This window comes from Castor canadensis, chromosome 1, assembly GCF_047511655.1.
Source record: "Castor canadensis chromosome 1, mCasCan1.hap1v2, whole genome shotgun sequence".
Lineage (NCBI taxonomy): Eukaryota > Metazoa > Chordata > Mammalia > Rodentia > Castoridae > Castor > Castor canadensis.
The window spans coordinates 191,617,646-191,689,734 of record NC_133386.1 but is presented as its reverse complement, the minus strand read 5'-3'; the positions used below and the strand labels follow the sequence as shown (position 1 = coordinate 191,689,734).

At 33.8% G+C, this 72,089-nt stretch overlaps 1 protein-coding gene and 1 pseudogene across 1 annotated transcript; both read left to right on the top strand.

Moving 5' to 3' along the window:
• Positions 1 to 20,015: 20,015 nt before the first annotated feature.
• On the top strand, positions 20,016 to 20,975 carry LOC141417901 (olfactory receptor 10AG1-like; annotated as a pseudogene).
• A 16,102-nt stretch (positions 20,976 to 37,077) lies between these two features.
• LOC109678810 (olfactory receptor 10AG1-like) lies at positions 37,078 to 43,421 on the top strand. Its single transcript, XM_074057341.1, has 2 exons — positions 37,078 to 37,126; positions 42,472 to 43,421. Exons 1-2 carry the CDS (start codon positions 37,111 to 37,113, stop codon positions 43,419 to 43,421), a joined length of 966 nt encoding a protein of 321 aa, XP_073913442.1. The 5' UTR covers positions 37,078 to 37,110.
• The last annotated feature ends 28,668 nt before the right edge of the window (positions 43,422 to 72,089 follow it).

Genomic DNA, 72,089 nt, shown 5'->3' with positions numbered 1-72,089 from the left:
GTCAGTATGTGCCTATGCTTTTACTCTTTGCTACATACACTCTACTCTGAGATTTTACTTTTCCTACCTCCCAACACAATTAGCCTCCCTCTTTTCTCATACCTTCTCTACCCCTGCTTCATAGATTGGGTAGCCGACCTTCATCTCCAAGGTACTCTCTCAGACTTTACTCCTGAGGAAATCTATTCATTGTCCAACATTCTCTTTGCTTTATTGTAAACTGCACCACCTATGCTTTCACTCCATCCCTTTCTGTGGGTAATTCTTGTCCTCGTCCCTTCTTTCCTGAGTATTGGCCTGTGGGTAACTTTTCCCCCTGAGTGGAGATGGCCCCATCACACAGCTCTCTGTTTTGGGTACCTCACTCTGTGCACCTTACTCATTGTGCTTTCTTTTTTCTTATGACCTGTACCCTTGTGAGCCCCAAACTCCCCCCTGCCCTTGCACCTCATCTTATTCCTACCAGCATAGGGCTTGCCATGGTACAGCTACCCCATGTACAATGTGGGGCAAACCACAATGACTGCAAAGAGTAAAGGCAGCAATTTGGGTTACATTTGCTTTGGGAATCATGGGCAATAAGTGTGCTGGACTGAGCTCACATATTATGGTATGTCTGATGGAGAAGGAGTCCAGGATCAGGCATACAAGAAGGTCCTCCACACCCAGGTACCTCAGGTTCTTGACAACCTATTCTTTCCCACCAAAAAACTTCTCAAAATTCCTTTAAACATGCTGTCCCTTTCTGAAACCCTTCTCCTCCAGGTCATAAATACCATTCATCAACTACTCAACCACACCAATCCTACTCTAGCCCATGGTTGTTGGATGTTTCAGTGGACTGGCCCTTCTCAGGTTATCCCCAGCCCCATAAATATTTCCACACCCTTTACCTTAAACTATTCCTTCACCAAAGGGCTCACCACCTCCACTCTTTCCCCAGTTCCTCTCTTCCAGCCAGCCCCTCTTTGCCTACAGAGTTCCTCAAGGATAGTTGAGGTAGGCTCCCTGGTGACAAAAAAATGTCACACCATTAGGGCGGCCAAGAAAACCAGAAACAATATCTGCTGCCCACCTCCATTCCTGGGACTCTCTTTCTATGTGGTCAGAGTGTATACCCCTGTTTACCCCAAGCCTGGAAGGGTATTTGCACTCTGGTATTTTTGGTTCCTGACATGGATATTATTACAGAAGATCAGGACCTCCCCATCCCCCTCACCATGTGCCTTTGCTCTAAAAGAACAATCCAGGCTATTCCTTTGTTAGCTATCCTGGGTATAATGGCTGCCATGGGAACGGGGGCTGCAGGAATAGGAATATCTATCCACTACTACACAAAACTCTCTAATCAATTGATTTCAAATGGTAGCCGAGTCTATCCCAACCCTACAAAAACAACTTGACTTCCTAGCCTCAGTTGTACTCCAAAACTGACAAGGCCTTGACTTGCTCACTGCAGAGAAGGGTGGTCTCCGCCTATTTTTACAAGAAGAGTGCTGCTTCTATGTTAACCAGTCAGGGGTATTAAAAAATAAAATTAGGCAACTCCAGGAACAATTAGAAAAATGGAGAAGGGAATTGGAGGAATCTTGGAGTCCTCTAGGGAATAACATTTACAATGGTTCTCCTGGTTAATGCCCATCCTAATGCCATATTTCTTGCTCTCATATTCTTAAGCTTCCTCCCTTGTATCATAAGGACGATAAAAGGATTTCTTTTAGACCATATGTCTGCTATTGCTAATCAAAATTTAACCAGTTGTACCTCCAGGGATATCGACCTCCCCAAAACTGCCCAGAAAACTACTGTGAAGGCTCCATCCAGGACAAAACAGGAGCCCTAGGATCCTGTCCCATACAACACTGCCTGCCAGCAGGATGCAGCTAAAAAGACCAATACTTTGCCCCACTTCCTTATCCTCTGCCCCTACCTTCATCATTATTAAAGAAAAAATGGTGGAATGATAGAAAAATAATGCCGCCATTTTATAAATCAGAGGCCATTTTATCCTCAGGTCTCACCTCTTAGAAAATGGAGCCATTCCCAATAAACAGCCCCACACTTTAACAAAATTTCCCCAGCTCCCAGACAAGCTCCACCCAAGCTCCACCCCCATCAGGGACCCCTGCACCTGTGCCAACCCCTTACCCTCCCTCTTCTATAAAAGGCCATGCCTGGCCTGGACTCTCTCTCTTCCTGCGCTATCTTTCCCAGGTCAGCCAGGCAGCTCATGCCTGTCATTTAACCCAGCTCTTGGACATGAGGTTTTCTAGTGAGCTTTCTTTGTGAGCAGCGTTTTTCCTAACACCATCCATTTACTTGTGAATGACAAAATTCCATTTCTTAATGAATAAAATTCCATTGTGTATAAGTGCCACATTTTCTTTCTTTTTTCTTTTTATTCTTTTAAATGTTATTTTATCACTTTTACATTGACTTACATGTGTATATATTATTTGAGCAACCATGCCCAAACCAGCCTCCAGGCAGAACTTGTTCCACCCTCTTGTTCTCCAATTTTGTTGAACTACATTTTCTTAATCCATTCATCATTAGAGATCTTGCCTGGCATCCATCATGTCCTGCATTAGATGCCCAGCACCAAAAGGAATCCCTCCTCAGGAGATCCCATAGGTACACAAGCTGAGTAAAAATAGTTATCATTCTATTAAGATAAATTTTATAGTAGGATATCTGTAGCCTATGAGGCAAGCAGATGCTAGAGAAGGGACCACTGGTACTTCTTGAATCACTTAGGACTCATTTTGAGGCAGACTAAAATTAGGGAAAGTTTGGGCTCAGAAACCTAATATTACATATCACATTATCCATGCTCTAGTTCAGGGACCACCTTCAACTGGCCCAGGAACCACCTATGCTTCTCCCCGCTCCTTGATTATTGGATGGAAATCACCCGGTTCCTCACTTCCCGCAGGTTAGCGGAAGTCTAAAAAGCATTGGAGAAGAAAAGCACACTCCCTCTCCTTCCAGATTCCACTTGGCCCCACCATACAACCTTTTATATTTCCCTTCCCTTGTTGTTAATAAACTCCATTTATACCCACATGTCATGAAATGAATTCTTCCTTGCTGGACACAAAGAATTTGGAAGTCTCCAAATCACAGACTTCACCTTGATAACAACAATTTCAGGAGAAATTTTAAAGGCAAATGTTTCAGCCACTGGTATTAGAAGACATTGCAATTTTATATTTCCAAATCCCAACCCCTCACATGGGCTAAGCAAATGACCACTCTGAGAGTCCTTGTGGACTCACAAAACTATTTGGAATTGTATTTAAATTTACAGACATGAAACCAATTGGGTGGAAAATGGAATTCACAATCAGACATACCAACATACATGTTGGGCATGGCTGTAAGCATGGCACCCCTCTGAGCCAGAGGTGTGATCTAGTGTAAGTCAGGTAGAGAGTGAGTTCAGGGTTGTAGGCATGACCTTGAGCAATATGTGAGTTGTATGAATTATGTGGGTAGCAATCCCAGAGTTCACAAGAGAGAGGAACAAGTCAGGCTTGAACTGGGAGGTTAGAAATTACCAGTTGCCAGGACTCAAAAAGGGAAACATGCTCAGGTTGCAAACAACATTTTCTGTGTACTTGCTGTAGTGATGATAGGCTCAGGGCTTTGAAATGCTGGATGGGCATTTTGATATTGAGATAAAACCACACAATCCTCTCTGGTCTAACTTGAGGAAGAAAACAAATAAACAAACAAAACTACTCAATAAAAGAGAGGAATCTATTCTCCTTCTCAATGAGGAAGAAATATTAACTGTTTTTGCTGTCTCTTTCTCCCTTTAAATTTTTGTAGTTTTTATTTTCTTGTGATTTTATCTTCTTTTTTGATTGCTTTGTCTTTCTCTGGACATATTTTAGTGTGTTCTCTCACAATATTATTTCTAACAGCTTCACGTCCTATACTTTTCCCCATGTCATTTGGTGCCTCTTATCTTATCCTTTTTCCCATTACTCTATCTTTTTATTACTTAATTATTAATATCTATACAATAATATTTTAATTCCTAGTTTATTCTGTAAGTATCCTTGTTTCTTTCCCTTATGATCTGATTGAGGTTTATAATTATTTCTTCAACAAAACATCTGATTTGTTTTTTAATTGTTTATTTCATTATTCCTTTCTGCTAACTCTCTTCAGTGTGGTAGTGAAAGTGTTATCAAATCTAATAACTGCATAAATTGTAGCACAGGAACAAATATAATATGAAAATTCAGGGAAAATGATTCCCCCAAAAGCTAATAACATCTCAATAACAAAATACAAACATAGTGATAGTGAAAAGGTTAAAATGCCAAAGCAAAGAATTCAACAATTTACTTTTAGAAGTAGTCAGTCAATGACTTTAAACAAGATTTAAACAGATAAATGAAGTAAGGAAACCAATCCAACACCTTGACAAGAAAGTCAGTAATATGGATCAGAAATTTAGCAAAGATCTTGAGGTTCTGAGAATAAAGGAATGTTATAAATTAAAATCTGAAAAAATCAAGCATTGCAACAAGAATAGATAAAGCAGAATAAAGAATATCATGGATTGAAAATAAAATCAAAGAAACATTATGCTTAGGCAACAATAAAGAACAGAAATGTTAACAACAATCACTAAAATTTCAGGAATTCACTAAACATGATCAAAAGACCAACCTAAAAAATCATGGAATAGGAGTTAAGCTATAAACCAAAGGCATAGGAAATCTATTAAATGAAATTGTAGCAAAAATTCCCCAAATCTAGGGGAAAATATAGACATTCAATTGTGTATGCATTTAGAAGCCCAAGCATTCATGAGCAGAAAGGAACCTGTCCACCCTCCATTGTAGTTAAAATGCCATAAGCAGAAAACAACAACAAAAAAGGATATTGAAATCTGCAAGACAAGAATGCAAATGTACAAAGGCATACATATCAGAATTACCTCAAACTTCTAAGCAGAAATCCTAAAAGCCACAAACTATGGGATGGTGTATTTCAAACACTTCATGAGAACAACTGCCAACAAAAGATAATATGTAGGGCAAAATTGTCCTTCAAAATTGAAGGAGAAATAAAGGCCTTCCAAGATGAGCAAAAGGTAAAGCAATTGATGACCATTAAGTGAGCATTGCAAAACTATTTAAAGGAATATGACATAAAGTAGAGGGAAGAAAGTCACAAAAAAGAGATCTCAGAAATATAATAAATTTCATGACAGGAGTAGATAAATATGTGAGAAGTAAGAAAGAATTATGCATGTTCCAGTCAGCAAATCAGAAAACTTCTAGAAGAATAAGAATGAAAAAAATAAAGAATAAACACATCAACCAGGAAAAATCAAGTCATACAAACAAAATTCCCTAAAATGAAAATGAAATTAAGAGAATCAGTATACTCTCAATAATAACCCCAAATGTAAATAATATCAAACCTCCAATTTAAGAATTAATATTACCTGATTAGATTTTAAAAATAAGAATCCAACTGTTTTTTGTGTGCAAAAAACATACCTGACTAGCAAATACACACATAGACTGAAAGTAAAAGAATGTTTTAATATACCAAGAAAATGAAATCCAAATGCAAGCTGAAGTCTGTGTATTTATATCTGACAGAGTAGAACTCAAACCAAAATTATTTAGAAGAAATACTAATAAAGGGAAGAGCCAGTCAATACAATATAACCTTTGTAAATATATATTCTAGAGCTGTTGGTGAATATGCTCAATTTCATGAAACAAGCTATGGGCCATGAAAGGATAGATAGGTTCATATAAAATAAAAGTAAAAGAGTTCAATATTCCACACAGACCAAAAGATTAACAAAAGAGCTTCAGAGTTAAGGTGTGCTATAAATCAGATGAACTTAACAGCTTCCTACAGAATTTTCAATACAGCAGTTGCATAATATGCACTTCTTAGCTATCAAAAATTTTCCAAAATATATCACTTTTTAGGCCATAGAACTAGTCATAACAAATACTACAAAAGAAACAATTTCTTTTATCTTAACAGATCATAATGAACTAAAACTAGGTATCAAAAATAGAAGCAACAAAATTATACAAAAACATAAATAATAAAAGTACATTTTTGAATGATAAATCAGTCATTGTTGAAATTTGGCAAGGGGGAGGGAAAATTAAAATACTCCTAGAAATAGGGCTGGCAGAATGGCTTAAGTGTTAGAGTTCCTGTCTAACAAGGCATGAGGCTCTGAATTCAAACCCTAGTACTGACAAAATAAAATTGAAAGAAAAAAGATTCAGGAAAAAAAATTCCTGGAATAAAATGAAAGTGAAAACACAGCTTACCAGAATCTGTCATACATAGTAAGGGGAGTTCTAACAGAGAAATTTGTAACAGTGAGTTTATGAAAAAGTCCAAGTTTTCACAACGAAAGATTAATGTATATCGTATAATCAGTATCAATATTCAAAGTTGAATTTCTTTAGCCTTCTTATTTCCCAATGCATTATCCTGTTAGATGTTGTAGTTCAGTATAGTCAGTCAAAAACAGTCAAAGTCGCTAATATAATGCAGTCAGGGGATTAGTTTTTTTCATTTTCCATTTTTGAGGATTATTATGCTTTTCATTTTGTTTTGTTTGCATTTCACAATTCCACCTTTGTCTCTGTCCAGGTTCTTTTAAAAGTACAAATCCTGAGTGTATTTACTCCTCTATATCTCAGATCTCATTGTTGTCTGGTAACCTCTACCACTCCACTGTAGCTTCTGGTCATTTCATATGAAAAGTTTCTTAAATTTTCATTATAAACTCAGCATTCAAGTGACTCAGGCACAAACTAAAGGTCAGTTCCAAGGACAGGGAAAAGTAGAAAGAAACGACATTTCACAAAGTTCTTCAGCAATGGCAAAGCCCTACTGACATCATGATTTTAACATTATAGATTGTGACCAAAAGTTTTGCATTGCTTAAATTTTTCCACAGTTTGCTAATTAGTTAAGATAGACCTAGCAAAATACTGTGCCATGTCAACCATTCCCTCATTAGGTTTTGTATTTGAATAATGCAAAATAAGTTTTGTCTCCTGCCTGGCAACAGCTGATGTGCAATACCCTTCTTCTTTACTTGGAGCCATTTTGGGTAGTAATTTGACAGTTCTTTATTTACAAAATATAAAATATTTATTATGTTTTACTTAAATACCGTATCAATAAAATCTGTTCTTACACAAATAATGTTGGTAAAGAATATATTCATATATGTACTGTTCCATGTTTTCTAAGAGTTTTACAATGCAAACAAAATAAGATGTGAAGTAAACTGTGACTCAAAACACCGTAAGATAGAGTTCATCTATTGCTCTGCTTCTACTCACCCATGCTAGGCAATGCTTTAGAGCAGCTCCACTGCGGAAATCCTCACTATCTTTTTTTCTTATGTAAGAGAAAAAATGTAGGTCCTTAAATATTAATCCAACTAAAAAAGTGTATGCATCTCTGAAAATTACTGAATCATCAGTCAAACACATTTTCATATATACATCTACAGGTGTTGTTATGAAACTTGAAGGAAAATTAAACATGTTCACACCATTTCCTATGTTTGATTGTTTGAAAGGACTTATCAGGATGTACTGTTTGTAATCAAAGAAAAAATTTTTTTAAGGAAGGAAATGTAATTCAGTGAGATAAAAATTACATGTCAACATTAAGGTTAGAGACACTCAGTATATTCTTAGTCCTCTTTTTTTCTCACATAAAAGACTGTACTCTTCGGTGAAATCAGATGAATTATGCTAGTAATCTCAATATCTGGAAGGCTCAAAGTGTAAGCGGAGTTAAGGTAGGATATAATCTACCTTGGCTATGTTGCCAAGCCTAGTTGTCAAACTCAACAGTACTGTTACTAACCTATACAGATAAATGTCAGAAATCTCACTGGTCTTAAAAAGAGTTAACAAATTAGGTGTCTAGACATGCCCAGGGATGATGACAGAGCTTTTCCAGGAAATGTTTAAATGAACTCTGCATCAGTAATGGTAATGAATAAATTCAATGCATTAAAATTATTTTTTTTCTAATTTTATTTAACAAACAACCAGAACCTAGAAATAGCAATTTCATCATTTCCCAGTTTCTGTAGGTCATAAGTCTAGCAAAAGGTAGCTGATTTCTCAGGGTCACAAAGGCCAAAATCAAGGTATCTGCCAGGCAGATACTTGGGCAGAGGAAGTGGGGAAGAATATTTGTTTCAAGCTCAATTGAACTGTTGGCAGAATCCAGTTCCTTTAGTCTGTAGACAGAGGTCCAATTTCTTGGTTGGATGTCTACTCCAAGATAAGATACTTCTTTTCTCATAGAAGCAAACCAACTTTGATACACTGTATCTTCTTCCACTTCTCCTCACCTGAACCTCTGAATTTCTGACTCTAACTACTACAACCAGATTTAAAGAATTTATGCAATGCAGTAAGGTTCACATGTATAAACTCTGTAATTAAAGTCAACAGATAATAGACCTCAGTGATATGTGCAAGGTACTTTTACAGCAAGGTCTATACTAGTGTTTAGTGTAAGGTCTAGGAAACGTTGCATGTATTGGAAGAAGCATATATCTTTGGGTGGTTATTGAATCTTGTGGATACCATATTGATATCCAAGGACATCACTGTTGAGGAAAACCTGAATGTTTAGGATACTGTATTATAATATTCTACTGAGCATGCTTGATTAATTTTTCTCATAATGCCACCTAGTTTATCATAAAAATTAAGCACATTATATGCTCTTTTATGGCTTGGCAAGATTACAATAACTTTTACTTTGCTTGTTGGTCACCATTTGCTTTTGGGAGGCATATTTTCACAAAATGAATGGCAATGAAACACTTAACAGTTCAAACATTTTATTTTTTATTTTTAGTTCAAACATTTTAAACACAATTGATAATATGCAGGAATGAATGCAAGCTTCTCTGTATCACTGATTTGTGTAATATACACAAGGAATTTAAAATTTTTGTGTTGAATTCTTTTATTTATTACTTTTGACTTCAAATTGACAAAAGCGTGTGTAGTAAATCCATGGGCTTTATGTATATACATTGACATGTGCTTTTCAACTATTATAAGAAGGAAATGAATACACCTACCTGTGAAAGTATGAATTACTTTACACTGTATGTTTTTTATTTGTATAGTTTATAACTTTATGAAACTCTGAGAATCATGATTTTACCAACCCAGAACATGTAAAAAACTTTTTAGTGTCAAAATTTTCATTTACATCAAAGCCTCAAAATTTGGATTTCTTCCTTTCCTTATTATGGATAAAAATAAAAATAAAAATAAAATTTAATCACTTTGAAGCCCTGAGAATTCCATATAAGTTCAGCATATTTAGTCATAATAATTTATGAGGTAAATAACTGAAACAAATTTAGAATAAGATGTTGTAAGGAAAATAGGGCTTATACTATTCTATGTTTCTTGAACTCACACTAGAACCAGATGTATGTCATATTAAAGGGAACTAAATTTTAGGGTGTTTTTGAACCAATACATAATTTGTAGAAGTGATTTTCTTAAAACTGATTTTAGATTTAGAATAGTAACTTACACATACTCCCTAGTAATTTTGATTTGTTTCTCTCAGATTTTTTTCTTTGTGTTACTGAGATTTTTGTGTTCTACCACTCGAGGTTGAGCTATGCCCTCAGTCCTTCTGCTTTCATTTTGGTTTTGAGATATGTTCTTGCTATCTTTGAGAGCTGGTGTTAAATTTGTGACCCTCCTTCCTCTACTTCCAAGTCACTGGGATTGTGCATGAACCACCATGTGTTGCTATAAAATGGTTCACTTAATCTCTAAAATTGGGCCAAATATTTTAAGCAATATTTCAAGCAACATTTCATGTTTGTTGAGGTATTTGACAAATGACTTAATTTGAGAGAAAATACAAAATTGGAAGATTCATGTACAGCACACAGTGATTCTGACCTTTTTAGGATAAAATAATATTCAGTTGATATCATACACATAATGTGAAATAACTATTACAATGAAATATCCTGGTGTAATTTATTTTTCTATAACAATTATCTAGAAATTATTTATTTCTTCATATTGGCATATCGTACTTTTTGGTTGCATATGACTTTACACATTTTCAGCACAATTTCTGCACTTCCTTTTGTGAATCATGTTCACATATTGTGTTTAAATTAAATTAAATCCCAAATTATTACTAATAAATGTTTTATGTATTCAAACTCTGTTATTTTCTATAAGCCTAAAAATAGAAAGAGAAAACACAGTCCTAGATTTATGGGAAACTATGGGGCAGACTCAAAAAGATATAGAAATAAATTTTTCTGAATCAAAATTAAGTAAAAGTGAGTGAAACATAGTTTAGGTTTTAGAAGTGATGAATTATGAACACGTTATAATACAAACTAAGCAATAATGGTGGCAGGTAAGGTGGCTCACACCTGTACTCCCAGATACTTGGGAGTGGAGATCTGGAGCATCGTGGTTTGAGTTCAGCCTGGGCAACGTTTGTGAGACTGCACTTCAACAAACTGTGGTGGTTCACAGTTGAAATCCTTGCTCTGCTAGAGGTGTAGATAGAAGGATCACAGCCCAAGGCTGTCTCTAGGCAAAAAGTCAAATTCTATATGAAAAAATAATTAAAGCAAAAAGGGCATGGGGCATGGCTAAATCAGTAGAAAACTTGCCTGGCAAACACAGAACAAAAAAATAAAATGAATAACTAGTTAAAATGAATAAATCTATAAGGAATTCACTGAGTCATTTAACTTAATGGCTGAATCATCTGACATGTAAACACACTTTCAAATGCATTGAGTACGATGTAAATTTGGCAATATTATATAAAATAAATAATACAGATAACCTAGTATCATTTTAAGAGATCACATTTTATTTCATGCGTCCTATGACATCTTGCCTGATGATTCAAAAAAGGACATACTTTAATATGTGCCATCCATAACAAGTAGTTTCCACTTTTGCTCTCAAATAATTGCCTAACAAAAGCAATTAATAATAATTTATAATGTTCAGCATTGGCTTCCAAAAGCTCATGTCACATATATTATTAAAAAGATAATATCCAAACGGACAAGTGAACTGAGATTAAATGGACAATGTGGAGCTCTTAAAATCAAGTGAATTTCATTTTATTTCATATTGTTATTTATTAATCTAGCAAGAAATCAGACACATTTATTAAACATGTGTTATATGCCAGGATACAGGAGGATTTTGAAACTTAGTGACATTGTGCCCTATAACAAAGACTGTTTTCTTTATAGATAAATCAAACAGGAATGTGGTTTTGAAGAGAAGTTTATTTGAGAAAATAAATTTTTGTTATACAAGTCAAAAAAAAGAGAAGTTTCTTAACAAATAATAGTAACTATAAGCACATGATATAGAAGGGAGAGACACATCCTATATTGGCTAAAACAATTATGAGATAGTTAAAATATTATTGCAAATAAAATTCAGAATTTGATTATGGGTTTACCATTGGGAAATATAAGGTAATCTTACCCACCAGTTTACTAGAGATATTAAATTATGTGTTATTAAAAAGGAAATTATGTTTGACATTAAGAAATCAGTCTGTTGGCAGATGGTATAGAAAGTATTCAAGTAGCTATAGTGAAATTGTTAGTTAATGTATCAGCATAACTTGTTTGCTGGATACAAAGCAAATACACAAAAATCAATTCATTTTCATATAAAAGAAAGCAACACAATATGATATTCAAACACAGTCAGCATACCATATCCATGAATTTTGCATCTGTATATTGAACCCAGGAATGGAAAAAAATGAAACACCAAATCATGAAATTATACTAAGCTGACATGTATTGTTGTCCTATACTATTCTTGAAATAATACAGTATAGAATTTATATTTCATTATGTATTATAACTCACCTAGGGAAGATTTAAAACATGTAAGTTGGGCACTGTGTACATGTCTGTAGTCCCCAGTTGAGAGACTGAGGCAGAAGGATCATGTTTGAGACCAGCCTGGGTTATAAAAAAACTATTAAAACAAATTAAAGACAAGGGGAGAGAATATACGGGAGATATAGGAATAATTAGGAAACCCAGAACATGAAAGAGTTTGATGTCCCCACTCCAGAGGAGCTAATACAGAAACCTTAAAGGGACAGAGGTTATCATGAGAATGGGATCTGGAACCAGTGTAAACATCAGTTAGAGTTGAGTCAACATGAGTCATAACACGTGTACACGAAAGCAGTGTTAGGAATCTCTCTGTATAACTATCCTTAACTAGCAAAAACACTTTGCTTTCCTTATTATGTTTATGCCTTTTCTTCAACAAATTATAAAACAAGAAACTAGAGAAAGTAAACACACTTCCATATAATACAACTAGAGAATTCAATGTTGAATAGATGTCAATTTCCCCTAACATGTACCATGTAAAAATAGAATCAGATCTCATCTGTGTGTGCATGTGTGCATATCAGACTGAGTCTAAATTGTAGAAAGGAAGATGGCCGATAATCAGCAAAGTACTGGTGAAGAAGAATAAATCAGGAAGGATCAGTCTACAGGACATCTGGCCGTTCTTTAATGCTTTACATATTCACATATCGTACTATGATTCAACTATAGTTAAAGGGACAAGTATCACATGTAGAACCCACCACACATCCAACATTTGGACAAACTAGAAGGTGGAAAGTGTAGCACTAAAGAATACTGTACAAAATATGGTCATTTAATAAATGTTCTAATTTAATTAAATACAGAAGTGCAAAAAATAAGAAAGAAGAAATGGTCCCTAAGAGTTGGTGCTGTGAATTGTTTTTACCTTCTTTCTATTAATGGACATATTAAAAACCTAATCATGTATAATTTCCAACAAAAAAATTCTGTTTCTAATTAAGAAATACTGGGTCATACAAATTTAGTATTCTTGCTGCAAGTGATAGAAAAACCTGAATAAGATGATTGTGGTGGTACAAGCCTGTAATTTCAGCAGTAGTGAGGCAGAGGAAGGAGAATTACCAGTTCAAGGCCAGCCTGAACGACATAGTAAGATCTTGTCTCAAAAAATCAAAAGAAAATAAAGTAAGGGAGGGAGGGAATGAATGAGGGAGGGAAGAAGGACTGAAGGAAGGAAAGGGGAAGAAGAGATGGAGGAGAAAAGGACAGAAGGAAGGAAGGAAAGGAAAAAGGAAAGAAATAACTGAATAAATTATTAAATTCCCACTGAGAGGCATCCATTTTCTCTGGAACTGAAAAAAAAAATACATGAAAATATCTAAATGAAGGCTAAGACAGAGAGCCAGGCCACATGGGCTCAAACAGTTTACTCTTGTGCAGTATAAGTAATGTTTAATATGTTACTGCATATGTGCAATGTGTGGATTGAGTCAAAGAGCAAGCACAGCTGTGGTAGTGATCAGTGATGGCAGATATTTATACAGATGTAGAATGCATATAATGCAAAGGACAATGTTTGGATTTTCTTGAATTTTATGAATGTTCACATTTTTTTTTTTTTTATGAATGAGGTATCTGTCCTAACGTTGCAGGGATGATTTTCTACACTTTTCTGTGAACAAAAAGTATTTGGTCCATTTTAATATTTGTGGTTTGGATCTTTACTGATATTTGAAGCATTATTGATAATGACAAATAGCTCTTCATTTGAGACATTATTTATATTTTTCACATCTTTTCAGTACTATTTATTTTTACTTTTGGAATTTGTTTCTTTTCACCATACAGATTTATTTAATTTGGTAGCTTTTAAAAATTTTTTCTATTTTGTATTCACAAATTTGACTCATAGTAATATTAATCTTCCTTTTTTTAAATTATATAACTTTTCATTAATTTATTTCATCATTTCACATTCTAAAATACTTCCCTTTAAATCATTTAATTTTTTCCTGTTGTACTATGAGCTAGTTTTTCCTCAGAGACTACTGAGGTGTGTCAATCACAGATATTTAAAATATTCACATGTCATCCATTTGGTATGCTTGGTATACTACATTTATTATACAATATGGATTTGTATTGGAGGTCTTACTCTTGATTTTTTTCTATGACATCAGAATATTTTTGTCCATGTCAATACTACACTGTGCTTACAATGAAGCTGTGATATCCTTTCTAGCTTAGTGCTTTCTTGACCATGCACTTGCAATAGTTCATTCCTGGCTGGCATTTTACTACCATTCTGTGCCCTGTCCCCTGGTTGCTACATGAGTCTTCATTACCTGCTCCTCACTGTCTTTCCATAATCTCTGGCTCATGGCTTCTGAATGTGGCAATGTGCTTTCCTAATTGTTTTCACAGTATTATAGGTCATCTTATGGAAATTTATTCTAGTATTAATCAAAATCATTTCAAGTCAGTATTTTTTATTATTGCTGTACTGGGGTACAAGTTCTTAAATCTTTTGTAAATGCCACAATGTACCCCGATCATGCAGAACAATAAAAAAAAGAAAGCATAAAAAAAAAACTTCTCACAATGTATCATATATCAAGTGGTAAAGTGTCTGCTTTGCAAGTGCAAAGTCCGGAGTTCAAATTCCAGTCTCAAGAAAAAAAAACAAAAATCAACCAAAAAAAAACCCCTTATAGGGCTGGTGCAGTGGCTCAAGTGGTAAAGCACCTGCCTAGCAAGTATGAGACCCTAAGTTCAAATCCCAGTATCACCAAAGAAAAACAAAAAACACACCATTCAAATCACTCTTTAATGAACAATATGAAGCAATGTCTTGTTAGTGATCTGAGAAATCTGGACTCAAGTGCTCAAAACAATGGTCATTTATGGAACTGAAGCCTAGAGGTATAAAATCCTTTTTTATACTTCTAGGTATACATGATGCCCTTCATGTCAGCTTGATTTATTCTAAATTCTCATTTTATCCTAGGTGAAGTTTATTGTAAGAGTTTATTACACTTATAACACAAGCTAGCCTTTGACTATGGGTCAGGGAATCAATTATGGAGAAAAATTTAGAAAATAAATGGCAAAACAGAAACACATGTTTAATGGTCCATTCTTATACAAATCAGATTTTCCATAGATTCTGTCATTTGAGGTAATAATTGTCAAGATGATAATTTTAGATGATCCAAACAGTACTACTCAGCAACCTATCATATCTAAGAAATAAAACATGTGTTTCAGTTTTTCCACAGAGAGCCTAAAGATAGTATATTCAGTGTACTGTAGGAGTTATCTGTGCTACATGAAAAAGGCAAAAGAGCAGTTTTAAGGAGGTAATTTTAATTAGAAATTTCAATGTGTGAATGTAAGAGGTCCCTGGGGTAGACAGAACTATTTTTATTTAAAGAGCACTTTGTGTTTTTGAAGAACAGAATATCTTAAAATTAGACCGGGGATCTTTGATGATATAAGTGGTTTCAAATAAGATAATTTAACATCTAAATATTGAAAGCTGCTGCAGTGAGAAAAATCAACAGTAACATATACACTAAAGGTAAATAATTATTTTATATTAATATATGCCTTTTGTTCATAATATATCTGAATATATTTCAAAGCATTATTCTACTAAAATAGTTCTTCTATGCTTATTTTATTTTTGTATAATTTACAATGAAGTCATAGCAATAATAAGCACCAATATAAAATCATTTTGAAATATAGAAAATATGTGTTTTTAAGCACAGTACTGTAGGAATACGTAATTTGAGCCAATATTTTGAACAAGTGTCACATTTATGTATGCAATCTTGGTTTCATTTTAGTTGATTTAAAGTGAAGCAGTCCATGGAATAAGTTTGTATCCATTGAGGCATACAGTGAATGTTTCTTTTACACAGATAGTGTCTTTGTGAAATAAAAGTTTTAAGTTCAAATTTTTTCATAAAATTTATTTAAGGATTTATGTGGTTAATGCATAACAAGTATACACACAGAACTAAAGCTTAGATAGCCTCCAATATATGGTAAATTAGAATTATTATTTCTCTTTCTCTTAATCCCATGGAGTTTTCAGGGAATATAGACTTGAACTTAAAATATAAATATCAGAGTATTCAGTCTTACTACCTTTAATTAAGAAGAACTTAAGTATCTACAAACGGAAAAATAATGCAGATAATTTTATTATAATATATTGAGTAAATTTATGCTCTTTCTGCCTTCTTCTGCTCATGAGTAAAATACACACAAATGACATGGATTTAATTTATTTAAATGTGTACAACCATAACTGTACTTTATTTAGCACTAGAAACTATTTTATTAAAGGTAAAGTTATTTTTATTAAATATTGCATTGCCAAAAGCGATAACGACTACATTTTTGTTTTCCTTTGTGTTAATTATTCTCTACTTTGAAAACTGACATTTCATCTAAATAGTTTCATTTCTGAATCAAATATTTAGCACCAAATAAAATGTTTGTCATTTTCTAGAATCTACACTGATTTGCTATGGTAAAATAATCATATTTCTTATCTCTCAGGCAATGTAGTAATAGTGAAATAAAATCCATTCCAAAAAAGTTTAGTTAAATCTCAACACGATAGGCTGAAAAGTGATTTGTACTCCTGGTATTAGGACCACAGGATACATAAATAAAATAAACAAAATTACAATTGGCAGTGAGCAATGGTTCCTGCTTTTAATTTCACTTGCTTAGGGAGGATGAGATCAAGAGGATTGCAATTCAAGACCAGCCCAAGTAAAAAGTTAGCAAGATCCTATCTCAGTCAATGAGCCAGGGATGGTGGTACATGCCTGTGGTCCCAGCTACTCAGGAGACCTTTTGTAGAAAGGTTATGATCTGAGGTTGGGCCAGGGTAAAACAAGACCCTACTTGAAAAAAAAAAAAACGAATGCAAAAAATGTTCTAGATGTATGGCTCAAGTAGTGGAACACCTGCCTCCCAACTATGAGGCCCTGAATTCAAATCACAGTACCACTTGAAAAATATACAATGAATTCATGGAGGAACCAGGGGGTGTGCAACTACAATCCCAACAACTCAGTAGGCCAAGACAGAAGGATCAAGATCTGATGCTGATTCAGCCAAAAGTGCAAGACCCTATCAAAAACAAACTAAGACAAGAAGTTCTGGAGGCATTGCTCAAATGGTAGAGTGTTTGTCTAGTAAGCATGAGGCCCTGAGTTCAATCCCCAGTACTGCCAAAAAAACTTAATGCATCTTCCATCTGGAGATTTGGAAGCCTGAGAATTTCATAATTTTAGATTATTGCATGAAGATCATAGTCAATTTTCACAATAAATATGCCATACAAAGGAAAAGTAAACTAGAGAAATACATTTTTATGTTGCCTAAATCAATGAATAAATTCCCTAGAATATAAGGCAATTTAAAAAGTAACAACTAGAACCTAAATAAAGTTTTTTAAATGTTATGATTTCTTTAAGTTGTCTTACATGTATTAACATATTAATTCACATAATAATCTTAAGTATTGTCAAAATTGTTAGCCTATTGTGTAGGTGAGTAAACTATGGCAAGGAGCTTTTAACAAGTAACACAAGTGTAAAGTGCAATTCTGATTCAATCTCAGTCCATCTTGATAAGACTCTGTCCTACTTCTGTGAACCTGTCCTTACACTATGATTGGTAAAGAAGGTACAGATTACTAGATTGGAGAAACAAAAGACATGAGTGGGATTAGTGATGAGCCATGAGAAAACTTGGGTGCCATATCTCAGGCATTCAGTTTCAGGAGTTCACAAGTACAAATCAGCCCAAGAATGAAGGAGAACCATTAAAAGTTTTACCAAAGGAGTCCCGCTTAATTTACAATAGTCCTGGCAATAATAAACAGAAAGAATCGAAGAAAGCAATTTGTCAACAAAGTAAATCAATAACTCCACTAAATATCAGACATGTGTTTCAAATCTGAGGAGTAAAAATTTATTAACATAGTGTCATATCTATGTAGTTTACTAACTATAATTGAGGAAATATAACTAGAGAATATTCACCTTGAAATTTGTCTGAGATATTTTGCAATGTTACTTATTTCTCATAAATACTGAACCTTAGAAAATTACATAGTTATTTATTATCTGGTAGATAAATGACAGTTAAGATTAAAACTCAATTTCAATGAAATAAAATTCACACTAATTTGTAATCATAAGACCTATACGCAAATTCTCAAATTGTCATTATGAGTTTTAATAACTCTATCTCTAAATAAAAATTAAAGTTAGAAATTGTTATCTCAGAGGCTGGTTTGTTAGGAATAGCAGAGATAATAGTGTGTACACAGAGTTAAAATTAAATGCATACGTATGTGTGTCTGTCTCTGTGTAGATCCACATATATGCACAGTGTGTGTGCAGGATTACTAACATCCACATAGCAGTCATAAATCACTGCCCTGTTATACTTTCTGTCTAATCCATGATCCCAGGCTAATTTTACTGATTAAAATCTTCTTATACAGTTCACTTAATATAATACTGAAAGATAGTTTTGCTATTCTCTCAATGAAATATATTTTTTATTTTTTAAATGCCTATAATTATGAACTGCATAATGAAGACAGTTATGCTCAAATGAAGAATAGGAAGAAGTGAAGAATTGAAATAAAATAAATAAACATACGTCATATTTCCAAAAGCTAGTAGAAAAGATTTGAAATTTTTCATCATGAAGAAATTATAAATGTGCAAGGAAAGAACTGTTTAACTAGATTTAAACATTATGCAATGCATACATTGATCAAAATATAACACAGAACCTGTTATATTACAATTTTTATGTTTTTATATATTAGTATATATTAGTTAAACAAATATATGTGTGAAGGAAGTCTGATATAATGCTACTAAAGCTTGATAAAGAAATTTACAAAGAAGCACAATAGGAGTGTCAAACATAGTCCTTTACGACTGAAGTAATAAGACAATGAACTTGTGGATTTCTCCTCAGTAGGTGCCAATTGCTCAGTGTCTGTAATGAGGATGGTTTGGCTTATCCTGGTCTGTTGACAGAAAGCATTCTGGAATGTTCTAAGGGAATTTCAGATCTAGGTGCCAGTGGCTCACATCTGTAATCCTAGCTACTCAGGAAACAGAGATCAGGAGGATTGAGGTTTGAAACCAACCTGGATAAATAATTCATGAGACCCTATTTTGAAAAACACCTGACACAAAGCAGGGCTGGCAGAGTGGCTCTAGAAGTAGGGCACCCAGCTAATAAGTGTGTGGTCCTGAGTTTGAACACCACCAAAAACTTTGAAAAAAGAATTTCAGAGTAAGTATACAGTGAAAATCTATAAGATCTAACATAAGAACATATAAAATACCAAGTAGTAGCATTCTTTTTTTTATTTTTTGAGTTACTGGGATTTAAATTCAATGTTTCACGTTTGCTAGGCAGGCAGTCTACCACTTGATTCATGCATCCAGCCATGTTGGCTTTAGTTACTTTTTAGGTAGGATCTAGCATTTTTTTTCCATACTGGCCTGGACTGTAATTTTCCTACTTAAGCTTCCACATAGCTGAGATTATAGGCAAACTGAGCCATGCCCAGCTTACTGGTTGAGATGGTATCTTGTTGACTTTTTGGCTCAGCTGGCCTAGAACCATGGTCCTTCCAATCTACTCCTCCAGAGTAGCTGACATTACTAGCATGAGATACTGCATCCAGTCCATATTATTCTTCCAGTGGAAATAATTGCAGTGATCATGAGAATTGTTCTGGATGACCTGATACATTTTGAGAACAGGCTCTTGTTCCTAAAGGCAAAGTGAAAAACGTATGTTAAGTGTTTTCTTACAGCAAGGTATGGTGCTTCATGTTTATAATCCCAGCACTTAGGAGGCTGAGGTATGAAGATTATAAATTTGAGGACCATCTGAGCTACATAGAAAGAAATTGTCTTTAAAAACTAACTAATTAACTAACTAACTAACTAAATGGCATGGTAAATAAATTAATATTTTTATAAAGTAATTAATAAGTATGCCCTCTCCACAGATGAATCAACACCAAAAGCCAGCAGAAGAAAATAGAACAGAAGTGATGGAATTTGTTCTTTTGGGATTTTCTGACATTTCTCACCTCCAGTGGTTTTTATTTGGATTGTTCCTTGCCATCTATATCATTATCTTGTTGGGACATGGCACCATATGATTAATAACAAAAGTAGAGCCCACTCTCCACACCCCCATGTATTATTTCCTTGGCAATTTTTCCTTTTTGGAAATCTGTTATGTGTCAGTTACTCACCCCAGAATGCTTGTGAATCTTGGCACTCAAAGAAGAAGCATCTCTTTAGTTGCCTGTGCTACACAAATGTGCTTTTTTCTTATACTGGGAGCCACAGAGTGTTTTCTTTTGGCTGTGATGTCCTATGACCACTATGTGGTCATTTGTAACCCTCTGAACTATTCTTTACTCATGAATCACAAGGTTTGTACCCAGCTGGTGACTGGCTCCTGGATCAGTGGAATTCCAGTCCAGATAGGACAGACATTCCAGATTTTCTCACTGTCATTCTGTGCTTCCAACCAAATCAACCACTTCTTCTGTGATATACCCCCAATACTCAATCTTGCTTGTGGACAAATCTTTGTGAATAAGATGATGGTCTACATAGTTGCTGTGTTGTTTGTCTTAGTTCCTTTTCTGTTAATACTTATATCTTATAGCAAAATCATCTCTACAGTTCTCAAATTGTCATCAACCACAAGTCGGGCCAAAATCTCTTCCACCTGTTCATCTCATCTTGCTGTTGTGGGGTTATTCTTTGGACCAGGCATTATTACATATTTAAGACCCAAGTCTAGTCATTCACCAGACACAGAAAAAGTGCTTTCTCTGTTCTATACTATTGTAACTCCCATGTTCAACCCCATGATATATAGTCTAAGGAATAAAGATATGATAATGGCACTAAAAATTATTATATAAATAATTCTTTTGAATAAAACATGAGTTGTGTTTGCAGGTCTTGTTTTTCCATGTCTATAATAAACATTCAACTAATATGTATTGTTACCTCTGTCTCTTATTTGTCTCTACAATGATAACTATTTCCAAAGTAAATTCCATTTGTAATGTTGAGAAACAAATCAGTCTTAAGTTATGAGCAAAGAATGTGTCACTAAATAAAAAAATATGCAATAGTAATTTCATATATTATTTTGTACAAAATAACCATTCTTAAAAGAACTTTTGACAAGGCTGATTTAATTGAGAGAATTTTAGTAAGGCATTGTTATATCAATTACCAGAAATCATATTTTTTTGCCACATATTTGTGACATCCATTTTTATAATGCAAGTAACCAAGGCATGAAATGAAACACACATAACAGAATAGGCAAAAGAATTCAGAGAAACCATGATAGGTCAGGACTTTTGGATAAAAAAAGAATGTTATAGTGATTATACCTTCCATGAAAATATCTTGTGTATAAATGAATAAGATAATCTCTCTCTATCTCTCTCTCTCCAAAACTGGAAAGTATGATACTACATCCTGCCTAGAAACAGGGAGCCTTAGCATATGTTAATAACTCAAATGATAAGCCTAAGTAAGAACAAAACAAGCATGGGAAAAATCACTGCTAATTTTAGAGAAAGTAATTATTAGAAACTAATGAAATCTAATTGAAATGATTGGTAATTGGACAATAAAAAATGAAAGAAAAATAGACTGAGCATGATTTCACAAAAAAATTCAAGGCAGAACTTGGACAAATTCAAGCTATTGCATGGAAAATTGAGTGATGTAGGAACTGAGAAGGCCTTTCTTTCTTATCTTTCTATATATAAGAAATATAGAAAAAGGTAGGTTGTGAGAAGAGCATGTTTTAGCAAAATTGATGTTTATTCTATTAAAAAAAAAGTGCTGTGTCCTACATTATGGGATAGGCTCAATATTGTCAACCTGCCAATAGCTAGCTGATCACCCCTGGGAAAATTGCTGCAGCAAGCATTCAGCATTAGTTTCTCTATTAAGAAAGAGACAAGTTGAGGACCTTGTAATGCATTCCTGCAATCCTAATGGAGGAGATAAGGGTTGGAGGATCATACAAAGTCTTTCATTGGTAAAAGCACTAGACCATGTGTGTAATATAAGATAAAGCAAAAAAGGCTGTAGGAAGGGTTCAAGGAGAATAAATGAGGTTTCAGTGCATTGAAGTGAAACAAAATTTTGTGGTAGTTGCCAATATCAGATGTGGGAGACCATCTCTGATGTGATGGATTGTCCCACATGGTCCTTGTGCTAACCTGACAGAAAGCAATTTTGAGGGCAGCCACTACACTAATATAGAAAATGTTTAAAGGGCCTTCCATCCCAATATATGAAAAAGTCACAAAGCAGAAACAGAAGAAATATGAAAAAAGCAATATGACTCCTTCAAAATTTCACAACTCTGCAATTATTGTATCCACAATTCTGAAATTGTTGAAAAGCTGGACAAAGAGTGCAAAATTCTAGTTTCAAAATTCACCAATGACCTCAAAGTGATCCAAACAAACACATAAAAGATGTCCACAAGAAATTTAGAAGTGTGGATGAGAAATTCAGAAAGCAAATTGAGATTCTAGAACTATAAGACAGGAAAACTTGGAAATTAAACTCAAACAATAAAAAAATGCAATGGAAGGCATTACAATTAGAGGAGATTATGTAAAACAAAATATCAGAGATTGAGAACAGCTTGAAGCATTATTTCACTTGGATAGGAATAAAGAAAAAATAAGCAATCATGACTATCATTGTCAAGATCTCTGGGACATGATCAACAGACAGCACTACGAATCACGAAATATAAGAAAGGATTGAGATAGAAACTAAGGCACAGAAAACTTATTCAATGAATTTATAGCACATACCTATCAATGTGCAGAAGGATATGGACACCCAGGAGACATGACCGGAAGAGTATCTGCATATTACACTATTGGTAAAATGCCAAAAGTACTATAAAAATAAAGTGTTTTCTATAACTCAGACCCTGAAGACCATGGAACAGTAAAGAAATCCCTACTTACCTAACAAGTTAGAAAGAATATAGGTCCTACCATAAACAATCCAACAAAAAAAATTTTCTCTGAAAATTTCAAAATCATTGATCAATTGTCTTATTAATTTGTTAATAATGAACCTGAAGGACAAATAAAAGCAGTTGTACTTGTTATAGTTTGAATCAAAGGAATTTACTTCACAACAAAAAGTGTACTCAAAAGGATTTTATTTAAAACCAAACAAATACTATTCAGTGAAATAAAGAAAATATGAAGGAAAACACCAGAGGCACGAGAGCCATCAGCACCAAGATACTCACAGACTTCCTTTTCTGCCCACATACAAGGTCGTACTCTTGCTTGAAAGCAGATGGACTGTGTAAAGAAACTGAATTTGTCAAAAGCTCAGAGTAAAAGCAGATAAGGAGGCATGTACTTCCTTTTGGTATGGTAACTAATTCAGGTTTTAATCCAACAGGATACTTGCTTATCACAAATAAAGTGACTGGAGTCAGCAGATATATTTTAGACTGTACACTGGGTATCATAAAGCCCATTGGTCTTATCATAAGTATAAGTATAAGTAAAAGTCTAATACTTCTAGGTATTCCCAGATAAACAGAGAATGAATATCCAGTCAAGTATAATCAATTATAGAGATATATCTCTATAATGTGATGATAAAACTACATGCATTTCAAATTATTGAATTGCTTTCTAATATTGCAAAACAAATGATCAAAAATTCAGCAAGTTATTATAGCATGAATTTATCTTCTCAGAGTTTCTGAAGTCCCTAAACACTATACAGGGTGGTCAGTTTCTTTTCTTAAAATATCAAAAGCTGATTAATAGAAGGGTACATTTAGGGCCAATTTCTTGTCTGAAGGCTGTCAGGAAAAATGTTGCACTTTAGCTCAGATTGTTTGTAGACTCTAGTTCCTCAAGGATGTAAGTCTGAGGTTGAATTCTTTTGCTAGGGCAAATTATAGCTTCTAGAAACCAACCACATTACATGCATTTTACTTTTTCCCATTTCTCTCAAATGGGTAAATAAAATGTATAGGATTTTTCTTCCAATTAGCTGTTTTTTTCCTATTAATGATATACGTATGTTTATCCTGGTGATACATATCATGTTTTCTGACGTTACTATAGTAACTCCAGCTTTATACATCTATGATTTTTGTGTTAAAGTTTTTCTATTCATATTTTTTTTTATTCCTAAAACATTTACTTTTTGAGGGGGCAGGGGTCCTTTTTTTATTATTATTCACTTATTCACACATGCATACATTGTTTGGGTCAATTCTCCCTCCAGCTCCCACATCCACCTTCTCCCCCCCTCCCCCATCCCTTCCCGGCAGAATCTGTTCTGCGCTTTTCTCCAGTTTCATTGAGGAGTACAAATAAGCAATAATAAGAAAGACATAGAATTTTTGCTAGTTGAGATAAGGATGGCTATACAGAGAGATTCCTAGCATTGCTTCCAGGCACAAGCGTGTTACAACCCAAGTTAATTTATCTCTAACTGATCTCTACACTGGTTCCTCATCCTCTTGTGTTGACCTCTGTCATTTTAAGGTTTCTGTATTAATTGCTCTGGAGTGGGACATCAAATGCTTCATGTTTTGGGTTTTATATCTAACCCTGTAGCTCCTGTATATGTTCTCCCCTTGTAATGTAACCTAAGTCCTACAACATTGCTGTATTTGCCCTAGATCTAAAGTTTGTCTGGTGTAGAGGATAGATATTTGTGTTTTGCTTTATAATCTGTTTTTGCTTTAATTGTAATATTTTTAGTTACTCACCATTCAGTATACTCATTAACGGATTAGGAATTAGCTGGAACATTTTCTTAACTTTGTCTATTGGTTTTCTTCTGTTGATCCCTTATTTTTCTTTGCAAATTTGTCTGTGTTTTATAGAAAAACTTCATTAGATAAATCATTTTATAGCTACAGGCTATTGTCTCTTTAAACCTATAAAGAGGTTGCTCTATTACTTTCTGTCTTAAATATTTTCCAATGAGAGATCTGCATTAATCAAATTTTATTACTCAATCCTGGTTATTATAAAATTTTTGACCAAACTAGATTTTTGTATACAATTATACAAAAATGAGAATGTTTTCTCAAAAATGAGAAGGAAATTATAAAAATATACAAAATAAAAATTTAAAAAACATGACTAGCAAATTGATGGTGAAATTCTTAGAAAACAAAAGACAAGCTCAAAAAGCCAAGTATCACATGTACTTAGTCATTTTTAGAAATTAGATCTAAAATGATGTTTATGATGATGATAATAATAATAGTAATAGGACATGGATGTGAAAGGGAGATGTTCTTGTCTGGAGTAATCAACAGGAGGTGTGAAGGGGAAAGGAAATTAAACTGAAGATATATCAAGAAGCCCACTAAACACTGCAAAAACAGAGATATGTAACCAGCCCTAGGGAAACCCTTCTTCCCCACAGTAATTTTTTTTCTTCTTCCTTACTTCTTTCTTTCCTTCTCTTCTCCTTCCTCCATCAAGCTGAAATAACGTATCTACAAGAATCAAACTTTGGTGTAATGAAGCCCTAGCCTATGGAAAGCCTCCCCATGCCATGTTACACTGACAAAATTTGGCCCCATTTCCCACTGCTACCACTCACTCCTCCCCCCCCACCTGCTGGCTCCAAATCATCCTGTGCATCAATTGACAGAACAAACAAATGAGCACCACACACATCAGGCAGGAATCACCTATCCACCCCTGATAACATAAACTAAACTAGCACAGTCCCTGGGCAGACTGATCCCGCCCCCCTTCCAACAAAACTGAATAAAAGCAAACTATAATCAAATGCAGACAGCAGGTTGGAGGGTGGTTGGTGGAACTCTGAAATTGCACCAGAGAAAGAAGGAGGGGCAAGGAGCTAAACTCAGCCCCAAACTATCAGTAAATAAACACAGGAAAGGCAGCAAAGGCTGACAGCAGGTTGGCAGTAAGCTACTCCCCGAAGCAGGGCTGTAGTGGATTACAGAGCTGATCTACTGAAGCAGAGAGCAACACCCAAAATTGAACTGCCCCACAAAACTGAAAAACAAACAGTGGACTGCAATCTAGCACAGAAGCAGAGGGGGTGGTGGGGTGGTTTGCATATTGAACCTGCCCCAGAGAAAGGGGGTGGGGCAAAGAAATAACCCCCCAGTGCTCAACTCTCAGTAAACAAACACAGCAATAAGCCACATCCCAAAGGAGGGCAGGTAGTGGAATGCAGAGCTTATCTCCTGAACCAGAGGGCAGCACTCAAAATTGAAATGCCCCACCTCACTGGGAGAGGAGCTGACAAAACAGCTGCAGCTGAAGAATAACACAGCTACTAGCTGAGGAAAACAATAGCTCTGACTACCCTGCATGATCTGAGAAAGTTACCTCACCTCACAATTTCAATTAAACTTGTAGACAGAAGAACAAAACACTACTCACAAGCCAATTACTTGGTTTGACCACATCAAAGCTTCTGTTTATATGCCAATATCAGGAGTGAATGTGCTGGAGGAATAACTTCAGAACTTAAACTAAGACTGGAATTCTATTATTCCTGAACCAGGTGGGTTTTTTTATGTTTTTTTTCCAGTTCTTGTTCATTTGTTTTATTACTGTGGGTTTTTTATTTTTATTTTTAATCCTATTTCCTTTTTTTCTTTCTATATTATCAATTTTACTATCACCATCTTCTCATTCCTACTCTCACTGCCTTCAATCTCCTTCCTTCTCCTGTGGTAAAATCCATTGCTATCCTGCCCACTACTCTTTCTGCTCCTCATACACTCTCTCCTCTTGCACCCACCTTCCTCTCCCATTCTCTCCAACCTGTCAACAGACTACTCCTCCCTCCTATACACTTACCACCTGCTGACCAACCTACTATACCAACTTTACACAACACCAACACCTTGTAATCCCTGACACAATCACCCTACACTACAACAGAAATACACCCAAACACACACAAGGACCACTAAAACTAGCAGCCCCCACACCACTTCCCTTACTCACCCTAACTAACTCTCCAAATTTCTATGGCTAGTCTGACAAATGTTAACCCCCTAACTTCCACTGACATAGATATTACCACCAAGGAGACTTCTATATAATACATAAACAACTGATCAGGTATTGAACCTGTGAATTAATTAGTTTTTGCTAAACTGCAACTCCAGACCAGGGACAGAAATAGCAGAACAAAGAAGCTACCAACCAAGACATCTGTAACACAAAAATTAAATCAAAGTCCAATCCCATTGTTGTGTTTGCCCTTGATCTAATGTCCACATATGAGGAAGAACATATGATTTTTGGTCTTTTAGACCAGGCTAACCTCACTCAAAATGATGTTCTCCAATTCCATCCATTTACCAGTGAATGATAACATTTTGTTCTTCTTCATGGCTGCATAAAATTCCATTGTGTATAGATACCACATTTTCTTAATCTATTTGTCAGTGGTGGGGCATCTTGGCTGTTTCCATAACTTGGCTATTGTGAATAGTGCTGTAATAAACATGGATGTGCAGGTGCCTGTGGAGTAACCTGTGTCACAGTCTTTTGGGTATATCCCCAAGAGTGGTATTGCTGGATCAATTGGTAGATCAACGTCTAGCATTTTAAGTAGCCTCCAAATTTTTTTCCATAGTGGTTGTACTAGTTTACATTCCAGGGAGGGGTGAGGATAGGTAAGACACCTAAAAAGCTAGCTAACATTTGTTGCCCTTAACGCAGAGAAACTAAAGCAGATACCTTAAAAGCAACTGAGGCCAATAGGAAAAGAGGACCAGGAACTAGAGAAAAAGTTAGATCAAAAAGAATTAACCTACAACACACACACACAGGAAGTCAATGTGGGTCAATGCCCTGTATAGCTATCCTTATCTCAACCAGCAAAAACCCTTGGTCCTTCTTATTATTGCTTATACTCTCTCTACAACAAAATTAGAAATAAGGGCAAAATAGTTTCTGCTGGGTATTGAGGGGGTGGGAGGGAGAGGGAGGGGGTGGAGTGAGTGGTAAGGGAGGGGGTGGGAGGGAGAGGGAGGGGGTGGAGTGAGTGGTAAGGGAGGGGGTGGGGGCAGTGGGGAGAAATGACCCAAGCCTTGTATGCACATATGAATAATAAAATTAAAAAAAATTAAATCAAGGGAAGGAAAACAGGTAACTATAATCACCAACTAGCTGCATAGTACCATGTGGAACACTGGGAAGAAGAAGAAGGAATGGAAACCACTCACTTCAAAACAGTAATTTAAAACAGGATTCAGAGGGAAATGAACAAAACAGATACCTAGTTCCTGACCCCATCAAAACAATGGTATATGACACTAAGGAACCCAGTGATGCCCACAAAAACACCTTTAAAGAAGAAATCTTGCAAGAAATCACTGAGAATTTCATGGAGAAGACACTAGACATAGTTAACCAAATGTGTACAGATGCACTAAAGAAATTTCAAGACTCTAAAAATAAAGAAATATGAGAAGACACAGAAATACATCAATGAAATCAGAGGAGCTCTAAGTGAACACAAAAATGAAACAGTAAAGACCATAAATAGAGAAACACATGAATTAAAGATGAAAATAAAAAATATTAAAGAAGAAGTGACCCAAGATATGGACAACCTCAGAAAAAATAATCAAACAAAAACACAAAACAGAGTGGCAGGCCATTCAAGCAGAGTAGAACAAGTGGAAGACAGAAATTCAGAACTCAAAGATAAAATAAAAATTGAAGGAAAAATTAAAGAAGTGCTAGTCAAACAACTCAAGAGCTGTGAAAGAAATATGCAAGAACTCACTGAGTTCATCAAAAGACCAAACCTGAAAATCATGGGCATTGAAGGAGAAGAAGTCCAAGCAAAAAGGATTCATAATATATTCAAAAAAGTGGTAACAGAAAAATCCCCAAATCTCAAGAAAGTTTTGCCCATAGAGGTACAAGAAGCCTCCAGGATGCCAAACAGACTTGTGGCATATCATCATTACAACAACAGGCACAGAGAATGGAGAAAGAATATTGTAAATTGTAATAGAAAAACAAAAAACATATCAAGGTAAACCCATCAAAATCACAGGAGATTTCTCAACAGAAATCTTAAAAGCAAGAAGGGCATGGAGTGAGGTAATTTAGGAATTGAATCAAAGTAACTTCAACCCTAGGATACACTACACAGCAAAACTATCATTCAAAATAGATGGAGCAATAAAAATCTTTCAAGATAAGCGGCAGCTAAAACAATATATGACCACCAAGCCTCCACTACAGAAGTTTCTCCAAGGAATTCTGCACACAGAAGATGAAAGCAAACAAAACCACAAGTGGATGATCAATATCAAACCACATAACAAAAGACAAGGAATCACAGAGTAGCAATGATTAAGCTGCACACAATCAAATCCTTAAACAACAAAAACAACTAAATGGCAAGAATCACCACATAACTATGAATAGTAACAATGAATGTCAGCAGACTCAACTTCCCTAGACACCATTCAGTAAACTGGGATAAAAAGAAAGATCCAACAATCTGTTGTGTACAGGAGACCCATCACATTGACAGAACAAACACTGGCTTAGAATGAAAAGCAGGAATAGGAGTTACCAAGCCAATGGACACAGAAAACAGGCAGGAGTAGCAATACTTATCTCAGACAAAGTAGAATTAAAATTTACATTGATCAAGTGAGGTAAAGAAAGAGACTTCATACTAATGAAAGGGGAAATACATGAAAAGTAAGTAACAATTATCAGCCTATATGCACCAAATGCCAGTGCACCCAATTTCATCAAACATAATTTAAAGGACTTAAAAGTACATATAGACTCCAACACAGTGGTAGTGAGAGACATTAACGCCCTCCCCATCACCAATAGATAGGTCATTGAAACAAAAAATCAAGAAAGAAATTCTAGAACTAAACCACACCATAGATCAAACAGACCTAGCTAAAGTCTACAGAATATTCCATCCAAAATACACACAATATACATTCTTCTCAGCAGCCCATGCAACAATCTCCAAAGTTGATCATATCTTAGAGCACAAAGCAAGCCTCACAAATATAAAAAAAATAGAAATAATCCCATGCATTTTATCTGATTACAATGCATTAAGACTAGAACTGTACAACAAAAACAACAGCAGAAAATACAGAAACAATGAATAACACATTGCTCAATGATCAGTGGGTCATTGATGAAATAAAAGAGGAAGTTAAAGGTTCCTGGAAGTTAATGGAAATGAAAACACAACCTACCAGAACCTATGGGACACAGCAAAGGCAGTCCTAAGAGGAAAGTTTATAGCCATGAGCACATATATTAAAAGGACAGAAAGATCTTAAATAAATGATCTAATGCTACATATCAAATTCCTAGATAAATAAGAAAAAATAAAACCCAAATCAAGCAGAAGGGGGAAAAAAAACATAAAAATAAGAGTCAAAATTAATGAGCGCCCCCCCCCAAAAAATATTACAAAGAATCAACAAAAAAGGTAGTTCTTTGAAAAAAATAAAGCAGATTGACAAATCCCTGGCAAAAATAAGTAAAATGAAGAAGGAAAAGACCCAAATCAGTAAAATCAGAAATGCAAAAATGGATGATAACAACAAACACCAAGGAAATCCAGGGAATTATCAGAGACTACTTCGAGAACCAATATTCCAGTAAATTTGAAAATCTTGAAGAAATGGACAAATTTCTAGATATTTATGACTATCCAAAACAGAACCAAGAGTATTTTAACTACCCACATAGATCTATAATGCAAAATGAAATTGAAGCAGCAATAGTCTCCCAAAATAGAAAAGTCCAAGACCTGATGGATTCTCTGCTGAATTCTAACAGACTTTTAAGGAAGAAATAATGCCAACTCTCCTTAAACTTTTCCATGAAATAGAAGGGGAAGGAACACTGCCTAACTCATTCTATGCAGCCAGTATTACACTCATCCCAAAACCAAAGACACCTCCAAAAAGGAGAACTATAGGCCAATCTCCTTAATCAACATCAATGCAAAAATCCACAGTAATATAATGGCAAACCGAATTCAACAACATATCAGAAAGATCATTCACCACGACCAGTCGGCTTCATCCGAGGGATACAGGGGTGGTTCAATATACACAAAACTATAAATGTAATATGGCACATTAATCGAAGCACACACAAAAACCACTTGATCATCTCAATAGATGCAGAAAAGGCCTTTGATAAGCTTCATCACCACTTCATAATAAAATCCTAAGAAAACTAGGAATAGAAGGAATGTATCTCAACATTATAAAGGCTATAAATGACAAACTTATACCCAACATCATACATAATGGAGAAAAACTGAAATGATTTCCTCTAAAATCAGGAATGAGACAAGGGTGCCCACTCTCTCCACTCCTATTGAACATAGTACTGGAATTCCTAGCAGGAGCAATAAGGCAAGAAGCAGTAATAAAAGGTATAGAAATAGGTAAAGAAACTGTCACAGTATCCCTGTTTGCAGATGACATGATCCTATACTCAAAGACCAAAAAAACTCTACCCCAAAACTCAGATATCATAAATAGCTTCAGCAATGTGCCAGGATACAAAATCAACTTACAAAATTCATTAGCTTTTCTATATGCCAACAATGAACAAATTGAGAAAGGATATATGGAAACAATTCCATTTACAATAGCCTCAAAAAAAAAAAATCAAGTACCTAGGAGTAAACTTAACAAAGATGTGAATGACCTCTACAAGGAGAACTACAAACCCCTGAAGAAAGAGATCAAGGAAGACTACAGTACATGGAGATCACATGGAAAGATGTGCTCCCACAAGGGAGGGGTGAGGATAGGTAAGACACCTAAAAAACTAGCTAGCATTTGTTGCCCTTAATGCAGAGAAACTAAAGCAGATACCTTAAAGCAACTGAGGCCAATAGGAAAAGGGGAACAGGTACTAGAGAAAAGGTTAGATCAAAAAGAATTAACCTAGAAGGTAACACCCATGCACAGGAAATCAATGTGAGTCAATGCCCTGTATAGCTATCCTTATCTCAACCAGCAAAACCCCTTGTTCCTTCCTATTATTGCTTATACTCTCTCTACAACAAAATTAGAGATAAGGGCAAAATAGTTTCTGCTGGGTATTGAGGGGGGGGCGGGAGGGGGTGGAGTCGGTGGTAAGGGAGGGGGTGGGGGCAGGGGGGAGAAATGAACCAAGCCTTGTATGCACATATGAATAATAAAAGAAAAATGAAAAAAAAAAGTTTACATGTTCAATGCAAATCCCATTAAAATCCAAATGACGTTCATCACAGAGATTGAAAAAAGTACCCAGAAGTTCATTTGGAAACACAAGAGACCATGAATAGCCAAGTCTATACTCAGTAAAAAGATCAACGTTGGAGGTATCACAATACTTTACTTCAAACTATATTACAGAACCATAGCAATGAAAAAAAAAGCATGGTACTGGCACAAAGACAGATGTGAAGGCCAGTGGAACAGAATGGAGGACCCAGATATGAATCTATACAGCTATGTATACCTTATTTTTGACAGAGGCACCAAAAACATATGATGGAGAATAAGCAGCCTCTTCAACAAATGTTGTTGGGAAAAGTGGTTATCTGCCTGCAGAAAACTGAAACTTGATCCATTTTTATCACCCTGCACTAGTATCATATCAAGGTAGATTAAGGACTTTAATATCAGGCACAAAACTCTAAAGTTAGTACAGGAAAGAGCAGGGAATACTCTTGAAGCAATAGGTATAGGGAAGTACTTCTTCAATAGAACTCCAGGAACCCAGCAACTAAGAGAAAGAATAGATAAATGAGACTACATGAAATTAAAAAGATTCTGCACAACAAAAAAAAAATGCTTTCTAAACAAAGCAGACCACACACAGAGTAGGAGAAAATATTTTCCAGCTACACATCAGACAAAGGACTGATAAGTAGAATATACAGGGAGTTCAAAATCTAAATTCCCCCTAATCAATGAACTAATAAAAAAGTGGGCAACTGAACTAAACAGAACTTTTTCAAAGGAAGAAACCCAAATGGCCAAAAAACACATGAAAGAATAGTTATCATCCTTGACCAGAAAGGAAATGCAAATCAAAACCACACTAAAATTCCACCTCACTCCTGTTAGAATAGCTATCGTCGTACCCATGTTTATTGCAGCACTATTCACAATAGCCAAATTATGGAAAGAGGCAAGGTGCCCCACCACTGACCAACAGATTAAGAAAATGTAGTATTTATACACAAAAGAATTTTATTCAGCCACAAAGAAGAATGAAATTTTGTCATTTGCAAGAAAATGGATGGAACTGGAGATCATCATCTTAAGTGAAGATAGCCAGGCTCAGAAGGCCAAAAATCATATATTCTCCCTCATGTGGACTTTGGACATAAAACAATTGCAGTAATATTATTGGACATGGGTCACATGCTAAGAGAAGAATGCATACAGGAGGAGAAAGCATAGGAAAAGGGAAGGAAACCTAAAACTTGAAAGTGTTTGGTGTGCCCTGTAGAGGAGCTAATGAAATAATCTTAAACTGATGGAGGCCACTATGGGAAGGTAACTGGGAAGTAGTGATTAGGTCTGGCAGAGATGAACCAATTCAGGTTGTAATACACATGTACATGGAATTAATGTTAGGAATCTCTCTGTATAGCCATCTTTATCTCAAGTTAGCAAAAAACTGTCTTTCTTATTATTGCTTATGTCTTCTCTTCAACAAAATTGGAAAAGAAGAGGGAGGAAAAAGTTCTGCCTGAAAGTGAGGGCATGGGATGGAGGGGGAGGGGGTTGGGGCAGGGGGAAGAGATGGCCCAAACAATGTATGCACATATGAATAAATGAATAAACATTAAAAAAAAACCTTTGTAAATGTCGCAATGTACCCCCAACCAGCATAACAATGAAAGAAGCTGCAGACACACGGCAAAAAAAGAAAAAGAAAATCATATTAGGTAATCTTCATGTTCAAGTTTCATTCATCTGTGGAACACTGAAAAAGCACCATTGAACTGATAAAGTAACCTGGAGAACATTATATACAACTGCAGAAGTACATTGCTTTTAGTGCACTTAAAGTGTTTACTAACATAGTCCATCTCAGAGAAAATGTTCACAACATTTAAAGTTTTAATATTTGCCAGAGTATCTTCTGTGCTCACAAAAGTATTAATGAGTTAGCAATAAAAATAAGAAACCTTTAAATGTATAAAACATTGGCTGTGCATGGTGGCTCATCCCTGTAATTTCTGCAACTAAGGCTGAGATTGAAAGGAATGCAGTTTATGGCCAGCATAGTCAAAATGATTAGTGAGATATGATAGGAAAAGCATACATAGAGGTAAAAGGTTTAATTCAGTAGATATATGTAAATATCACAAATCTGTATGCACATAAAATCTGTGCCCCCAAAATAAGTAAAATTTTTAAAAAATGAAATGGACCATTTTATAATTATGGTATATTTTAACACCCACTATTTTTACATGAACTCAATCATATATGGATTTATAAATTCTTCAATATTTTTTGTTGTGGTGGTGGGTAAGGCCACAGTGTGGCATTTACAAAGGTTCTTATAACATATCAAATTCATCATACCTGAACTCACTCCCCCAACATTCTCCTTTATTTCTCACCCTATATCTGGAATAGTTTGAATAGGCATCATTTTTCCATTTGCATACATGTGTACACAGTATTTGCACCATATTCACCATCCTACACCCTTTCCCTGCCACCTCTCCCCTCTCACCAGTACCAAACTACTCTTGCAGGCTGGACTAGATTCTCTTGCACTGATGCTAAAGGCATCACTTTGGAAGAGGATACACTAATCCCAAAACGTACATCTCTGGAACAAAAATGATCTTTTCTGGCTTTAAGAAGAAGGGAGAAAGGGAAGACTTGATGGCTTATCTCAAAAAAAATCTACTAATGAGTAATAGCCACTGCTTTATTTATTACAAAATAGAAATGTCTTACGGCTTTTTTATGTGTACCATAATTTAATTGATCTCATCTCATGAATGACTGATTGACAGAATATTTTGTTGAACAGTCATGAATTAAGTAAAATTGGCTTGCAGTTAAGTGAATACGGTCTTTTAAAAAATAATCCCAATTAAGTAACTATTGTCAATGCTTTCCTCTCTAAAGGTGATTGGGACTTAATTAGTAATGTTCAGCATTTCACAAAGTTGGGGATTGACATCCCACAAAACCTGGTGAGGACTGGTTTAATACTTAGTGTTATGTAACTTTTATGTGAATGTGTTTAAATACTGGAAAATCCCTTCACTGTCTCAAAACCACTCAAATTTGCCTGTGTTTCTGTTTGTGATCATTGGCTTATTACAGGCAATACTGAAGATAAGGAAGCAATGTCTATATTTTGGGTCTTGGCTACCACCAATTTAAATAGAATTCCCTGCATTTAAAATCCTGACTTTTACTTATTGAAAGGCATTTAGTGTTGTTTATGTGTTGTATCAAATAAAGAATATTTAACACATCTCAGAAAAAGAAATAGAATAATATTTTCAAAGTAGAGTTGAATTCTTGATACTTGTGGACAGTAATATCAAGTGACACAAGACAACTGTGTTCTTATTCACTCCCAATCATATGCTATGATTATGGGCATGGCTAGTAAAACTAATAATTGGTTTTAATCAAAGTTTATTGTAAGCCGGGCACTGGTGGCTCACGCCTGTAATCCTAGCTATAGCTACTCAGGAAGCAGAGATCAGGAGGATGGCGGTTTGAAGCCAGCCTGAGCAAAATAGTTTGCAAGACCCTATCTCAAAAAAACCCTTCACAAAATAGTGCTGGTGAAGTGGCTCAAGGTATAAGCCCTGAATTCAAGACCCAGTAATGAAAAAAAAAATTATCTTGTATAGCCTAAGAAAAAGTTGGATTTGTCTGCATGGAAATAATATAACAAAGACTTTATAGAGTCTCACTTAGATAAGGAGAAAATATGAAAAAATATAGCAATAGGTAAGTTATTTTGTTGGCTGTATTAAAGATAGTAATTGTCATATACTGGAAGAGAGTATTATTGAGGAAGTTTTTTGAATAACATGTAGGGATTAATGTTTTCCTTTTTAGTATAAGTGGGGAAGAGAGGCATAAAACAGAACAGTAATCATGAATGTATTTACTCTTTCAGTGTCAAAGGTTTGAATATATAAAAGAGATAGCAACTGGGGTATAAGTAAGAGGTCTCAAAACTCACTTTGAACATGGAGTAAAAGCATTAAGGGAAAGGTTTTCTATTGACAGAAATTTGAGTAGGATTACCTACACAGAAAAGAAAATAAACTAATATTACATACTGTAAAATGTCAGTTATATAATTCTGTTCAAAGACAGAATCTGCTAGCCAGCATGAAGCCCTAAGTTAAAATTCCAGATCACCAAATAAAAGAGCCTAATAATTAGATATTATTTATTCAGAATAAGCTGTAAGAAATATGCATGACTTGTTATTATTTGTATCATTAAAACACAGGTCTATTAAATATAACAGGATTTATTTGTTGATTTTAATTGCATGCAAGGTCATTGCTAAATTTCTAACTTCATTTCCTAGTAAAAGGGAAGTTGATGGATAGAATAACTTAAGAAGTTATAGAAGTTCAATCATGCATTCAGTGTAGTAAATAAAGACAAAAATATGGCTCAAAATATTGAATGACCTAGCCATCTTTTAAAAATATTTATTAACTTTATCATTATCATGTATTAGCTGTATGGTGGAGATTCATTATAACATTTACATGTGTTTACAATGTATCTTAATTATATTCAAATCACCCATAATTCTCTTTCATCCCCCCTCCCCCTTTCTTAGAACAATTTGAACTGGTTTCATTACTCTGTTTTTATATATATTTACACAGTACACTGACCATATTTGCCCTCCTTCACCCTCTCATTTACCTTCCTTTCTCCCACTGGTACCCACCCCTGGGCAAGACCTGTTTCACCTTCTTGATCTTTATTTTTTAAAAGCTATCATGAATTTACCAATCTGCAGATGGAAAACAAATTAAGACTAAAAGAATCAAATATCACTATGAAAATGAAAATCATTCTCTTGTGGATTTCTGATATTTCCAAATGCCAATGGATACTTTTGGTGATATATTTAATAATCTCTGTGATGGGCAATAGTATCACAATTCTGATAACTAGAATTGACCTTGTTCTCCAGACCTGCATGTGCTTTTTTCCTTAGAAGTTTCTTGTTTATGAATACTGTTGTATAAGTCACATACAAAGAATGATTACAAACTTTTGCATCCAGAAAGAAGAGATTTCTTTCTTTTCCTGTTCTACATAAATGTACTTTGTCAAGCTTGGAGTCACAAGTGCTTCTTCCTGATAGTGATGGCCTATGACCACTATGTGGCCATCTGTAAACTTCTGCACTATGCTCGAATTATGAACTACACAGCTGGCAACTGCCTATGGGATCAACAAAATTCCAGTCAAACTTGTGCAAGTATGCCATATTTTCTCTTTGGCTTTTTTTGAGCCTAACATTAATCCTCTGACATCTCCAAAGTACTTGGCTTTGCCTGTGAGGACAATTTTGTGAATAAGATCGTGTTCTGTGTAGTCACAGTAGTGTTTCTCATGTTTGCGTTATTGTTGATTAGTGTCTCTTAAAGAAAAATTGTCATCAACATCCTGAAAATGTCCTCAGCTGCAAGTTAGGCAATAGCCTTCTGATAGCCTTCTGTACTTGTGGTACAGCCTACAACTATCACCTGATAGTCATGGCCTTATTTGAATTAACTCAAAATGGATTATTTAGAAGGAGTGCAATCTATTTTTCTATACCACTTTTATCATGTAGGGTATGGTAGAAAACAGTTTTCTTGACTTGTTTGCCTTTTATTACTGTTCCTAATTTGTCCTAATATTTACAATATCACAATATTTACAAAACATTTACTTCATATCTAGTCATAGTGTATCCATCAGCTCATTCTCTTATTGCATAAGAATGTGTCAAGTTTCCAAAAAAGATCATCTGAAAAACACACAAAAAAAAGACAGTCATTTCAGAAAAGAGAATAGTCAGAAGACTGACAGGATATAATTTGACATCTATGTGAGCAATATGAAGAAAGGTAAAGCATTTGGTATCATAAACTTTTTGAAGTGCCTTGTTCTAATTCCCTCTTGCTGCATAACAAATTAAATTCAAAGCTTGTAGCTTAAGACACTGTCCTTTCCCAATATCTCAAAAACATTTGGGTTGGTAATTAATGCAGGGCTAATTTGAGTGATTAATCTGTTCCATGTGAAGATAGCAAAATGAAGTCCACCAAACACCATTTAAAATTGAGGGAGAAGGAAGGGAGGTTAAAGGAAAATAGTATGGGGGTGAACAACCCAAATGTAGTGTACACATTTATGAAAGTATCACAGTAAAATCCCTTCTACTACTAATGTATGCTAATAAAATATAATAAAAAATGCACATTGAAAAATAGCCAAAAAAAGATTAAGTACAGATGAAGAACATAGAAAACTAAATAAAAGATGAAGGGTTTTTACACTCACTCATCTATATAGAGTAGAGCAGTTACTGATGGCAATAAGGAGAATATCTGTAATATGTACTGATAAACATAACAATTTATTAAGTGGTATTATATTGATATATGCCTTTCTGTAATTGAGACCAAAAAGTATGTTTTCACTGATGTTAGTTACTATTTTGTTAGAGAAAATAGTTTCTACATGTAAAAATCACAGTAAAATAATGAGAATTGAAGAGAATGGTTGAGGGGGGAATTCAAAAATGATATATTTGATACATTGTAAGAACTTTTGTAAATGTCACAATGTTCCTCCTCCCAGAACAACAATAAAGGAAAAAAAAGAGAATGAAGTTACATGTTTTAAAATGTAAAAAGAAAAAGAAAATAAGTAATTCTAGCTATTTGTTATAAATGATAATGAATATTTAGAGAAAATAGAATCTACAGTAAAATTACTAGTCAATAATTAATAAAATCATTACACTCTTTGTAGTCAATAAATTAAATCACATTTATTTTCATGTAAAAGCAAATAAAGCAAACATGCCATCAAAAATACTCTGAGAAATAGGTAAAAATTATCAAATAGTTAAGAAAAATTCCAATACAAATATTCAGGGAAACTGCCCAGTATATTATAAAATAATTTGAGTAAAAGGAAGTAAGTAAACAAATTTTTAAAACTTGTTCAAATATTAAACATATGTAAATTTTACCAATATGAACTATGAATTTAGAGAAATAGCATAAAATCCTGTTTGTGACTATAGGAATTGTTAAATCAATTTTGAGAAGCAATTTCCTTCTCACATTGTGGAAATGATACCAGTCATTAAAGTCAAGAGGCTCTTAAAGAATAGGAAACTGGCAGGATCTATTCCAGTGGACACCACATACTAATGCTGCAATGTTGCAGACACTGAGAATAGTGATGCAATTTAACAACAGATAAAGTAGGAAATGACAGATGGTAGAGTGTCCAACAACACACTGCAGATGGATATACTTGAATACGGAAAAGTTAACATTTACACAATAGTGTAAAAAGTAGTATTTTAATAACTGTGAAGAAAAGAGAACTTGAGTCTTTTGTTACATAACGCATATACAAGCAATTCCAAGAGTTTATAAACATAAATATGAGAATGATGTATAGCGTCTTTCCAAAGTTATTCTTTTTAAGAGATCTAAAGGGTCGTGTGCCTCCACAGTGGGATGGCATAGCAGTCATACGAATGACTCACACAAGTACACATGAATGGTAAAATAAATTCTTTTTTTTTTTTTAGTACTGGGGTTTTTTAGTACTGGGGTTTGAGCCACTCCACCAGCCATTTTTGGTGATAGGTTTTTTTCAAGGTAGTGTCTTTTAAACTATTTGCCCAGGCTGTCTTTGAACCATGATCTTTCTGACTTCTGCCTCCTGAGTAGCTAGGATTACAAGAGTGAGCCACTGGCACTGGGCTTTAAATAAGTTTTAAAAAGAGCTACTTACAGAGCAGTAGATGACAAAAGAGGGTTGCATCTACCTGGGTTAGTAATTCTTGAAGAAGTGTCATCTAGACTCTTCTTAACTCTTACATTGTCACCTCCCTGTCCTCCCAGACCCTACCTAACAAACTCCTATTTATATGCCTCCAAGTCTATGAGAAGCCTGATGTTAGAGCTCTCTTTCTATATTATATCAGCAGAAATAACTACAAGCTCAAATAATATAAAACCCAGACTCTGGGAAAGCTGCCAAATTAACCACAGTATGTGTAAGTAGAATTATACACCATGACCAAGTAGGATTTATCCCTGATATGCAAAGTTAGTTTAACATTTAAAATTGATCAATGTAATCCATCATATCAAATAAATAAAAATGAAAAATCATCTGATCTTTTCAATTGGTTGGGAAATAAATGCAATTCAGAATGAAGTACAAGGTAGGGGAGGCAGAAATAGCTTTAATGACACGAATAGAGATTGAGAAAACTTGTGGCAAATTATTAAGATTTGCAAGTATATCCATGTGTTAGAAGAAAGTGTGTGAGACATACATGAAATGTGTATTCAAAAATTTGAGCAAAAGTGTATACCCTAAAATTAAATAAGCTGTATAAATGGCAAAATATATGTATACAATTGTAACAATAATATGTATTATGGGAACAATGTAAGACTAGTGGTAAATAACACAATAGGAGCTAGAGAAAATGTCACACAGTGATGAAAGTTCACAAATTTGATTAATTCATATTTCTCATTAGAAACAGAAACAATCTTCTAGAAATTAAATTGATACACAAGGGATGATGTTCCCCAGGGTGTGCAGGACTCTTCCTGCTTAAGAGCAGTTGATGTTTGAAGCAAGAAAAAAATGTTGTAGAACTAAAGTGACTTTCTGAGAAAAAGGAGGGCCTATAAAGTTTATTGGTTAAAATAAGTACATGTACTTTCCAGATTATTTCATGCAAATCACTAAAGGTAAGCTGTAATTATAAGGTCAAACTATTTCTTTAGGTATAACTCTAAATTTAAGTATCAAGATTCAGTTGATAAAGCATAAATGTATGAAATTTTGAGATCTTTATCTGAAAATATGATCATTACTATTATGTATCACTTAACTTGCTAAATTATGAAATTAAATAAATTAGATGAATAAAATCAAATAGTGATAATAAAACAGCAATATATATTTCAAAAAATATTAAAATTGAATACAAAGGAATATATCAGAACTGTTTAGCAAATCATTTTATGTATCAATATACTAATTGAAAAGCATCATCTGATGTGGCTAGAATGGTACACAGGTGTAATGGATTTCAGCTAATAAGCAAATATATAAGTATTTCTTTTGAAAAGTTGGAGAACAAGAATTTTAAAAGTTTAATTGGAATTATCAAGTAGTTTTGACTTTTTTAATATTAGCGTTAAAAATAAAAAGCAATTGTATTACATTTGTCTTGTTTTGTCTGGAGTTTTAATCACACTCATTTGCTCTGGAGACATTCATGGTAAGAGTAAGGCACAGTTGGTGAGATTTACTTAAAGGTGCATTTTTATCATTCATCATGTGAGGACAAAAAAGGGAACTGTGTTCACTTGCAAGGGAATTACATGATGGAGGAGAAACTCACATAAATACAAAAGGAAATGAGAAAATGGTGTGAGCAAAAGGTCATATTTATTAACTAACTAAAATATTAATTCATATTTTAGTATGTTGTATAATAGGTGTTAGTGAAAGATTTAATGAACAGCATTGTGAGATCATTGTTTTTCATATCTGGCATATGTGAAGGAAATTAAATAGAGCAATAATAATACAACTACTTATTTCACCACAAAAAGAATGGATTTAATAAATGATTCTCCCTGGAATATAAGAGGGGACTTTAAGTCTTGAATAAGAAGCACATAAAAGCTTTAACAGAAAAGGTGTAGATTCAAAGAAGATGGAGATGTGCATGTGTACAGAGAAAATAATGATCCCAGAAACAAGACAAAATGTCTGTGTAAAATTTCACTTTCAAGAGAAAAATGTTATTTCTCCACAATATGGTGTACATAATAATCTGAACTTCCCAGTAATCTTGGTAAAAGTAAAGTCAAGTCTATTAAGTTATGTTAAATTTGAGTTCTTGGCATCATTTTAATATATATCAGTTCACTTTTGAAGTTCCAATCTCATCTTGCACAAATGAGGTAATGCTGGATACAATTTAAAATAGCAAATACATACAGCAATGTATCTAATACTTGTAAAAACCAAACAAATTGTTTTAAAAAGTGAATGAATTAATTATAATGACTTTATCATATCAGCAGCTGGACAGCAAATTAAAACAGAAAAATCAAACCGCACTGCAATGATGGAATTTGTCCTCTTGGGGTTCTCTGATACTCCCCAGCTCCAGTGGACACTTTTTGGGATATTTTCATCCATATATTTGATTATTCTGATGTGCAACAGCATTATAATACTAATAACAAACATTGACCCTGCTCTTCAGACACCTATGTATTTTTTCGTTGGAAATTTTTCATTTCTGGAAATCTGTTATGAAACAATCACTATCTCGAGAATGCTTGTGGACCTTTGTACCCAAAAAGGAAATATTTCTTTTTTTGCCTGTGCTGCACAAATGTATTTTGTCCTTATGCTGGGAGGCATGGAGTGCCTCCTGCTGACACTGATGGCCTATGACCGCTATGTGGCCATCTGTAACCCTCTGCACTATGCTCTAGTCACGAACCACAAGGTCTGCACACAGCTGGTGGCTGCCTGCTGGATCAGTGTAATTCCAATTGTAATTGGGCAAACATACCAGATTTTCTCTTTGCCTTTCTGTGGATCTAACAGAATTAATCACTTTTTCTGTGATATTTGCCCAGTACTGATGCTTGTTTGTGGAGACACGTTTGCAAATAAGATAGGAGTGTATGTTGCAGTGGTAGTTTTTCTTATGATTCCATTTCTGTTGATCACTGTCTCCTATGGCAAACTTATCTCCAATATTCTGAAATTGACATCAGCCATAGGGAGGGCTAATGGTTTCTCCACTTGCTCATCTCACCTGATAGTTGTAGTCTTATTCTATGGATCAGCAAGCATCACTTATTTACAACCCAAAACAAATCAATCCGAAGGAATAGGAAAACTGCTGTCCCTTTTCTGTACCGTTTTGACCCCAACTTTGAATCCCATTACATATACTCTGAGGAACAAAGATATCACTGTGTCACTGAGAAAACTACAAACAAAATTAGTAGCATGAGGCAAATATCTAAAATTACAAAATGTATTTGTTTATAGGTTTGCCCGAAAAGCATATTTACCTTTGTTCTTATGTTCCTGTCAATAGATAATTAATATTATGGTAAAACTCCATGTTTTGTCAAGGAACTTTCATTTTACAGAGCTTTGTTCGGAGCTTCTGTGTAGTCAGAGTATAAATTAACCCAATTGTGAAGATATCATTTTTAAAATCAGTCTTGCTTGTCATGATTAACTCTTAATATGGGAGACAGTGTGAGCAGCACAAAGATATCACTAATTGGGCTTATGTTATCAGATGGATTTTCTTTCTTGTTCATCTTCCTCTAGTTGTATTACATGCCCTTCTCTGATAGTATGGTTTGACCATCCTAAGGAAAACAAAAGAACCGGTTAAGGTGATGGAACTGGTGAAATCTATAAGTTGTTTATTTTAGCTTTTATTTTTTATAGCTTCTGATTTCTAACTGTCTGTGTTCATATCCTTTAGAAAGAACAAATTGTCAGTGTGGTTTCTTCTCTAAAGTACTAGACTTCTTTGTTCTTTGCTAAACTCAGTGCCTCCCATGGCAACTTATGATCTTACTTGGGTAATATGTATTTAATTTTCAGAGTATCTAGAATTTCACTGTAATATATCTATATGAATGTGTAGAGAGTTGAGTCATGCTCCCTAAAAATATCTCCACCTAACAGTTGAAAATGTAACTTTATTTGCAAAAAAAATGGTCTTTATTATTTTAGATAGTTAAGGATTTTGAAATGAGATCACCATGGTTAGTCTTGGCACCAAGTCCAGTGGTTACTGTCCTTGGAAAAAGCAGAGAAACAGAGAAGAACATGGTGGGAAGAAGGAGGTAAACATTAGAGTGATTCAGCCACAAATCAAGCAAAGTCAAGAGCCTCAAATGCTGGAGGTGAGAAAGAGTCGTCATCTCATAAACTTTTTGGAGAAAGTGAGGCCCTACCAATACTGATTTTGGACTCTGGCCTGGACAAATATGAAAGGCTAATTTTCTGTTGATTTAGTCACCCAATTTGGGGTAATTAAAGTATTCCTAGGAAAGCAATACACCATGAAAATAACACTCATCAATATTTTCTTATTTTAACCATATGGAATTAATTCTGTGTCCTCCCAGATCACAGCTGACACATTATAAAAGCTGCTGCTACTATTGCTTCATCCGTGTTGTAAAAATTTGGTATTTCTTTCTTTTGATGAAAATAAAAAACACATAACTTATTGTACAAACTGAGTCTAAGAAATGTCTCTTCAAAGAAATAACATATGACTAAGATTATTAGACATTTTTTGCTTCAGAATGTTTTTAGTATTTTAGTTTTTTTTTCTAGAAATGCAAAGCAAAGTTCAAAACTAAGGGAATGCACTCTGAGTTAGAATATATAAGGACATCTCTACTCTATAATATTATTCAGCCACTGGAGACAATGGTTTAGAACAACTCTACTGAGGGAATTCCCACTGTCTCAAAATGTAAGAAAAAATGTTGATTCACTATACAATCCTATTGAGAATGTCTGAAATTGTCAGATCATTGATTAATAAGATTTTTCTATCCACAAAAATATAAACCTGATTGGAAATAATTGGCTGCAATGTTTACTGTGGTTGGTTATTTGAAAGGATTCATCAAACTACACAGTGTATACTCACAAAGAATTTTATTTAAAGGCAAAAAATGTGGTTCAATAAAGACAAAAAGGGAAGCCTGCATGAGAGGCCTGAGAGACAATCAGTACCAAGGTAATCTGGGATTGCTTTTGTCCCATATAAAGGATCACATTCTTATGAATTATGCAAGAAACAAGGACATCTGTAAGACTAAGATAATAAGTATCTAATCACTTTTGGTCATTTAACTAAGCCACGTTGTCAAACCCATTAGAACAGTTCTGAAATCCCAATAAATAAAGTGACTAACATCACCAGAGTACTGTAAACCTTACAAGGAATGTCAGAAAACTGACTTATCTTAGTTAAATTAAGAATAAAGAACTAGGTGTCTAGGCATTCTCAGGGAAAAAGAGCTTTTGCGGGTTGAGGGTGAGTGAACTGTACTTGCTCAATGATAATGAATGAATTCAATTCCTTTTAAGTTATTGTAAGTCTTTTTTGATGTAGCATAACAAATAGTCAAAAACTTACGTACTTAAGAGAACACAAGAATAATGAAATTATGTCATTTGTAAGAAAATGGATTGATCTGGAGAGTACCATGTTGAACAAGAAGCCAAGATCACACAAATTTATCTTCCCACAGTTTTTGTAGGCCTAATTCTGCACATGATGTTTGGTTTCTCTACTTTGGGTTTCAAAGGCTAATATCTAGGTGCCAGCTGGGCCAACTACTTGTCTGGAGTCTCTAGAGAAGAATATAAATTCCAGCTCATTTAGGTTGTTAGAAGAATCCAGTTGCTAGAGGTTATAATGCTGAAGTCCAATTTCCTGGTTGGATGTCTAATGGGGGCCAAGCTTAGCTTCTAGATGCCAACCGCAGTCTACATTGTCTGCTTTCTTCCATATTTTTCACCTGAGTCTCTAATTTTTGTACTGTTTTTACTATACCTAGATTTAAGGTATTTGTGTGATTCAATGAAGTACAGAGAAATAATATCCCTAATTAATATCAATTGATGTTAGAGTTTAATTAAGATGCAAAATTATTTTATAACGTCTAGATTAATTTTTGATCAAATAACTAGAAGTTTATGTATAGGTGAAGCACTAATTTGTTTGCCATCTTAGAATCCTATTTAGTACAGTTATGCCACAAATGAGTACAACCCCAAATGAAAATGATAAAAGCATACTAATTAAAAATTAAATAACCATTGTTTAAAAATGGAATCACCAAAGTTCTATGGGGAACTTCTTAGAAATACAAAGGTATGTAACCTGTAACAAGTGATTTTGAGAATCTGCAAAGCAAACATTGTCATTACAAGAAAATAAGAGAAGATATACTTCCGAAACTATGGTTATTTGCCTAAAGTATGAGTCTTTCACGTATATATATGTGCACGTCGGTGTATGTTTTACATACATATGTATATAAAACTAAAAATAGCAGAAATAAATGTGCAGTATTCCAAGAAATTATCCCAAATATATGTGCATACAAACATACATGAATAATTCTAACAGAAAGCCAAACAACTTCAATAATCACCTGTCCAAATTTTGCATTTCAAATACTTTTACATCTGTTAACCATTTTCATTCAAGAAAATAATAGTATTCACTATGAGCCAGATGTTATTAAAGACCATAATACTTATTTCCACAAAAACCAGACAAATTTCCATTATGTGTTCTTACATTGGAAAATTAAGTAATTTGAATGAATAAATTTCCCTTTATGAAACATAAATTTGAAGAAATGGAATAAACTCCTATGTGTTGTGAATACGTGTGATTTAACAGGAATTGTTAAGTCGGTTATTTGAGAAGCAATGTTTTTTCAAATGGTGGAAATATCACCAAAAGCTAGGTACTCTTAAAAAAAAAGTAAAATGAACAGAATATTGTTAGTGCAGAAGTCAACTTGCTATATTGCTGCAGAAATTAAAGCCATATGATACATTCAAGAATATGTGGAAGAATCAATTTCACATCACAAAAATCCCAACTTTTGGATACACCCAGCTCAAAGACATATTGTTATATGAAACAAAGTAGTACTGAAATAATGTAGAATAGTTGCTCCTTTCATAAATTATCTCTTTAGAAAAATATCCTATCTTAAGGTGGGTAAAGAGAAAACAATGACAGAGATTAACTCTTGCTTCCCATAATTTGCCTACAAAATTTGTGTGATTTTGAAGTCTGAATATTAAATATAATATATCTTTTTAAAGATAATCCTATTATCTTCCTAGCTTGAGCTTAAGAAAAATATTTTTAGTAAATGTAGCTGGCCATAGGTCAAAATTTGAAAAATGCAATTAAACCAAATAGTTTTATGTCTGTATATATAAGCATTACATATCAAACTCTTTCCGTAGAAGATATGCCAATTGGCAAAGATAACCTAAAGATCATTATAAAATACTTTAAAGCATAAAAAATAATACCTATTATGTATCTTCTTGTGTGACTGTGTGTACACAGTTATATGTGATTATATTTAGTGCAGTGAGTGATATGGGAGTTCATAGTTACAACTTTTTCTGAAAAATATTAGCATTATTAATTCTAAAAAGTTAGAAGTTGTATTGTGATATTTTAATATACGTATTTAATGTAATTTGATCATATTCATCCCTTCCATTATTCTTTGATATCCTCGCCACTCTTAATTCCCTCTTGTAAAACTTTTTTTGCAAATTTTAAAAATAAGTTTCACTATGAACTTTTCATATGTGCATACAACACATTTTGATAATACTCTCCACCATTCACCCACTCTTTCCCTCCTATACCTTTCACTATTCACAAGAATATTCATTACATGGAACTAGCAGAATTTTTAAATTGCCTTTTCATATTGCTTCAAAAAGTGACAGAAGAACAAAAATAGATTAATGAGGATTCCTGGTTAGAAACCATTTAATTCAAAAACAAAAGAAACTTCATCTTTAGAGGACTGAAGGAGGAAAACAAAAAGTCTGCCTAAAATTATTTATTTAGTAAGATTATTTTGTAAAATACAAATTAAGATTTGTAAAGAAAAATAATGTATGAAATAAATGTATATATCACTAGAACATTTACAAATAAGAAATAAACAAAAGTTCTTCAAGTGGAAGAAAAAGAAGTCAAAGTAGACATGGACAAAAATTGAACAGAATAGACAATTAGAAGATTGAGATGCATAGAACTTATCAGTTTTAAATGTTCTTAGAAGAAAATTACACTTAAATACAATGTGTTGTGATGCTTATAAGCCAAAAGGAGTAAAAGTAAACCAATTATACAAAAGTGGGACATAATTAATTTAGACTAGTTTACATAATTTATAGTTTAAGCCAGGGGTGGTGGTACAAAGCTGTTAGGGGGCTTACACAGGAAATGAGAGTTTGATTCCAGAATAGTCTACATAGTGAGACACTCTCTCCGAAAATCTAAATAAATAAATAGAATAAATACTTTAAGAAACTATATCCTGTAATTTCTTTTCATTTTTACCTATTCGTTTTTTTTTTTACTGTTGTGCTGGGTAGGGATACATTGTGGCATTTACAAAAGTTCTTACAATATATCAAATATATCATACATGAGTTCCCCCCATCTATAATTCTCCTTTATCATTCCTTTCCCCATTCCTGAAGTAGCTTCAACAGTTGTCATTTTTGCATTTACATACACATGTACACAGTTTTTGCACCATATTCACCCTCCTAACCCCTTTCCCTACAACCTCCCCTTCCCACTGTTACCAACGCCCCCGCTGGGAAGGACTTCTTGCACCCTCCTATTCTCTAATTTTGTAGAAGGAGAAAGAAGAAAGAAAATAAAAAGACACTCACATGAAACCCAATAAATAAAAGTTAAATTAAACTTAAAAATCAAACAATCCAAGGGATATGAGAAAGGACAAAGAAGCAATAACCAAAAACCAGTAAACATTGTTTTAAAAATGATATAGTTAATTCCAAATGCATTAGTATGTACATTAAATGCTACATAACTTAAATCTGTAATTATAAGAAACAAAAAGTCAAAATACAAATATATCTCACCTAAATAGCACAAAGAACCAGATTTCTGGGACATGGATAAAAGAGCAAACTTATGAATCTGTGGTATAGAAAAGTGGAATAAGATACAGACTAAAGGCATGAAACACACATTTAAAGATATTAGAGCAGAAAATTTCCCTAATGTAGAAAAAAAAATGCACACCCAAATACATGAGGTATTGAGAAGCACAAATATACACAGCCAGATAAGAACCTCGTGATTTCATACTGCAGTTAAAATACCAAAAGATCAAAGCAAAGAATACTAAAAGCTGCAATAGAATAATGCTGTTATTTAGCAAAGCAAACCTATTAGAGTAACAACAGAAATCTTAAAGACCACAAGAGCAAGGACTGGTTTATTTCAAACCTTGAGGCAAAATAATTGCCAACCATAACTCATACATTCAGAAGAGTTCAAAGCCATGTTAAGAACTCTCATAAACTGTTGGTGGAAATGTAAATTAGTTTCAACTGCTGTAGAAAACAGTATGGAGGCTCCTTGAAAAACTAAAAATATAACCACCCTATGATCCAGAAATTCACTCCCAGGGATCTATCCGAAGCAATGTAAGTCAGATTACAATAAAGGCACCTGCAGACTCATGTTTATGGCAACACTATTAATAATAGCTAAGCTATGGAAACAGCAAGATGCCCCACTAATGATGAACTGATTAAGAAAATGTGGTATTTATACACAGAGGAATTTTACTCAGACACAAAGAAAAATGAAATTTTGTCATTTGCAGGTAAATAGATGCTGATGGAGAATATCATCTTAAGTGATGTTAACCAAGTTCAGAAAGCAAAAGGCCTCAAGTTTTCTCTTATATGTGGAATATAGATCCAAAAGAATTACAAATAATATTATAAAATACAGTTCATGCTAAAGAGAGGTCACATATATGAGAAGGAGTGTAAAAGAAGGAAATTAAGACTATGAATATGGTTGAGGTACTTCCTATACTAGAGTGAACATAATCTATTGAAATTACCATAAGAAGGGTACTAAGGTAGAAAGGAGGAAAAAAGAGGGGATGAAACAATTGCGATTATATCACATATATACATGGAAATGTCACAATGAAACACCCTGTATAGCTATCTTAAATAAAAATTTTTTTTTTTACAAAAAGAGAAAATGGGGAGGCAAAACAGGTCCTGTCTATGGGACTGGGACTAGCATGAGTAGAAGAGGGGAGGATATAAGGGCAGGATGTAGGAGGGTGAATATGCTGGAAATACAATGTATTGTATGTAAATGGAAAAATGAGATATTTTGAAGCTATTCCAAGAATGGAGGAAGGGTATAAATGAGAATGATGGAAGGGGTGAATTCAGTTATGATATATTATAAGAAATTTTGTACCCCAGGACAACAATAGTAAAAAAACAAAGAATAAAAAAATCAAAGGATAATAAAACCCCTTCATAATAAGCATAAATTGAAGAATTCATGATGATAATCCAGCATCTAAGAAGATGAATAAGGAAATGATATACACAGAAAATATGTAAGGAAAAACACAGTCATAAAGACTCAGGAAAATATAGATCTCATTGGAAGATAAATATCAATGATAGATAGAAAAGAATCAAACATTACTATTTGAACAAAATATCAAAACAATAAGATAAATGGAAATATTAGACAACACCTCTCATTAATAATTCAAAGTGTAAATGGACTGAACTCTCCAATTAAAACATATAGACTGGCTGAATAAGTTTTCAAAAAGGATACAACTATGTGCTATCTAGATTAAACTCGCTTCAGTGGCAAAGATATACATCCAGACACAAAATAAAAGGAATGAAAATGATATGTCAGTAAAACAGTGGTTTTATGCCTATTTGATGAATTAAATTTTCAGCCAAACTTAGTTATGAGTGATTAAAAAGGATGCTACATAAGCATAAAGGGAAAATCAATCAAGGGATAAAATAATTGGAAATATAACACACCAAGTAATGGTGCACACAGTTTCATTAAACAAACACTATTGTACACAAAGGTAAAGACAAATCCAGATACAATAATAGTTTGTGATATTAGTAAACAGCTCTCATTAACAGATATCATCCTGATGAAACAATCAAAAAGAAAATTCAGAGGTAAACTTCACCATGTGTAAAATGGATTTAATAAACATTTACAAAATATTCCAATCAACAGATACAAGGAACATCACCCAAAATATACTGCATTTGAAGCCTTAAGGCAAGACTTTACAAATTGAAATAATTGGAACAATTTCTTGCATCTTACAGGTATAATAGAATAAATTTTGAATTCAATAATAAGAGAAACTATACAAACACATGGCAAATGAACAATAATTAGATGAAGAGGGAATTAAAAAATTCCTAGAATCAAAAATTTGACTATAAGTGAGCATTTATTGCGACACAATTTCATGTCTAGCCTTTGGTCATCTTTTTCCTTCTCAATGATTTCTTTATTTGACTGGCAGGTCAGAGACAGTTGTATTATCTACCTAAGAGGCACTAGAACTGGGCTGTCCAGGTTGACCTGGCATGACTGAAAATTATTGGACATTGTAGAGCATTTGAAAGATGTCAAAGGCTCTGAAGTTGGATAGAACAAGTAGAAATGGTTCCACACATCACTACAACATGACAAGAGCCAAAAGATTTGCTTTTCCTGAGCTATTTCTGCATCCTGAACTACAGAAAAAGTGTGTACAGTGAGAGTGGGTAAAGGTGATCAGCCCAGAGTATTTTATCTAGTGTGCCTCAGGGACAGTGAGTGATCACTTAAGGGGCTTCTCTCTGTCCTGAACCCTTCAGACCTCTGTACTGGACCATGAGAAGAACTTAACAGAGATGAGCAGTGTGTTTGATTGAAGTCTTCTTTTGTTTCCAGTTAGGTCACAGCATTTATTGTAGCTCAGGTTTACCTTTCCTTTAATGGTCAAGCCCTAAAGAAGACAAATGTTCATTCTTATTTTTATATTACCACCATTTTACCTAATACCTGGCAACTTATCATTGTTTTATAAGAGTATATAAAACCAAAATGAAATGAAGTGCATGTAATACATACTAAAGAAAAATTGCTAGAATGAAGTGAAAAATAAAAAGATATTTACAGAAATCTTGGGTTACAGCAAAGTCAGGTGTAATAGAAGTATGTATTTATGAGTGCCTCCACTAAATACAAAATTAATGATTCATATAAGGACCTGAAAAATCAATACCAAGACAAACACAAAATTAGTATATGAAAAAATAAAAAAGATCAGTGCATAAATTAAGTGTAACTAAAAGAAAATAAGAAAATATTGAAACAAGAAGTCATTTCTTTGAAAAGGTAAGTGACATGGACACATGTAGAAAAACTTCTGTGGAGAAAGAAAAGATCAAAATTAATAAAATTAGTGATGAAATGGTGAATATTACAATAGCTATCACTGAAATACTGAGGGTCATAAGGAGATACTTTGAAAACATTTGTACCATGATATTAGAAAACCTAACACTAGTGAATAAATTTCTAGACACATGAACTACTGAAAGTGAACCAAATACAATGAACAACCTGAATGGACCAACCACAAGTCTTTTTTTTTAAAATTCATTTATTCACATGGCACAAGTCTTATAATACAGGAAGTTGTAAAGAATCTGTGAACAAAAAAAAGACCATGACCTGACAGATTAACTTCTCATTTCAATCATAACTCTAAAGAAGAGCTACCGGCAACACTCCAAAAACTTTCTATGAAATAAAAAGAGAAGGAATAGTCTGTAAACCATCCTATGAAATGAGTACTACCCTGATGCCACATCTGGATAAGGACACACATAGAAGGAACTGTAGATCAGTTCCTTTGATAAATATGGAGAAAAGCATCAATAAAATACTTGTGAACCCAATTCAATGACACATTAAAAAAAAGCATAAATCATAATGAAGTTTTTTTTTTCTTCTAAGGATGAAAATATATGTCAACATAGGCAAATAAATAATCATATAAAAACATAAGCAGAGACAAGGACAGTAATCACAAGATCATCTCAAAACATAAAAAAATGCTTTTGAGAAGATCCAACATGCCTTCAAGATAAAAACTCTGAAGAACCTAGGAAAACAAAAATCATCTCTCAGTGTATGGATACAATTATTGTCAAAAGTTTACTGAATGAGGAAAATATAAAAATATTTCTTCTAAACTAAAGAATGAGACAAATGTGTCAGTTCACTTCACCCTTATTCAACATAGACTTAAAATATTTGCCAGAGCAATAAAGAAAGAAAAATACATAAAATTTGAAAGGAGGAAGTCAAAATTATTCCTGTTTGCAGATGACATGATCCTGTACTTAAGAAAAAAAACCTAAAGATATCACCAGAAATCATTTAGATTCAATAAATACATTTATAATGTAGGATACAAAATCAATGTACAAAAATTAGTTTTTCTAAATACCACTAATGAACACGCTGAGTTAAATGAAGATAATCCTATTCACAATAACCTCAAAAATTAAAACACTTAAGACTAAACCTATGTAAGAGCCTAATAGCCTCCTCAATGAACAGTAAAGCAGATAAGAATGTAATTGAAGAAGACACTAGAAAATGTATAAACTTAACATGGTCATGTTCAGAGAATAAACTTCATGAAAATGGATATATCACCAAAACGATCTACAGATTCAAAGGCATCCCCATCAAATTTCCAATCGTGTTCTTCACAGAAATATTTATTTAAAAGTCCCAAACACTCATGAATTAACAGAACACCCCCAATACCCAAACTATCTTACAAAAAAAGCAATGCTATAGGAAATCTCAACTGTAGATTTCAAATTATAATACACAAACATAATAATAAAAAGCCTGAATGGTACTGGCACAAAAACTGATGCATGAATGAGGAGAAGAGATGAGGGGAGGACAGGGGAGAACTGAGGAAAGGAGAGGAGAGAATACTTGGATATACACCTGTGAAGTTATAGTTACCTGATTCATGGCAAAACCACCAAAAACATACATTAGAGACAAGAAAACCTGTTCAGTCAGTTGTCCTGAGAAAATTGGATATCCAGATGTAGATAACTGGATCTAGATCCCTATGTCTCAACTAGTACAAAATCAACTAAGAATGGATCAAAGACCTTAATATAAGACATGAAATTTGAAACTGTTATAGGAGAACACAGTGAAAACACTTCTAGATACACTCATAGGACTCAGTAGTAACAGCAAGTATTGACGAATGCAGTTTCATCAAATTAAAAGGCTTCTGCATACCTACAGAAACGTTCACCAGAATGAAGAGAATGGCTACAGAATCGTGTGTATTTTTGGCTTCTATTCATTTGACAAGAGATTAATGTCCAGAATATACAGTGAGCTCAATAACTCAAACACAGTAAAACCTAACAATCCTATCAATAAATGGACAAATTAACTGAATATACAGTTTTCAAATGAAGTAACACAAATGCCCAATAAATACGTTAAAATATTCATTACCTTTAGACATTAGGAAAATAGATATGAATGAAGTTTATATGTGATTTTAATCCAAGCATGGGAGGTCAAGGTAGGGGAGTCATAAACTGCAGACCAGATAGGGCTGCAGAGGAAGTCTCAGACCAGCCTGGCTTATCTAATGAGAATCTACTTAAAAAATAAATGAATAAATGAAAAGTCATCTAAACAAACTAAAACCAAAGAGAACATCTCATGAAAGTTAAAATAGTTATCATTGAGAAAAAATTAAAAACCAACAAACTGAAATGTTAGTGTGTATGCATGGGAACAGTGACAATACAATGCTGATAAGAATGTGGCAATTGCCTTGTTATACTCAAGTGTGTGTGTGTGTAGATGTGTGTGTGTGTGCGTATGATCTCACTGAATTTTAAATTGCATGAATATATTTTAAATATTGTCATTTATTTTTGAAAATTAACCATCGATAGCACTGCTAATTTAATAATAGGATTACATGGGAAAAAAACTAAAAAATGTGGTTGCATGCCACGATTATTCTGGTGTACACACATAATTTTGAATGGAAGTGTTTACATATTATAGTACACTATTTTGTTTTTGATTCTTGTTTTTAAATGTGAGTGATACTGTACATTAGGTGTTAAGTTGTACCTTCCATTTAACTCCTAGAACTCTCTGGAACTAACAGTAAATAAATTGAAGCTTTCACTGATGTAAACTTCAGAAAACTGATAGTTGGTCGTATTTAATTTTAAACAGAAGGGAATGGCCCCTAAATTTTTAAGATCAAAGGTCTATGATTTGGAAAAATTCATCACAGAAACTCCTGGCAAATAATTATATTACTTTTTTTGAAATCTGACAAAATATTTAAGTTAGGAACTCACACATCTAATTTTATTCTATTTTTCCATGAATATATTTTATTACAAAGACATTTGATGTCAATGAAAATTCTGAGGATTTAGCAAAGTAGCAGAATTTTTTTAAGTAGCTAATTCAAAAGTCAGTATTATTTCTGATATACAATATTGCTTTCTTTTGTGACCATTATTTTAATTATGTTTTTGTATGTCTTTTTTATTTTTGAATAAAAATATTTTATTTTATTGTTAATTTTTTAAATTGTACTGGGTGGTGTACATTGTGGTATTTACAAAATTCTTACAGAATATCAGATATATCATACTTGAATTCACCCCCTCTACCACTCTCCATTATCTTCCTCTCCCCCCATTCCTGACATCCACCCTCAGGCAGGATCTGTTCCACCCTCCTGTTCTAATTTTATAAGAGAAAAAGTGATATTTTTGTTTGTCTAACATGATACACAGAGAGTTTCCTTGTGTCATTTCCATGTATATATGTATTCTAACCCGACCTGGTTCATCTCCTCCATTTTTCTTCTTTCTGCTTTAATCCTTATCTTATGGTGGTTTCAACAGGAATAAAAATTCTGTATTCATTTTTGTATAGAGAGTACATCAACCATGTTTGCCTTCTTAATTTCCTTCTTTTACCCTCCTTCTCTTGTATATGACTTCTCTTTAGTATGACATGTTTTTCATAATATTGCTCATGTTTGTGTTCATTTTAGGTCCATATTCCACATATGAGAAAGAATATGTGGCTTTTTGCCTTCTGAACCTCTTTAATTTCACATAAGATGACGTTTTCCAGTGCCATTCATTTACCTGCAGATGACAAAATTTCATTCTTCTTTTTAGTTGAGTAAAATTCCACTGCATATAAATACCATATTTTATTAATCCATCCATCAGTATTGTGGCATCTTGACTGTTTCTATACTTTAGCTATTGTCACACATATAAGTTTAAAACACTTTGACTCTTTGGACTTTAAGCCAACTGGGTCCTTCAACTTGCTACAAAATGAATGTAAATTTAAAATTAGGACACCATAAAAAGACTTATTGCTGCAATCTCTTTCAGCTCAAACCAAGAAAAAGTTTAAAGAAGGTTAAAAGTGAAGCCTGATGTTAAAAAAAATTTCCAATGGCATTTATTGTTCACATCCATCAGAATCACCAGTGGCTGGTGGTTGTTTCATAAACAAAGTAGACTGTTGGAGCATATTCCACTTCCATTTCATCACTTTGTACTCCTTCTGAGAATATGGAAAAATGCCTTGTTTTGCATTATTCTCTCAATCTGAAGGAGGTGATGCAGGCCATGGAGTATTAGCTATGATAAAAGATATGGGTTTTAGGAGAATGATCTGTATATATTTTGCATCTATAGTGTAACACACTATTAGTAACTGAAAGTGAAGATCATAGCACAATGGCTTGGTATTTCCCAAACATGTTCCTTTTTCACTGAAAATAGTAGAACAACATTTTCTAGCCAAACCACATTTAACTTGAAATCAATGATCAGATTTCTTTCATTACAGGTCATTCATATTATTCAGAATGTTCCCTTTTATACGGGAACCATGTGATTAGTTTCCATAATGACATATGGGTAAAAATGATATATCTGTGTTAATGATCTGAAATGTGAACTTTTTCCCCCACATTCTGTCAATATTCAGTTGTCTGAATTCTGGCTGTGCAACAAGGATGACACGAATGGAACAGTAGAACACTTAGTTGGAGTGAACCAGCGTTTTCTAATTACTGCCCCAAAATTGTACCTTGATGTGATATTGTCCTGTGTTGCTAAGTCATGATATACCTGAGATATTGTTTCAGTTTCTTAGGTGTTTTCAGATGGTGGTAATGTTTAATTGAATAACATAATTCCCAATTGTCCTTTAATATCATAGTATAGAAATCAGATCTGTCCCTATCTTAATGGATATGAATATTACATGTTCCTAGCCTATATATAAATACAAGGTTGTGGAAGCCATTACTGAGAAAAGTACATGAGAAAAACAAAATAGTAATAATAAAGTGTTCAGATGACCAATGTTGTAAGAAGCATGCTTTAGCAAGAACAGCATATTTAGGAATATATTGAGAATGTTGTTAAAAAATTAACATGTAAAATAGTCTAACAGGCAGACACAAATATGAATACAGATAGGTATACATTTTGGGTTCATAAAATCATGCTTGTGATTCTGATCCCTATATTTTCCATATATTCATGGAAATGGCTAAAATAGGAAAAATGTTTTGAGAAGAATGTTGCTTCCTTTATTTTTACTCTAAAGTAGCTCTATTAAAATGTTTACTTTTGAAGTGGCTTATATTTTCAATCAGCTATAATGCTTTCCTGAGGCCTGAGTAGACAATATAATATACACTTTGAAAAGTTAAGTTTTTGTCATTAAACATGATTTGTTTCCATTTCATAAGAGTTAAATTAGGAGTAAAAATTTCAATTTTGAAAAAGTATTCACTTACATAAATATTGATGACACCCTGCATAGCATATGTGCATAAATTAATGTTTGTCTCATTTCTCTCAAGCTCTAGATAATGTGGATCTGCACAAATTAAAGAAAACAAAATGGGAAGGAAACTTCTTATCAATTTAAGGCCCACAACTGCAATAACTGAGAATATTTGTCTTTCTTCTTCGAAGCAATAGTAGACAAATAGGTGTTATTTCACTGTCAGCATAATGCCCTACAGTGGGTGAACTGTATGACAATGACAGCAGAGAAGGATGGTTCTATCAAAATCATATAACTTTGAAATGAACCAGAATAATTGCCATCAGAAGCAGTAATCTAGAGATTAAATTGGTCCATGAGGGAAGATGATCTCCAGAGTGAGTGTGAATATTCTATTTTAAGAGAAGTTGGTGTTGAAATAAAAAATATTGTAGGATGAGTGACTTCCTGAGAAGAGCATAAAAAGGTGAAGATTAAAAATAATATCTATTCATAAACAGCATCATGAAAATATACCAAGGGTAGCTATAATTGTGCTACAGGACTATTTTACTTAAGAGTATTTCTAAACTTTAGAATAAAAAATCAAGTATTAAAAAAATTATGAAATTTTTTGATTATCATCTGATTATACTCACTTTATATAAGACCTATATTTATTAACATACTTATATTTATTATAAAATTGCATGTTTCAAATAATGATATCACTAATAACAATTTATTAAAGATAATCTTCAAATTTTCATTAAATTTAACAATGTATTAATTAAAAAGCACCAACTGGTATACCTAGAAGGAAGACAGGTGCAATAGATTGCAGAGAAAGGCAAAAACATATTTCTTTTAGAATGTAAGAGGACAAGCGTTAAGAATTTGTAGTGGGAATTACCAAGCAGGGCCTTCTTCATATTGAAAGGTATTAGTAAGAAGTACCAAAAGACTTTAGATTTGTTGTTTGTATATGTTGTTGGTGTCATTGTACACTTTAGCCACTTGTATGGTTAGCATAAATCATAGTTGGCTTTAATTAAATTTGCACTTTTAAAATACAACAGAATGATGGGATAATAGAGAAAGAAAACTAAATTTGGTGACAAGGGAAATATATGACAAAAGACTACAGTATTGGATAAGAAAGGACATGAGAAATATGGTGACAAATTGTCATTTTTATTGATTTGATTAATGATAAATTGTTTTGTGGTTCTGATAATTAAGTCCATATCCTGCTACAAGGTAAAAAAGCTTCCTACAATTGACCTACATTCTCAGACTGAATTAACATCTTTCATACACTGCATAATATCTTTTTAGTGAGAAAATTATTGAATGTCATAATAGGGTTAATGTTTTTTCAGACTTGGCATAATTGATGGGAGAGACATAAAGTAGAGCAACAAAAATGCACCTATTTCATTAATGACAGAGAATTAGTTTGAGAAAGGTGATTCTTATTGGAAAGGGCTTATAACCCATTTTTGAGTGAAAATCAAAGAAATGCTTCAAGGGAAAGAACTTTAAATGAATGTAGATTGAGTATGACTACCAAGCCAGAGAAAAAGTATAAACAAAAAATTAATAGAAAAATTCTGTAAAATAATTCATTTATTAAGACTGAAAAAATATTGGTTTTTCTATAGTATGTTATAATTGATAATGTACCCTGCTCAACATCATTTGCATATTTTTGGCAAAGTTTAATAAAATACATTAGATTTTATTTATTGAATTGATATTAACTTCCTATTAGTAGATTCCTGAAGTTTCGAATCTCACTTCAAAGAAAGAAGGCAGATAGTAGAAGTAATTTGTGAGATTGTACAAGCATATTTATGCATCTACTTCAGGTAATATAGGAAGTCAATGTGATTCAAAATGTGAATGAATTAACAACCTGAAATGTCTCACATCTGCAGATAGAGAGAAAAATAAAAACAGAAAATTCCAATACAACTACATTGATAAAATTTGTTCTCTTGGGATTTTCTGATAGTCCCTGTCTCCAGTGGATTTTATTTGGGATATTTTTATTCATATATTCAACTACTCTGATGTTCAATAGCATTATTATACTAATAACAAAAACTGCTCTTCAAACTCCCATGCATCTTTTCCTTAGCAATTTTTCCTTTTTGGAAATCTGTTATGTAGCAGCCACTGTCCCAAAAATGCTTATGGACTTTGCACCCAAATAGGAAATATTTATTTGCTTGCCTGTGCTGCACAAATGTTCTTTGTACTTACACTGGGATGAGCAGAGTGCATCCTCCTGACGGTGATGGCCTATGACTGCTGTGTGGCTATCTGTAACCCTGTGCACTATTCTCTAGTCATGAACCACAAGGTCTACATGCAGCTGGTGGCTGCATCCTGGATCAGTGGAATTCCAGTCCAAACTGGGCAAACATATCAGATTTTCCCTGTTTGTAGCTCTAACAAAATTAATGACTTCTTCTGTGATGTCTCTCCAGTACTCCAGATTGTTTTTGGTGACACAATTCTGAATGAAATAGGAAACTACTTAATTGTAGTGGTGTTTTTGTGGTTCCCTTTCTGTTGACCATTGTTTCATATGTCAAAATTATGTCTAACATTCTGAAAATATCATCAGTCAGAAGGAAGTCAAAAGCCTTCTCTACATGCACATCCCTCTTGACAGTTGTAGTCCTATGGAATAGGACTTATTTACAGCCATGATCAAATCAATCTGAAGGAATTGGAAAGCATCTGTCCCTTTTTTCACACCATTTTCATCCCAACCTTGAATCTCATTATGTATGCTCTAAGGAACAAGGATATCACGGTCACACTGAAAAACCTACTAAGTAATTTAATATGAAGCAAATAATTTAATATATAGAAAGAATATTACCATAGTTTGTTAGTGTGTAACTATAACAGAAAAAATCCTTCAAGATAGTTTCTGAATACCTAAACACTGATAATTTATGTTATGATTAACCAACTACATCATGGTGAAAGACCTGTGATTCGTAAAGTTTGGTTTTGGGTTACGTACAATCAATGTAAAAGTTATCTCAGTTGCTGGTATCTCATTTTGAAGACCTTAGTATTTTAGCTGTACCGTGAAAAGCCAACCCAGTCTGTTATATAACCATGGATTTGAGGTCACATTCTGAAACATGTTTTCTCTAATGGCATTCCACCATGTGTTTGCTAACTTCCTATGATTCTGTGGTGGATTTAATCCATTAAAATCTACAAAAACTTCATGGTGGGAATAAGGGAATCTTGTGTTCTGTTTTTGTTTTTCATTTTAGTTTTTCCATCTCTTCTGGGGTCCATGTCATTTTAAGAATACTATCCTATTCAATACTCTTCTGTCCTAGATCTTTCTGTTTTCTGGTAACTTCAGACATTCCTATCTTTACTTCAGGTATTGCATTGATAACATTGTTTTGTTTTAGAAGTTTCTTGAATTTTCATGATTACCTATCTATACTCATATATTTTATGTTGAATGCTAGTCCAAAATAAATGTCAATTTGGAAACTTATTTTGAAAAAATCTTTCCAGATGTAGTTAAATAATGCTTTTGAAAAACAGATCATGTGTGTTAGGATGAGTTCTAACTCAAGTAAACAGCATCTTATAAATTAAGAGGGAAAAATTTAGAAAAAAGACATGGAGAACATCATGGGAAAGTGGGAGCAGAGATTGTACAATTCATGCAAAAAACCAAGGAAGGAAGGCTCCTTGGGAGCCTTTTTAGCAGGTGAGTTCCTACATCACAGTGATTTCACTCTTGTTTTAAGTTGTGTATCTGTGGTAATTAGTTCATGGAGACCTATGCAGATAAAATACTGTACAAATTGTCCTTCAATTAAATTTCCTTCATTTAAATAACCTGGAATTAATTCAGTATCCTGCCAGTCCATAAATGATATATCACTAAATCCCCTCCTCTCTTAGCATTGTATCTATTTGGGGCAATTGTCACTTTTTAATGAGAAGTTTTGTTTTTTTCGTTGAAACAATGCAAAAGCAATTAGAACTGCAATGTACTTGAATTATAATATATTAAGACACTAACAATGCTGTACAGTAGTTGCACTGAAGAAAAGCCTACCATATCATTCCATGTAATAAAACTAATTTCCCTGATAACTATGAAATCATGGAACAAAAACGGTCCATATGTATATATACATATACAAATACATATGCATATATATATCAATAATAAACCTGAAAGGCAACAAAAATTGTAAAAGTATTTGCTGCTGTTTGATTAGAAGAATTTACCTGACTTCACAGTTTGTACTTGCAAAGGGTTTTTATAAACATTTAAATAAAAGTAGCAAAATATAGTGGAGAAATTGTTAAGAAAAACAAGGTAATATAAGGTATAACAAACCTTATGGAGAAATTACAAAGTTAAAAATGGCACTACCAGGGAATGAGAAAACTATGGCTTTAAAAAATAAAGATTTTTTTTACTATACACACACAAACCCACATACACACATTTATATGTTTTCACTAGACATTCTCTATTTTATTTTGATTTTATGTAGATCTCACATTTATGTTCATACAAATATACATACATAATTCTATTAAAAAACAATAATTCAACTCTTACCAGTCCACGTTTTCCAATATTAAAATTTTTCTTTATTTTTTTCCATGATTTAGGAACAAAAAATTTTATTAATGGACAACTTGCATTAGATACTATGCAAGACAAAACAGAATGGGGCTACTTCTTTAGAGTACTAAAGGGAAAAATATCCTGCAGATATAAAATGATTAATCTACTGCAATTACTGTGCAAAACACTAAGTCTATCTTTATAAAGGAGAAAATGACTTTTATAGCTTCTAAAGGGAATGAATATATGAACTGATTTTCCAATGATAAATACCACAATTTCTTCAAGTGAAAAAAAAAGTATAAGACTACCAGAAAATTAGATATGGACAATGAAGGATTAGACAGAAGAAGATGAAAAGGACAGTAGATAAGCCCTGCTGACAGAATGGCAATTCTAGCCTATGAATAAGCTCCCACAGCCAGCATAAAATCCATTATGGGTATTTAATATAACAGTGACTGCTTTTAAATGAAAAGCTAGCTTTGAAGAAAAAAAGTTACTTTATAGCTCCTCTTATCTTGGAGAGCTAAGTGAACTACCATCTTCAGAGACAGCCTATGATTTCAGATCAAGACACTCTGGAGACTTGAAAGCAAGGAACAATCATGGATTGAGAATTCTTGGAAGAGCGTGCTCTGGTGTCAGTAAGATGGCTGTGCCAGGGAATCCTGGAAAAGAAGAGGGCCTGATGTGGACCCACTGAGAAATTTAAGCAGCAGGGATCTTGGGCAGTAAATTTCACAGAGTTTGGTACCCTCACCCTTGATGGAGTGAGTCCCATCACCTGAGGTATCTTTGTGGAAACAGTGCAACACTCCCTGTGACCAAAATAGTGCTCAGCCACTGGGAGTTGACCCCCTACATCCAGATACCCCTTGTTTTCTCACGAGGAACTGAGAGCTCCAAGACCAGCTCCAGTGAATCACATGATTTCCCCAGCCACCTCCCCTCCACAGGATGGGGAATTTCTCGGTGGGGTCTATAAGCAATAAAACAAGCCAGGTCCTAGTTATTTGTTTTTGTTTTCAGATAAGACTGAAACCTTTGAGCCCACTATCCATGGATCACACAGTTACTCTGAGCCTCTCCCCTCTCATGGAGTGATGATCTCTAGACAAAGTTTAGAAGCACTGAATCTGGTAGCCAGGGTGCCTAAGTATCACAGTTATCTCCTACCAGTGCAGAGCTCAATAATCTCCTTGATCTCACCATTCTCCAGTGCATTTGGGGACACTTCTAAGCTAAAATGCTTTCTGCACCAAGGAAAATATAGTAGGAAAGCAAATCGACATCAATATAAATTCCTTAAATACAATAGTTAGAAAGATTTTAAATTTTTTCTGAAAAGTAATACTGTCCAATTAAGTTCTATTTCACTTTCAATTAACACCTATGCTGGAATGACTTTTGGTCAATGATGGGCTAAAAAGAAAGATGGGTTTACCCAGAGAATGTAGTTTTGAATAATGAATTGGAATAGTTATCAAACAGATGATTATTTTTGTGTGTGGGACTGGGATTTGAACTCAGGGCTTCACTCTTGCAAAGCAGGCACTCTGCCGTTTGAGCCACAACAGATGATTTGGAGAGTCCATTTTGCTCTGGTTATTTTGTAGATGGAGTCTAACAACTATTTGCCTGAGCTGGCCTTGAATCTCAACTCCCCTGATCTCAGCCTCCCATGTAGCTAGGATTACAGGCATGAGCCACTGGCACCCAGTCAGACTCATTCTTTCAGAAATTAAATTGATACATAAGTGTGACTTCCTGAGAAATCAAGCTTGAATGTTATATCAAACTTGAATGTTATAAGTTAAACCTTCCTTACGGTCACTTAAACTTTGTCATGCAAATTTATCAAAGGAAACTCTACCAATGCTGGTTGAATAATTTATTTAAAGATAGTTCTAAATTATAAAATGAAAAAACCCATGAAGCTCAGTTTTTATAAAAATGAATGGTTTGTTTACAAAACCTATGTTTCTAAACATTTTTAAATATAAAATTCAATAACATTAGATCTATGTGAACTAATGATAATGACATTTGCCATGAAGAAAGGATACAAATTGAAAACTTTCTATGAAAATAAAGATATAGGATAGAAAATTTGAAGGATTTTATTTACCAGTATTTTAAGTCAAAAGTATGAATTATCTAGGCTGAAAGTATTTATTCAGGTAAGAAACTTCCCATTTGTTTGAATAGTTGGTAAATAAATAATAAGAATATATAATGGAAATTTCAAGGGTGCTAATTTCTTCATTTTGGGTAATATTATTACAACAGAGCAAGAGAATTTTGTTTTGTTTTTTAGTGCCACTCAAATGCTTTGGAAACCTGCATGGTCAGAGTAAATCAAAGTTGTGTTTAGTCAAAGTTGTACTTAATGTATGATATTGTGAAGAACAAGGATAGAAAATGAGTTTCACTTGATAATTCTGGAATTAAATAGCAATGAAGAATCTCACATTGAAAGGAAATGAAATATGAATTAAAATCCATGTGAGAAATTGATCATATTTGTTGATTAATTTCAAAGTTAATTAATATTTATCATGCATTGGATAGGAGATATTAATAGGAAGTTTCAATAAACAGCATGCTGAGATTAATATTTTTCATATTTATTGTATGGTGTGGAATAGTGTCAAAAAGTGAAGGAATGATAATGCATCTAATTATTTCTTGAATACCAAAAATGGATTTAGGAAAACATTATTATTTGAAGTGCAAAAGGGAGAACTTAACACTTATTTTGAACATCACTACACTGATGGACTGCATTCTCATGAGGTTTTCTGATAACCTCCATTGCCCATGGATTTAACCAATGAAAAACAGTAAAATAACTAAGAAGGTAAAATAATGGGAATCTTGTTTTTTCCTTGATTTGTTATTAATTTGTTGTATTTTATTTTGTTGTATTTGCATTTTCTCATTTCCTTCCCTGTCTCTGTGCACGCCCTTCTAAAACTAAAATTTGTGAGTGTTTTTTACTACCTTAATGTCTGAGATGTCACTATTCTGTGGTCACCTCAGTCCTTCCCATTGTATCTTTCGGTTTTGTATGTTTCTTTCTATTTAGCATTATTAGTTTCTAAAAGAATAACCTTCAATACCCTTGTTAAAGGTTCATTATATTCAGGTTCATTAAGATATATCTGTATCCAGATATATTATATATTATATATCCAGATTATTATGGTTTGGGTTGACAACCAAATCCAGTGACTATCATTCTGATAAAAGGCAGAGACCAAAAGTTTAGAAAGCAGATACAGAAAAACAGAACAACTTGTTAAGGAAGCAGCAAAGTTTGGAGTGATTAAGTCACATACTGCGGAAGGCTAAGAGCACATAAATTCTGAACATGGCAAGGAATGGCATTCTACTAATGCCTTAATGAAACATGAGTCTCTACTGACACTGGGAATTTAATACTGACCAAGAGAACTGTGAGAGACTATGCTTGCATTGGTTTGAGAGACTCAACTTGGGTAAATTAGATAAGATAGACCTAGGAATATAGTAGACATGTAAAGTGTTCCTCTCATTAAAGTACTTTTGTTAGGATCATCTGAAATAAATTCTGTATCCGGCCTGATCAAATTTACTGTTTTTTTTTTTTAATTTTGTGCATCCATTTGAGCATTTTATCTTCTGATTGCAGGTTTAAACACAAATTTTACTTTATAAGCTGAGTCAGTCAAATGTGTATTTATAAAAACAGTACTTGGTCAAGAGTGTTCATACATATATGCACTTGCTCGCATACACGTGTACACGGTGACTGGTTTCTCTTTAATATCAAAAGCTGAAATCAGGGTGTCAACTGGACCAAATTCTTGTCTGGATGCTGTGTGGAAGTATTCTGGGTCTTACGCTGTTGGCAGAATTCAATGCTTTAGGTTGTAATACTGAAATCCAGTTTCCAGCTGGATGTAAACTGGATCTCAGTCTGGGATCCTCAGAAGTCAACCACGTTTCCTGCATTCTGCTATTCTCCATTTCTCTGAATATGAAACTCTGACTTTTTTGACTCTGACCACTGTAATAGGATTTAAAGAAATTATGTGATTAAGTTGGGGCCACAGAAATAATTTCTATAATTAAAATCACAGATCTTACACTTATTTATATGTGTAAAATTATTTCACAGCAAGGACAGCAAAGTTCAAAAACTTGTAAAAGATACATGTATTAGGGAATCAACACAAATTGTTGACCAAACTTAGAGTCTTATTTATACAGGTATAATATAATGAAATGAAAAACTAAAAAGAAACTTATAAAAATACACAGAGGCAAAAATTAAGTTTTAAAAATAGGTCATAACAATAGTTATAATATTGTTTTTGAGAGCATAGCTAAAATAACTTGCATTATGTTTTATTACTACAATGTTAATTTAGTCACAAGAGGGAAATGAAAGATAATGTGACCTCAAAAAATAAGGGCATTTGCTTAAAATAAAATGAGACATGTGGCTATTCCAGGAATGAGGGAGGAAGGACAAAGGAAAATGATGAAGGTAGTGAATTCAAGTATGATATACTGCAAGACCTTGTCAAACTGTACCCCCTGTACAAAAATTTTAAAAAATTAGTGAAATATAAAGTCTTTATCTATCCTTAATTATATCATCACATGTATATTGCTTAAACTGTAAAACCCAGAAATAAGTGCATAGTATTCAAAGAAAATATTGGTTCCACACTAGTGCATACACATATATGTGCAAATAATCATAATTGTAGTAGAAAACCACAATCATTCCAATAAATCTCAATATATACTTTGCATTATTATTTCAATTAAATCTATTAATTTAGTGTAATTCAAGAAAATATTACTGAATGCTTACTATGGATTACATGTCATTTTAATAGCATAATATAATTTGTCACAATTGTAATAAAATTAAAGGCCACATCCTTTGTCACACTGATCAAATAATTATCACACAGATCAAGGATAAAGATGGAGAATTCTTCAAACACTTTTGGGCTTATAGCTTTATATGTTTCTAGAATGTACTCTATAAGTAGAAATGTTGTATTAAGGGAGAATAAATATCTGATATTTTCTCAAATACATAATTTTCATGTGTCCTATTCTCAATGGAAAGTAAAACTAGTCTATGAATGCTACAATTTTTATTACCTAGGAAACTTGATTTGTTCCTCTTACAAAATGGTTCATTTTTTCTTCAAAAATGTGACAAACATTTTAAATGGCATTTGAGTTGGGGGAATATCTCAGAACTTTCTTAATTTGAGGAAGAAAGCTATAGCTAAAAGTTTCATGTATGATAGGGCAAGACAATATCCAATTGAGATCACACATAATGAAAAATAATGTTGTGCCAATGGGGTCTCTGTGTTCTTCCATATTCCATGACAATTAACACTAGAAGACATTTCATTTCTTCCTATTTACTTTGGTTTTACTTGCTTTGGTATGATACATTTCATGTTTCTCAAGATTTTTGAACTACTCTTCCATTTGTGAATAATGTATTTATATACCATCTTTACCTTACACTAAATCTAAATTATTATTTGCAAATATTTTTGGCATTCAAAGTGTTAGTTTCATTGTGTCTGTAAATACAAATATGAAACACAGCCTCAGCTTTAGGAAAATATTTCAGGTTCTCTAAAAATGTTTAATTATATACCTCAACTATGCCAAATATCCCACTCCTGAATATTTATCCATAAAAAGGCAAAAAATGCCCGATAAAAAATTTTTTTATGAGTATAAAAAAGCCTCTACACAAACAAAAAACCTCAAAAAACCCAAATCTCATTAATACATGAGTGAATAAGGAAACTTAGATATTTATCTATTGGAATTCTATTCTGTGATGAACTATTGTCACAAACAACTAAAATTAACCTTTAATCTTTACACTGATGGCAAAACTATTCACATAAAGCTATATATTATTATTGACTATTTCTTAGAGACAGCAGTGGGACCTTGCCTGTATGAGTTGGTATCTGGCCTTGTGAGAAAGCTCCAAGGAACTGAGTCAAAGGGAAATGAAATATAGTGCTCTAGCTAACATAGTATTTCAAGAGGGCCCTGACCCATATAATTGCTTCTCCCAGTACTGGATTTCAAATAAAAACACATCCCAAGGTGTGCAGCAGCTCAACAGAGAAAAACATTCCTAGCACAGTGAGTGAACTTAGAGTTACCTGGAGAGCATGTTAAATCATAAAGCTTGGAGTCCGCACCCCAGTTTATAATTTCTGTAGGTCTGGTGTGGGGGATGGGTGACTGGAGCCATAAAGATGAGGGGACCACTGAGTTCTGCTCAATAGCCACTTTAATAAAGCATACAACTGCTTTTATAAACTCCTTTTACACAGAGAGCATTTGGTCAGAAAAAGCATGCCAAGTGTTATGTGTCAAGGTTACATTAGTACAGGAAGGCACAGTTAAAATTAACTCTTTGTTATGTCTCCTTCAAAATAGAAACAGAGAAGCAGGAGAAGCACACAGTCAACAAAACTTTCTTATTTACAACTGAAGGACATGAAGCCAACTGGGAACCTTGAATACTGTGTTTCTGGACGTCTGCCTTTCTCACAAAGCCAGATACCAACACACACAGGCACAGTCTGGTCTGAGACTTTTGCCTCAGTTCCTTGGAGCTTTCTCATAAGACCAAATGCTAACTCACACACACACAATCTGGTCCTGAGGCCTTTGCCTCAGTTCCTTGGAGCTTTCTCACAAGGCCAGATACCAACTCACACAGGCAAGGTCCCACTTCTGGCTCCAACAGTTCCCTCTTTTTTATTTTTTAAACGTAGCAATCCTAGCATGACTGTGGCTTCAGAAGTTTTTTTAAGATTCTAACTGTTGTTGGAGACAGGAGTATCCTATACAAAAAACGACAAGATAAACAATAAAAATAATGCTGGCTCTTAATAAACTATGCATAATGCTTCGAAATCAAGACTTAGGATCTGTACCTTGCAAAGCATCTGTAATACCTTTTGCCAAGCCTTTATAAGAAATGCCAGGCAATTTACTTTCAAATGTGTGAAAAACTTCCCTTTTTAATTCTTCCACATCTAGGGTGATATTACCTCTAAGATCTTATAAGTGATATTTTATTTGTTCCCAACTATATCAGGAAGAATTATATTTTGCTGGAGTGACACAATATATAGTAACATTCCAATCACAAGAAAACATTAGTTGATGTATGCTGTCTGATTCCCTAGCCATGTTACAGCTTGTTGTAGATCTCCTATTTTGCTTTCTATCTCTTCATTGATTTTAGATTGGGTAGTCCACAACATATGTGATTGATTTTGCCATTATGCAACAAACTCATGTGTTTGAACAGAAGTCTGTAATACTACTCCTGACACAGCAGCCGTAGAAGCAATGGCAATCAGATCAAGTATAGCAAGAGTAACCCATTTGATGAATCTTTTTGATCGTGTCAACAATTTAGACACTACTTTAGTCATTGAACCTTCTAAGGAGAGTGTTGCCATTCTCTTATTAAGTTTACAGGCAACCAAACATGTTTTCTTGCCCTTAATATAAACAATGCTTGAGAGGACCAATTGATAAACAAAAAATAGTTAACACAGGTGTATAATTTACAATCAAAGCAATCAACACTTTTTAAAGTAAAACTAAAACTAAAAGTTCCAAGAGCTATGAGAATGTTTCTTCTTAAAAGTAAGAGCATGCATCTTGTATGTAGACTGTTCCATTTGTTCATCTTTAGGAGTCTCCCTCTGAGGAGTGGCTATCACTTTGCTGGACATGTTCATTGGTTTTTCTGGGCCTGATGCTCCAAAGTGGAACCCATAATGTTTCAGGGCATCCATGGACATCTGTAGAAACACAAGCATAACCCTTGCCCTTTTTAAGTAAGAGCCCAGGAAACCAAGAGTTAAAAGCTTTATACCAAATCAGGACTTGTTTGTCTGGCACAGAGGGAGGTTCACCAAAATGTTTATCTGCTGTAGTCAAAATATCACTGTGAGGTAAATTTAAAAAACTTAAAGTGAAAAGTGTTAGTGCTAAGGTATCTCGGGGAGTTAATCCTTTTTTATTTTTTAAATTGTATTTTTAAAGTTCTATGTGCCCTTTCAATGACAGCTTATTCTTGTGGATTGTAAGGGAGGCCAGTGATATCAATAATGTTCCATTCTTTACAAAATTGTTTAAATTGATGACCTCAAAAGGCCAGATACCAACTCACACAGCAAGGTCCCACTGCTGGCTCGACAATTATCATATACTTAAACATAAAGAACCTAATTAATTGTTTCCAGGTGATAAGGTTAGCAGGAGAACATACTAAACTCTTTGGAACTGTTGCAATAGCTTCTACATTTTGGAGAAAGTGCAATACATTATTACTGACCAAAAGTGAGGACTATTACAAAGTAGATTAATATTCTAAAAATGTCTGTTTTTCCATGACAATAAAACAATATACCCTTGGCCTGTCATATTTAATCTTAGGCCAGAAACCAGAAATTTTCAGTTATAGATCATTCATAACCAGTCATAACTATGTGACTAGTTTCTACAATGTCATGGGGAAGAAATGATACATCTATTATTTGTTGATGTTCTTGAAAGTAGATTTTCTTTCTTATGTTCTGTCTTCAGATCTAAGTTCCCTGAATGATAGCTGTACAATAGGGACTACAAAGATGAGATAGGGAACAGTAGAACTCCTAGATGAAGTGAACCAGAGTTTCCTAATTACTAAACAAAAAATCATATTGTGATGTGAGTGTAAGATGCTGGCTCTTTTGTTAAGTCATTGATGTATCTCAGTTATTGTACCTATAACTTTCTTAACTGAAAATTACATGAAATTACTTGGGAGTCAAATCATAATGACTTGATTATTAATATATTTATTTAAGATAATCTTAAAAATGAATATGATATAAATATAGAAATATGAAAGTATTTGTCCATTCATATTGATTTAAAAGAAAATTAATTAAAAATATCATCTGTTGGTGCAAGATGATTGTCAAGTGTAACAGATTTCAGAACATAGGAAAATACATATTTGTTTTAGAATGTAAGAGAACAAGCACTTAGAAAGTATGATGGGAATTGTCATGTGGTGCTGAGTTCTTCATATTTAATGTCATTATATGAAGAATAACATGACTTTGTCCTTGTTCATTTGTTTGTTTGTCCTTCCATCTGTTTGCTGTGGGCGCTTGCCTATTCCGGATAAATTGTAGTTGGGTTTCATCAGAGACACACTTTTATAAGAAAACATTAGGATGGATAAGTGGAGAAAAGGAGCACTGTTTGGTAACAGGGGAATTGTATGACAAAGGACTACGTCATGTAGATAAGAAGGGAAATACGGAAAATAGTGTGAGGAGTTGGTAATAATCATTGATTACAATAAATGTATGTGTTTACTCCTAATTTTTGGTGTGCTAACAAATGAACACAGT